The sequence below is a fragment of the Henckelia pumila genome, chromosome 4, assembly GCF_033568475.1.
Source record: "Henckelia pumila isolate YLH828 chromosome 4, ASM3356847v2, whole genome shotgun sequence".
Classification (NCBI taxonomy): Eukaryota; Viridiplantae; Streptophyta; class Magnoliopsida; order Lamiales; family Gesneriaceae; genus Henckelia; species Henckelia pumila.
Window position 1 is genome coordinate 9,625,569 of NC_133123.1, and position 53,154 is coordinate 9,678,722.

The following is a 53,154-nucleotide window of genomic DNA, read 5'->3' on the forward strand; positions in this document are numbered from 1 at the left end:
CCCCTTCAGATGAGTGATTGTGCGCACGCGCCCTCATGCGACTGAGAAAATATTTTGATATTTTTTTTGTACCAAATATTCTGTAAAATATTAAAAATACATATTTGACCCCTTTAAAATATAATTTTTAAATATATTCAACTCATAATACACAATTTTTATTAAGATCCAATTATAAATATTTAGCAAACATTTGTTGTTTGATTAATTTTTATTTTTTTATTTAAATGTATTATCATTAATTAATTATTTTCTAAAAAAATATTATTACTTTATTTTGCTATCATTATTTTATTAAAATCACTTGGTATTTTCAACTTTTCCAATAAACACGCATTAATAAACAATGATTTAAATAATTTCAAGTACCAAAATATTGAATTAAACCGATAAGTTCAAACATATTATTTTTTCGATTTAGGATTATATATTATAAAATCAAAATTTAATTTTATGCATTGCACAATTTGTAATAAATAATAAAAAATAACATGATTATATAATTCTAAATCGAAAAAGTAATATTCATGAACTTATCATTTTGGTTCAATATTTTGGTATTTTTAGATATTTAAATCCTTATTTATGAATGATGTTTAATGGAGAAGTTGAAAATACGAAGTGATTTGATAAAATAATGATAATGAGATAAAGTAATAATATTTTTTAGAAACAAATTAATTAAGAATTATAAATTTAAAATAAAAAATAAAAAATAAATAAAATTAAAAATGTTTGAAAAATATTTTATAATTGGATCTTAATAAATATTGTGTATTATTATTTAATGCAAATTCTGCAATGCATTCTAAAAATTTAGGTTTTGGTTCAAAATTATATAGTTCTAAATTGAAAAGTAATATGCATGAACTTATTATTTTAGTTTAATATTTCGATATTTTTAGGTATTTAAATCTCTTTTATGAATGCATATTTAATAGAGAAGTTGGAAACACGAAGTGAACATAAAATAATAATAGCAAGATAAATTAATAATATTTTTTAGAAAACAACTAATTAATCATAATAAATTTAAAATAAAAATAAAAATTAATAAAACAAATTTTTTTGCTAAATATATTATAATTTAATTTTAATAAAAATTATATATTATGAGTTGAATAAATTTAAAAATTATACTCTCAAGAGATCAAATATGCATTTTAAATATTTCACAAGGGTATTTGGTTCAAAAAAATATCAAAATGTTTGCCCAGTCGCATGAGGGCGCGCACGCAACAATCACTCATCTAAAGGGGCGAGTGTGCTAATTTTATAAAGGTTAGAGTTGAAGATGCCTATTAAAATTTCACTGGAGAAAAGTGTGCATTTTCAATATTTCACAGGGGTATTTGGTGCAAATAACTCTTACTTTTTATGCCAAAATAATATTTTCAAATTAAATATCTCACAACAAAAAAAACTTCTAAAAAATAAAATAAACCATAATTTTGCATTTACATTGAAAATTACAAGTTGATTTATAGATCACACTTTTTTTTTTTGAAAGATATAGATTACACTTTAAATAACAAAATTATCTGCATATTTTATCTGAAAAAACTATTTCAAAAAATATATTTCAGATAATTTTATAATTTTAAAGGAAGTATGTAAACCAACGACTAATCATCAGTGTACACGTGTCGTTTCCATTTGTATAGCTCGGCAACTACCACACTTTGTGAGGCGCCCACTACTTTACCATACATCCTAATCCCTCTGCTAAACCCCGAGTCCACGCGCCGCCCCTCGATCGCCATGCTAGCCTCCTTTTACCTCGCCCCATCGCCTACTCCGTCTCCCATCGGGGCTCGTTTTCCGCCATCACCACCTCACCTCAGAGCTCCTTGCTCCACCATCCGTTCCTCCATCACCACTTCTGAGACCGTCGCCTCTCCTCCATCACCAGCCGCTGACACAAAACTCAACAAGTACAGTTCGAGAATCACAGAACCCAAAACACAGGGTGCCTCACAAGCCGTCCTTTACGGCGTGGGGCTCTCCGATGATGATTTGCGCAAGCCTCAAGTGGGCATTTCGTCGGTTTGGTACGAGGGGAACACTTGCAACATGCATTTGTTGAAGCTCTCTGAAGCTGTCAAGGAAGGTGTTAAAGAGGCTGGGATGGTGGGTTTTAGGTTCAATACTATTGGTGTTAGTGATGCTATATCTATGGGGACTAGAGGGATGTGCTACAGTTTGCAATCGAGGGATTTGATTGCTGACAGTATTGAGACTGTAATGGCTGCTCAGTGGTATGATGGGAACATTTCCATACCTGGTTGTGATAAAAATGTATGTACAGCGCATTTCTTTTTAACTATGATTTTGTTGTTTATTTGCCTTTTTGTTGGATGATTACATGGAGTGAGACTTTACCTGTTATTGAATATTCTATTGCCTTTAGGTGAATGATTTATATGGTTTGAGGTGTGCAACAGTGGGTTTTAGAATTTTCTTGTTCTTGTCTTTTCATTAGCTGGTAATGGGATTTTATTCGTAATTGAGAAATTGGAGATCTTTCCATGAATAAAATTTTATTGGCTTGTGAAATGTACATTGTTTTGATCAATTGCTGACTCTCCACCCCTAATTGCAACTATTGATCATTTTGATAGAAAAGATTCGATCTTTTGTGTATTTGGCTAGGAAACTTTTTAATCAAGAAAATGTAAAGTTCTTATGGTTGATTGTGTTTTTTTTGTTGGATCACCTTTCACTGGAATTTGTGGATGACCAAATATTAGCATATGTACGAAAAGACCAGCTAATATCTGTCACAAGCATTCTGAATGTTGTGGATTTTTATATCTGAAAAGAAAAAGGTGTCTCTTCTCTTTTGCATGTAATTTGTCTTAAATTTTCTCCTGAAACGACGTGTTGGAAATAAATGCTGCTTCGTTTAAACTGTATTTGATTGTATGCATTTAAAAAGACGATCTTTGGCAAAATAGTATTCAAGGTTGAGTCTTGATGCTTGTTATGCAAAGGAGGTGAGACAGCCATTGTAAATGTACCCTGAAGCAATGCAATTGTGCATTGTGCAGAGGCACTTAAAATTGGTGGCGTGGAGAGAAGGTGAAGGAAGACTATCCTCAAAGTAGCAGGCCATTATTCTACTAATTTAATTTTAATTGGTCAATAGCAAATTGGAAGAGGAAGCTAGGCATATGCTTCAATAGTTGCTCATAATATTGCTATTTTATAAAGTACAACAATAGCTTTCTGTTTTTGTCCACCTTTCGATTAAAAGATCCATGACTGAAAATTGAAGTTCATCTGTTCACTTAACCTTTTTGTTGGGTTAAATCCTTAAATATATCAATTAATGGGGCCTTATGCTGCAGATGCCAGGTACCATTATGGCCATGGGACGGCTGAACCGCCCAAGCATCATGGTTTATGGTGGAACTATAAAGGTTGGTTGGATCTTGAGAACTATTATTGCTGATTTTGTTCTATTACTGTCATCTACTATGTGAAACAAGACACTGTGCATCAAGGGTGACTCATTTAGTCATTTTACTTCAAAAGTGCACAACGGTGAAGTGAATTTATAAATTTAATTCACAATATGTGTGCAGTCTCCTGTTTTGGTGAAATTTGTAGAAGAAGTGTATTTTGTAATTTTTTCTATATGCATATAGAAATTTCATTTTTTACTCGATTATGGAATTATGAATGATTTTCATAGTGCGTATGATATGGGGATATGTTATATTGAGTAGGCAGGTGATAGAACTTCTCTAATTATTTCAACTCTGGAGTGTTGGATTCTGTACAGGTTAGGCCAGGATGGGTACAATCGCTTCTCATCCTTTAGGTTTTTGTAAGACTACTATAATATTTTTTGTGAACTTAGTTTCATTAGATATCAGTGTGGTCAAAGCAATCATGAAATGGTGTAAATGATTTAAGATGCTGTTGTGAAGTTCGTCTTTAAAAAGATATAAAGAGCTCAATCTTGATTTCTTGTTGCCTTTGGGATTTGCATATGAAAATCATAGAGCTAATTCTTTATATTGCTCATGCAGCCCGGCCATTTTCAAGGACACATATATGACATAGTATCTGCCTTCCAGGTATGTGGTTGGTTTTAGCCCACTTCAGTCTTGTCTTCTACTTCTACTTGTACCACTTCCTGCCTGTACCTTTTTTTTTTTTAATTTTTAACATCCTTTAGATTTCTAACTGCATTAACCAACTTTGACATTCGCAGTGACTTATATAACTGCGCAACGAGTTGTAATTACGGCAATTGCGAACTCGCTTTGCAATCATGCATTAATTGAATTGAGTTGGTTCTTAAAGTGATCCCCGTAATTGTTTGGGAGGACGCCTTGTCCTTCTAGTCTGCGTTTCATATTTGCAACAAGTCTTACGGGAGGACGCCTTGTCCTTCTAGTTTGCGTTTCATATTTGCAACAAGTCTTACGGGAGGACGCCATGTCCTTCTAGTCTGCGTTTCATATTTGCAACAAGTCTTCCCCATCAGTAGTCAGTACATGGCCAATGTAATAATGAAAATGTTCGCCAAGTTACTGGTTTTATGTTCTCACTGTTCTTTTTATTCGTTTGGTAAGGGCTGATGAAATCTGATGCTTTTGTGTCTTTAGGTTTATGGAGAGTATGTGAGTGGTTTAATTAATGATGAGCAAAGGACGAATGTACTTCGTAATTCATGTCCTGGAGCAGGGGCATGTGGTGGAATGTATACTGCAAATACAATGGCTTCCGCTATTGAAGCAATGGGAATGTCCCTGCCTTACAGGTAAAAGAACATTATTTAGCGCTAGCTGGAAGCCTGAAATTGTTCTTTGACTCTAATGATTCTAATTGAACTGTTCAAACATTGTTTTTCCTTCTTATTTTGAAAAGTTCTTCGACCCCTGCTGAAGACCCTCTAAAATTGGACGAGTGCCGCCTTGCTGGGAAGTACTTACTAGATTTGATTAAAATGGACTTAAAGCCTCGAGACATTATCACTCCGAGGTCCCTGCATAATGCAATGGTCATAGTCATGGCACTTGGTGGATCTACCAATGCTGTTTTACATTTAATTGCTATTGCTAAGTGAGTACTGCAAATTTTATGACTACTGGATATTGCTTGTATTCTAAGTGGCTCATGTAAAGACTTTTTTCAGGTCCGTAGGTTTGCAGTTAACACTAGATGATTTCCAAAAGGTTAGTGATAGGATTCCATTCCTTGCAGATCTCAAGCCTAGTGGCAAATATGTGATGGAGGATGTACACAAGGTACTTCAAAGTTTCATGTAGAACCATCTCGACAATGCAAGATAATGGTGGTCCTTTGTTACCAATTATTGCTAACAATCTTTTGTCTTCCTGATGAAGATTGGAGGTACACCTGCAATCATCCGCCATTTACTGGAGCTTGGGCTTTTAGATGGGGATTGTATCACCGGTATGTTCCTGACATTTGGTTTATAATGCAAAGCTATGCTTTCTTGCCTTACGGATATTCTAACTCTACTGAGCTTTTCGTAGTCACGGGACAAACTTTGGCTGAGAATGCGAAGCTATATCCATCTATGCCTGCAGATCAGGTATAGCTTCTGTTTCAACCAATCCTTTAGTTTTTGGGCTGTGGAGTTTGTTAACTTGCTGATTCTTTCTTGCGATGCAAGTATGAAGCCTGCCTTTTGTTTTTTTATTCCAGCAAATAATCAGACCATTGACAAACCCGATCAAAGAAACTGGTCACATTCAGATATTATATGGCAATCTTGCACCAGAAGGTTCAGTTGCAAAGATAACGGGGAAAGAAGGGTTATTCTTCTCTGGTAATGCATTTCCCTTGGCCGCAACCATTTATAATTTCATTATGTTCTTGTTTCATTACAGATTTGAATTTATCTGCTAATTTATATTATAATATGAACAAATCCTTGAACATATGGTTCGTAGGGCCTGCACTTGTTTTTGAAGGAGAAGAATCTATGATTGCAGCTATCTCAGAAAACCCTGAGAGTTTCAAGGTAAGAGTTTACTACCTATTAAGTTTTGTGTATTCTGCGTTGCTTTCATCTATCGTCTTTCATATAGTGTTAAGCCTGGAGCATATTGTTATGAACCCAGACCAAGGCCCAGTTATTCCATATTCATTGGGCCCAGTAATTAATAACAATGAAAGGCCCAAATCCAAGATCATAAACGTGTATGTTAGGAAGGGAAAAACACGTGAGGTGAGCATATAAAACATGATGAGGGCGGGGTAGTGAAGGCAGACAGTTATTCTTATTGTTGAGTGAGTTACTAGCTCTGCTAGGGAGTTGAGGTGTACAGAGCGATAGACTCTGGCTTTCATATTTCAATACAATTTTACTTTTCTTCTTGCTATACTTTGTGATTGCATATTATTGGTGTGAGGCATAACATATATCGTAGGAATGCTCGAACATTGTACTACTTTTTATGGAAATCTTCCTTTTATGCACACTATTACAGTATAAAACACTGAAACAAAAATTAAATAAGCTTCTTTGGCTTAACCGGATGTAAAAAAATGATGATACAACATATTGGATGATTGATTTTCAGGGAAAAGTTGTAGTTATCAGAGGGGAGGGGCCCAAAGGGGGCCCAGGTATGCCAGAAATGCTGACCCCAACAAGTGCAATAATGGGTGCAGGTCTCGGCAAGGTGATTTTTCCCAGTCACAAAATTTTCCATCTTTGTTTCATTGGTTTTTTCTTTGAATTTTTTCCGCTTTTCCTCGTGCAGGAAGTTGCACTGCTAACTGATGGACGTTTTTCCGGAGGATCACATGGATACGTGGTGGGGCACATATGTCCCGAGGCGCAGGTACATTAGCCTCAACTCGATTGTTTTTAAAAACTTATCTTGTAAGGTTGTCACCATTCATATCTCTCCCACACGACGGGTAATTTCTCTAGTTCAAGAAGTAAATCTAACGAACCTTAAGCATTATTTCCTTAATACAAAAAGGGTTATTTGTCAAGCTTTGCGAAATATTTTTTCATGCTATTTGAAGAAAAGGTGTGTTAGTTTTTTTTTTTTTTTTTTTAAAAATTATGTTCAACTGTTTGTAGAATTTGTATCGCATGTTTTGGAAAGTTTGCTGTAATCAGTAATATCAGACAATCACACTCAGTAAATGTTAGTTTGGGTAGATGAGACATACTGAACTTCACTCGTTTCATCGACAATCAAAATTTCCCTTCAAAAAGTAATGCCGATATCCCAACATGGTATTGATTTTTACTTGCATTTCTGTATAATTATATTATACTTGAAATGAAATAGCCACTCTGAATTTTCAGGAAGGTGGTCCAATTGGTCTCGTCGAGAACGGAGATATTATAACCATAGATATTGAGAAGAGGAAAATGGACGTACAGCTAACGGACGAGGAGCTGAACGAGCGGAGACAGAGATGGACTCAACCAGCTTACAAAGCTGAACGGGGGGTCCTATACAAGGTACATGTAACATGTGTTTCAAATCACTCAGCTTCAACTGCTAATCAAAATCTACTTTTTTTCTTGTCGATTTCTCCATTCTAAACGCAACCTTGAGTTTTATTATTAATCCCTTTCGACTTTGTTTTCTTTGTTTCGAGTACAGTATATCAAGAGTGTGCAGTCGGCATCGAAGGGTTGTGTGACAGATGAGTAGAAGAGGTGAATCTTCCGTAGAGAGAAAATCTAGCGCGAATCCCATTTTTTGTATTAGCCCAACGATGTGGCTGATGAGAAAATAATCATTCGACCTTGTGTTTGAGACCCCATTTCGATGTATCTCTATTTTCAACGCATCTTCGCTCAATAATACCATTTGGCTTTCGGTTTTGTTGCACTTTTTCGGTCAGTGTATGGTGGAACCTTTGAGTAGCCACTGTAATTTTATTGCTGTTTTGTTTTGAACGTGAGAACCGTAGTCGATATCTTTTGATCTAAGTTGAGTACATTCTGGGATTATATGTGAATTATGCTAGTTACTTCGTTCGAGAATATGGTGGTGACTGGTGAGAGAATCGAATTCTTGACTAATATTATTAGTCAAAAGCTCATCTATCTTGTTGCTATTTTTTTTTTTTTTTTTGCTTTGTGTGAATGTGCTTACTAATTTGGTGAAGAATTTCATTCTCAACGTTGAATAATTTATTCAATTTCATCGTTCTAGCTAGGGGTGCAAACGAACCGAATCGAGCCGAATAATGGTAAAATTTTAAGATTCGAATTCGGCTCGATAAGAGTATATTCGAGTTCGAGCTCGATTCGAAGTTCGATAATTTCAAATATTTTGGTTCGAGTTCGCCTCGAAATGAAGTTCGAGTTCGGTTCGAAATATTCGAACCTATTCGTGAATTATTCGGATATTATGGTTCGAAAGCTCAAAAATGTATATATATTATTATATAATTATATTATATTAATTAAATATTAAGGCTCGCGAACTATTCGCAAACTATCGAACAGAATAATTTCAGCTCGAGCTCGGCTCGAAAAAAAGTTCGAACATGTTCGAATTCGGCTCGAGTTCGATAAGCTCGAATACGAATCAAATATTTATCGAGCGGACTCATAAAGCTCACGAACAGGTTCGATTCGTTTGCACCCCTAGTTCTAACTTCTCTCCTTTCTAGTCATAAAAAAATTAAATTAAATAAAGTAAAAATAACGGGTTCAAATTGAAAACGGAATATACACGTTTGATGTACATACACTTACGGTATTAGTAAGAGTGTACGACTGTCATTAGTGATTTTATAGATGGTAGGGGAATTTTTGAAACTAAATTAAAATTGGTGTAGTTTTTTGTAATTTATAAATTTAAGAAACTAGAGGTTCTTATTGTATTTTTTTTATTAATTATTAAATATATAGATAGAATTATTTTTTTAAAGTTGATGACGGTATTTTTATAAAATAAAATATAATATAATATAATATAATAATTTCAAATTTGTAATTTTGTATCACAAAATGGGATGACTGATGTCACTTTATAGATAGAGGCATAGAGAGGTGAACATATATATCTTCGAAATGCGTCAAAAATTAACAATTTGCAGATCCAACTTCCAAGTAATATCATGGGCTCGATGTCCATTTTGGGAACGTAATATTTATGGGCCTAGGCCCGTAAAAAGGTAGCCCAATAGCTCTCGTCTTCCATCTTTCATAACTTCGAGTCCCGGAAGGAGGAAGACGAGAAGGTAATCGAGGTTTGGCACTAATTTTTTTTTCCTGGCAGTTATTCTATGTTTTTAGTTAATCTAATAAATTGAATCGAATTGAATTCTTGAGAAACTGAATGGTTTTGGTACTCTTTGGAAGTATTTTTGGTAATAGTCGTCGTTGGTTTTTTTTTTTTTTTTTTTTTTTTCTTGTTTTTGAGGCAATGAAATTGCATTGCTGGGGTTAATACAATTCCAGGACTTGAAATTATTGTTCGATATATATTTCCATTTCTCCAGTAAGGTTGAGTTCAACCTACCATTGTGCGTTTAAGTCGATTCTCAACCTTTTTCTCTAATTTTTTTCATAATGTATGCATTTTTGGGTTTTGTATTCAAAATGTCGAATTTGGTATGCTTTTCTTTCTTTCTTTTTTTGAGGTAAATGTTTGTCGATCCTGGAAACTGTGCAGAAACTTTTAATTTCTTACCCACAAATGAAAAAGGAAAAAAATGTTTGTGTATATTTATCCATGAGAAATTTGTGATCTTGAATTGGGGGTGATTTGCAGTTTATCATTTGATACCGCTTGGAGTTTATCTTGCCTGAATCTTTAGACTTCGTTTTGTTTTGGGCTTCATTCATGTTTTTAGTTTTTGTATACTTGGTAGTGTATGCCTTTTCCTCACTGGAGCTATGAGTTTCTTCGCTAGAAAATGAAACATATAATCTTCTAATGATTTCTGTCAGTAAGGCTTGATTATTTTGAATGCTACATTCGTTGCAGTTGGTGTTTAACGTTCATTGTTTGAGAGATTAGCTTAAACTCCTATCTATTGTGTGGTATATCTTGACAACCTGTACCATTAGCATTCAAGAGTACCACCATTGCATGTAGCTGTTGTGCTAGCATTAGTATATTTCTCTTGATTGTTTCCAATTTGGTGTATGACATCATGTCTCTTTAATTTGAATTTTTTTTTATGAAACCTGTTCTACTGATCCTATTCTGCTGTTTCTAACTCTGGATGATATGAATTTTTGAGGTCACGGGTCGAAGTATTTTTTCAAATGTTCCTGATCGTTGTCAATTAAATTGAATTAATATGGCTTGATTTTTCCTGCAGAGTATGAATCCTGTGGACGGCGATGATGGGGTGGATGTCCCCGATACTCCTGATAGATTATTCAAACGAATGATTAATGAGAGGAGTGGTGACAAAGAGGAAAGGCATGGTTCACATATCCCTTTTCATCTAGTACAAAATTTTTCTGAAAAAGGGACTGAAATTCAACCATTAGTCGTGGAAAGTGGAAGCAGAAAACTTTCTATTCCTGCTAAAAAATATACGGGCAGTTTCACCAACACTTTACGGCCCTTGAATCCTGCAGCTCCTTCCATGGCAAGTTCACCCTCCTTTAAAAACAACCCCCGGTCAATGGCCATTGACAATGGAAGCAGAAGACAGCCTTCGCATCCTCCAAAATGTGCTAGCAGTTCCAGCAACTCCCTACACCCCATTAATTCTGCAGGTTTTTCTATGGCAAGTTCATTTTCCTCTAAAAGCCCTCTCTTATTTAGGAAGAAGGCACCTACTGATCAAAGAGATGATTCTAGTCACACGCAGCATCTACAGATCGAGAAGCCATCATTTAGTTATAAATCTCATTCTTCTTTTCAAGATCGCGCTTTTGTAGATCTGACAGAAATGAGTCTGCATAGTCCTGAACATGGAAATACATTACCAGGTGGAATGCCTGGCAGTGGTCGATCTGAGTGCAGTAGAAGATCAAATGGGGCTTCTTCTTTTAAGGACCTGTTGAGATCGACTTCGCGGAGTGGTGCCGGTGAAGGAACGGATAACATGACTGAAGTTATTTCAAGTAATGGTTATGGACAATGCAGCGAGTTTGTTGGCAATGCTCGAAACAAACCTGGTGATGATGGTTCTCTACATCATGAGTCCATTGTCTCACCTAGAGTAAACAAGCAAAAGAGATTGGTTCGCAATGGATGTATATCTCCCAATAACATAGCTAAGGTGGCTGGGAAAATAAATAATTTTTGTGCACCTGATAGTAATGATGCTATAACTTCCGGAGGTCCATCTGCTCCACTTGATATCAAGGAATTTGTTTCTGAAGGTCACAACTCCCGCATCAGAAAGGGAAAAGGAGTGATTATGTATCCATGCGCATCAAAAGATCCTGAAATAAAAAACAAGAATTTACCTAGCAGGTATTTATTTTGTAGACTTTCAGATATCTTAAACGTTTTGAATTTATTTTTTGCATTTAGGGACTAAGAAGGGTGCTGCTTACAGTCTGTACATCTTTGCGCAATTGTAAAAATGTCCATGAATCTCCATGGTTGTTGATTCCATCCTTCATGTTTTTACCAAGAGTTTTATCTCTCTCCTCAAAACTTTATTTTTTTTGTCAATGTAGTTTCCAAGGGCCTGCCATTTTTTTCTTGATTTCTTCATTTTCTCAACTTCGTGGTACATATATTTTAGATTATATGTTTACTTACCTTTTGATTATTAATGGTTATAATTTCACCATCTAATATAAATTTTATCATATGCTGATTCTTGGATTCTTGCTCATCTAGTTTCTCTGAGACTTTCATGATTGTGAAAGTTGTAATCTTCTTCAATTCTAGTCTAGCCTGCGGAGACAAGAAAGATCTGGAGATATAACTCCATGTTTCACGATCAAAACGTGTTGGGTGTATGGCTTAGCTTGTGAGGATTATAGGTTGACTGCAGTCAATATTCGTGTATTTGTTTTATTTTGAATGAGAACTCCGTGGTAAAGGGATCTTCATGTATAATTTCCCAGGTAAAAACAGGAGAGAACAGATGCACATTGAGGAGTAATCCTTAATTTTTTAAAATTCACCCTTAGAGTGGAAGAAAATCATAATAGATTTGTAGTGGATGTTTATCTAGTGGGGGAAGTAACTATATGAGATTCAGGTGATAACAGGCTTCATCTCTTTGAACTCCATCCAATTCAACTCAACTAAAAATTCATCTTGTACATTATAAAAACCCACACTTGGAAAATTCATTCTAAGTTTCAGTCTAACCATGGTATCACACCTTACGTAAGCTATTCAAAACTCATTAGTGCTTGCATACTCAGCTTATAAGGTTTTTAACATGTCTGATAACATTATTAGGAAATTGTAAGATGCTTATAGATGTTAGTAGAAACTTGTAAAAAAGATGTTATGATATTTAAAATAAAGCTACTGGGAATTTTAAAAAAGATAAGCTACTGAAACGTCTTGTAAGCTATAAAGTTCTAAATTTTTTAAGATATTTGGCTAATTGAGCTCTTATAATACAATCACATATTTATCTCCTTTTTCTGAACAGTTTCATTATTTAGCTCCCTTTTTCACCATCATTACACATTTCTTTATATCATATCACATCGAAATTTCAAAGCCTATATTCAAATAACATTTCAAAAATTCTGCATATTTCTATTTTCTGATTTGATGAGTTAACTCACTTTATGTTTGGTTGAAAGTATACAGTATCCCGAACTGATGTTATAGGTAGATAGCAAATTCGGAATACGATGATGGGGCAGTTAATGGGTTTGTGCATGGTAAAATATATGTGCAGAAATACTGCATTTGGATGAAGGATTGCGGGGAAGAGGGGAATTTTATCTTTTACATTGAAACTTTGTAAGAATGAGAACTTTATAAGTTGTAGCAATTGCTTTTAATACTAGTGGTTACTATTTTTGTGAGGTGAAAGTTTCTTTTTTTTAATTGGGAATTCCGTGCTAAATCTGAAATTTTAGCATTGCTGTAGTTGAAGGAATATTTTGTGCACGCAGGAGCTCTTCAAATTTCAGTGGAAAGGCTAAAGAAACTAGTGATTACGTAAGGGGCTCAGGTGAACACATTGAAGAATCAGGTGAATGGAGAAGTACGCATAACCGGGAACTGTGTTCCTCATCAACCGGTGAGGAACAGTTTGTAAAGAGGGAAATCGATGTCCCAAGATATGCCAGTCAACACAATGAGAAGAGGATGACAAAAAGGGAGAAAGGAAGTGGTGTTGCTACTGATGATGACGATTCTAAGGTCCCAAATTTATTTTCCTCTGATCATGTTTCCTCTCTTCCTCTAAGACAAGCAATGCCCCTTCCTCGGGCTAGATTAGGACAGTTGAATAGGTATCCCCCTTCCGCTAACACACTCATCAAAAGACAGAAACAGGGATCCACTTTGAGTTATTCAGGTGAAAGTTCAACACCGGTCTCTGATGATTCAGAAGTTGTGATTCTCAGTTCATCTATAGGACCATCAAATTCAGGATCGACTTCTAGAGATGTGGCCAATTTACATCAAACAATTGATGTTGATGATTTTAAACCTAATACTCAAGACGAAGTTGCAAGGGCTAAACAGGTTGAAGCAGATGAGCTCCTGGCTCGGGAACTTCAGGAGCAACTGTACAATGACTTGCCAGTTCTTGGAGTTAGACAGGTTCTTCCTTTGCTCACAAGACTACATCTCAGATTTTTTTCTAAATTTTTTGCCTCTGGTCATACATTCAATTTAGTTTTTGTTATGTATGTTAAATTCGATGACAGGTTGATACACACATAGCTACGGTCTTGCAGCACCAGGACAATTCAAATCATCCCCTTTCTAATGTAAGAAATTCTGTTGCTGAATAACTATAATATCTACAACTGAAAGAATGGCAGGAATCTGCTCATCCTGCACACTTGTTTATTTACTGTGTGATTGTTTCAGCTACTTATCTAGCATGCAGGATTTACATTCCCTTTGTTTACTTACCTTCCTTTTGTTTCCTTATTAAAATTTAGTATTTACTAGCATATGTATCATATGTTTTTGTGCTCATGCGTGTGAGTATATCTGCATGTTTATTGACATTGTCCCATTTGTGTCGGAAGATCTATTGCACAAATCGTAAGTACTTACACTCTAAGCATGGTATTTATATTAGATAATTCAATAGATTATTAAGAATAAATCAACTATGATAAAAAAAATATTTGATTGTTCTTATTTGGATTTGTTAGAATTTTGTGGTACACTGTAGTCTCTTAGAAAGTACTCAAGCAAACATATATATCAAATTTTTTTTCAGGTGTTATTTTGACCTTGTCTCTAGTCGTTCATTTCTAGTTCAGTCTATTCTTATGGAATAATTCATTCACCTTGACAGTTGCATATGATCTGCTCCTCTTCCAAATATACTATCTTTTTATATCCCAACATTCACTGTAATGTAGAATCGGTGATGGATCATGTAGTTGTAAGGCTTTCCTGTTCTATAGATGCATTTGCTCGCATAGAACTCCTATTGCCATCCTAACATTAATACTTTTTTGACTCGAATATAACATTTCAGATTACATGGGATGGTTTGTTTGGTATTTTGTAATTATCTTCATTTGAACCTTATATGCTTGTTTTCCTCTCTCCATTCATGTATTTAATCTAACAACCTTAATATTCTGGTCCTTTGGCTGTTTTCTAAATCGTGTATCATTGCTATAATTTTCTTTTGTGCTAAAAACTTTAGTTGTGAAGTTTGGCTTTTGTGCTGTGTGCAGAGCGGTTCATTGTTGTCCAATTTGCGAAGACAATCCCAGTCTCGGTCTTCTTCAAACATCTCGCGTAGAGGATCTCAAGGTCGTGCTTCTACACTGGGAAGGATCTCGAGGCAGAGGGGTCGTTTTCCTGGGCAACCACGTACTCTGTTGCCGTCAAGAGGAAGAACTTCTCTATTCCCTGCAAACATGGATGTTGAAATGGTAGGGTTGACTTATTATGTGGTTCGTCTTGCATTTGATATAGGACAATCAGTTAAATTCAGTTTAATATATTGTGCCTGAATGTTAAACTATACTGGTTTGGATATTACTTGCAGAGGTTTGATTAGCTAATTGATTCAATTAGCACTCGCCTTTTGTTGCATCTGATGAGTAATGGTTGTGTAAGTTTTCCGGCTAATTGAGATGCAATGATAGCTGTTGCATAGTCACTAAATCATTGAAGATTTTATGGCAGAATGCTTGTTTGCACTTGGATATCAAGGTTGAAATACCTATCTATATAGAAGGGTTGCTTGTCTGTTTGTGTGGACCTACAGTTGTTGGCAGTTTTGAGTATATTTAAATATTTGATTTGCCAGCTCATCTCTTGATTTAACATTGTCTTTGAAACACTGTATGTTTAGGCTGCTTGTCGCACAAATATAAGTTGCAAATTGTGAGTTATAGTTGGATGGCATATCTTATGCTATTATGTACAGTTGATGCATTAGGAAGTATGGACGTTGTGGATCCATATTGCTTCTTCACTTTCTCAGTCGTATGCCAGATGCCCAGAATCTTGTTGCTAAACTGAAAGCTTTTTTTGTTTTTTTTATATTTAATTTATATCTTTGCAAGTGTGGTGGTTGATACTGTAGTTACGGGTCTGAAGTTGTGGGGGGTTCCTAAATATTATTTTTCTTTTTTGCAGAGAATGCATATTCTGGGAACATTAGAGGCTTTCAGTGACATGGAAGTTGGCGCTGGAAACCTTATAGCTCATCGTGATTTTAATGAGTGAGTATTGTCTGAGACTTTGTGCACTATTATGATAAGTGAAGTGTCAGCGCAGGTCATATATCCAATCTGGTACTCACTGAAATAATACTTGATGGAGTGATCACAGAAGAACTATGTTGAATGCTCGTTGACAGCCTAAGATGATACGAAATAATGGATTGCCCTTTTCTCTTTACAAGCTTCATAGCAGCTGCCTGAAACCATTCTCACGATGCCATCATGATTTGCATAATTAGGCAGTTGCTCCTCATTTTGAAGCTACTTTGAATTCCAAGGGAAAAAGCTCTTCTATTTTGTGTGGCTAGATAACTGTATGGAGGCTATGTTCTTCTATTTTGGTCCTATGTAGCATGGACACGGCTAAAAAAAAAAATTTTGAAGTATCGGACACGGACACGATATGCAAATACGCGTGTCGGACACGGCAAAAACCGTGTCATTGACTTTTTTGAGGTTTGACCAGTCGGACACGGCTAGGATACGGCCAGGACACGGCTAGGACACAGATTGGACACGTTTTCGGATATGTTTTGGGCTAAATTGCAAAAAAATTATAGTTTCAGGGGTTAAATTGAAAAGCAATAAATTTCTGAGGACTATTTAATGAATATATTAAAATGAATTGGGCCTAGAAAGCCCTAATTAATCCTTTATTCAGTCTTTCTTCTCCCGATTATTTCCTCTCAGTGCTCTCGTTCTTTCATCATCGTCCATCGATCATCACAAATTCCCAACACCACTCGCCGCTGCTCGCCACCGCCCACTGCCTCTCCTCCTTTCTATGGTTTTCTATTCTATGATTTTTAATTTCTAACTAATACTAAATTTATATATATATATATATATATATATATATATAATATTTTTATATTATTTAATATTCGCCGTATCCTAACCGTATCGTGTCTTAAATTTTCAAAATTTCCCGTATCCATGCAACATAGATTTTGGATCACCTTTTGGTTTCTTCTCGGTTTTTCACTCAGTGGGTACTTTCCAAATCCTTGTTCGTTTAAAGGCTGCTTATACTTTTCTTACCATCATCTTGTTAGGAATGATTATGAAACATTATTAGCTCTTGATGAAAACAATGATCATGGTGGTGCATCTGTTCATCAGATTAATGGCCTCCCACAATCAACCGTTCAGGTAATCATCTTTAGAATTGACTCTGCCATTGAATCATAATCTTTCGTGAATGAAATAGCCTCTATCAAGTCATGCATCTACTGTTTCTAAGTTATTGTTTTTTCGTCCATGCAGAGTGACAATTTTGACGAGGTCTGTGCAATTTGTCTTGAAACTCCAACCATTGGCGACACCATCCGCCATCTCCCTTGCTTACACAAATTTCACAAAGATGTATGAGGCTTTTCTTTTTCACCTATCCATTGTCGCATGCCAGTTATCGTTTTCTTTCGAATCAATAATTCATAAATAGATGTCAATACTTGCCTAAACGTGACTTGTGTATTTGTCATCCAAATAGTTAGGCGCTGACTTTATTACACACACACGCACACACATAAACATGAGCACATCTAAATAGTTAGGCGCTGACTTGTGTATTTGTCATCTGTCTTTCTACATGTGTGAGTGTGCTTCCTATATTCTGTACATTGGAGTTTTTATTTAGTTCAATTTATCTCATCAAACTCGTACAGTCGTCTGATTTTAAGTAAGCATATGTATGTCTACCTTTGCCTTGAAATGTCTGTTAAAACTGTGATCTTTGTTTTTACTACAACTTTGTGAAGTAATTTAACCGTCGAACAACTGGGAAATGGTTGGAGATTTCCTGGTTTACCTTGTAAATGACGATTCCTAATCCCCGTCTCACTTATCACAGTGTATTGATCCATGGCTGAGGAGGAGAACATTGTGTCCTGTCTGCAAGTCAGCTATAACTTGATATATTCCTGTCGTTTTCGTTCAAAGAACGTGAAACCAAGCTACAAGGCAACAGCACGTTGGTTGATGAGGTATCTTTTGAAACTACTTTATCTCTCTCTTTAAGTAGCTTTTCTGAAGTGTAATTATATGCATTCATGAACTATGTCCTGTAAAATGTTTAATTGTTTATTTTTTGAATTGATTGTGATAACTACATAGCTTGTTTTTAGTTAACTTGAGAAAAATGTAGTTAACTTGAGAAAAATGTTGCTATTTTGGTCAAAGTTTCTTAACTCCTGGAATATCATGCTGCACACTACTAAATTTTAACGATTGAATGCATTTTCTTGAATTTCGTGTGGAAATTCAAATTTTTATTTTATGAAATCGCTGCTTGATAAGAAATATTTCGAATTTTATGCAAATTAAGAACCGGTTGGGATTTGTTTGCTTCAAATAAGAATTGAATAGTAATATATTGGATATTCTGTTCTGAAAACCACCGGTTATCTTTTAATTATCTGTGACTAGAGGTGTCAAAATGGGCTACCGAGGCGGGCCGGCTCATTTTTTTAGACGGATTGGAAAAACACCGACTCAACCCGTGGCGGGACGGGCCAACCCGGCGGACCTACGTGTAACTTGGCGGGCCAACCCGTAACCCGCCACAGTTTAGGCGGGTTGGAAAATTGTCATCCCAACCCACCTATTTTGTATGACGGGATGAGCTAAATCTGATGAACTTAGTCCATTTTGACATATTTATCTCTGCCCGTGGGCTAATAGATAAAATCTTATAAAAGTTGATTTTTAAACTCCCCAGTACACCTACAAAAATGATCACCAATCTCGATTACAAATGAAATGAAAAATGGCTTGTTAATTGCAATCATTACTATGCAAAATTTCTAATTAAAAATGACATTTTATTACAATATTTTTTTAAAAAAAAAAACTTCTTGGACATTTGTTCGATTGAAAAATGGTATTCGGTTAAATAGTACTAACTCGTAATAAAAATGCAGATTAATTTGACTGAAAACCAGCAAAATAACTATTTGAACTTTGTAAAAAATTAAAAAAAAAATAGTAAATGAAAATATTTTATTTGGCTTATCTTGAGCTGTTATATTCAAAATAAGATCAAGGGTGAATCATTTTACTTGACCAGACGTTGAAGCACGGATCCTTGCCAAAATTTGTTCAATGTCACATTGTGAACTTGCGATCCTTTGAATTTTCTCGAATTCCCAATGCTTCCATAGTTGCTGGAGTGTGGTTTTCGGGAATGCCTCCATGCTGCCATGCATAACAGAAATCAACGTGGAGCATCTAAGGAGGCAACCAAAACCTGAATGAAAGGGTCGGAGAAAATAGCTGTAGATAGTGGTTGAGATTGCTTCTAAAAAGTGTTTTTGAGCTTTTTTTTCAAAAGAAGCTCAAAAACAATTTTTAAAAATAATTCCAAGCATTGTATTAACGTTGCATTTCACTTGCCCTTTTGTAGGTTTACCTGCTGTGGGGATGGGGGGCAGGTTCTTGCTGGGTCTTTGTGAGCGTTTTTCCATTGTTCGTTGAGCTAATTCGCTTGCAATTATGTACAAGTCTTTACTTACGATTATGAGTCAAAGCCACTTTGTGGTGACCCGGGTTGCTAATCAAATCTTATAAGGTGTTAGAACCTAAAAGCGATTATACTAAACGCAAGCGGAAGACTAGTAAAGCAATCAAATATAAAGCGGTAAATAAATGCGTAAAGTAAATAAAACAGTAAAAGAGAGATATGAATTGTTTATGAAAGTTCGACGATAAATCGTCTACGTCTCCCCTTCTTGGTTAAGTACGATTAACCAAGGATCCACTAGCACTCGAACACTTGGCCTTGATGGCTCCAAGGATAGCCTTTACAACTCAACACGATCACCGTGCCGATACAACTCGAACACTTGGCCTTAATGGCTCCAAGGATAGCCTCAACAAAAACACTTGGCTTCACACTCAAGTGTTTACAACAATCTCACAATACACTTGGCTTCACACTAAGTGTTTACAACAATAGCACAACCAACTCACAAACTATTTTCACAAATAACTCTCAAATATTGATTGAGCACTTTGGTAGAGAGAATATTGTTTGCAAATGAGAGAAGAAATGAGTTGGGATGTCTCTAAATGGTCTTGGCAAGCCTCTATTTATAGTTGGCAAAGATTTGAATTTGAATTTGTGTGCTTGGAGCGTTTATTGGGAAGCCAAGGAGTAGAGACAAAGTGTAGGCGCCGCTGCCTTCTTTTTCCAGCACTGAGCAGATTTTGTGGAAAAATCATATCTCTCAATCTAACCGTTGAATTGAGCTCAAATTTTGACAGTCGCTTGAAAACATCTCAATCTTCAATCTGAACGGTGGAGATTGAATTTGAAAGAATCAAACACGTCCAGTAAATCTCGGAAGTTGCAAAATCACGTTCTCGCTTTTGTTCTGAGCATTACTTTTCAAAAATTCGAATCTCACAATCCAACCGTTGGATTGGCCTGAAATTAACACACAATCTTTGTAACATCCCGATATTGATAGTGATTGGTGGAGATTGGATTTGGATGCCTCCATCGATTCCATTAGTCTTCTGAATCCGATACTTCAGCAGTTAGCTCCTTGCAGAAATAGCTACTGTTCAACATATTTGCAAAAATCATAACACCATATCCAGCCGTTGGATTGATTTGAAATTTGGATACATACTTTAAAACATCATGGAAATTCATGTGATCGGTGGAGATCGGATTTTAATAACCGAAGCATTCCCAGGTATTTTCTGAAGTTGAGTCTTCATAGTTCATTCCTTGCAGAAGTAAGTACTGTGCAGCTTTGTTAAAAAAATCATATCTCCATATCCAGCCGTTGGATTGCTATGAAATTTGGAGAGAAGCTTGAGAACATCCTGATCTTGATTTTCACTGTTGGAGATCTGATTTGGATGACTGGAAAGTTCCCGGTGAATTTTGCAATTTTCTGCTTTATAATATTGGCTTGTCCTTGTCCATTTCTTTTACAACTTCAAAGTAACTTCCAAGAATTTGATTGTTAATATGATCTAATCTGCAAAGTTTCACTTTAAATGGTTAGTAACAATTAACCGAGTTTTGTAATCATCAAAACATAATAATATGAGATTTGTTAATGCATTAAAAACATTAATCTCATAACACGAGATTTGTATGCGTTTAAGGCGTAACAATCTCCCCCTTTTTGATGATCACAAAACTTGGTTAAATAGGGGAAATAAAAGTACAATATTAAATAAACAATTTAAATTTGCACAATATAATTGCAAGAATAAAACTATGCATAAATAAAACTCCCCCTTTTTTTATAGCATATTATTCTCCCCCTTAGTTAACCATTTATATTCTCCCCCTTTTTGTGATAATCAAAAAGGCTGGAAAATTAAATGAAAAAAATAGAAAATATGATTTCTAAATACAACACATAAATTCACATAATTAACAAAATATGAGCGTTTAATATTGAATAAATACAATTAATTTGTATTATCCAACATTAAATTTGCTCGAATTTTATATTAAGCTCCCCCTTAATATGACATTAAATTTATTTATGTCTTCAAATGATTACAATTCAATCATTCCAAGTTCACCACGCAAACGAATAAAAGTATTTTCATCTAGTGGTTTTGTAAAAATATCGGCAATTTGATTTGTCGTGTCAACATATTGAAGTTCAACTTCATTTCGTTCGATGTGGTCACGAATAAAATGATGACGAATGTCAATATGTTTAGTGCGCGAATGTTGAATCGGATTCTTTGTAAGACATATGGCGCTAGTGTTGTCACAGAAAATAGGGATTTTTGAAAAAGAGACGCCATAGTCGAGCAATTGATGCTTCATCCAAAGAATTTGCGCACAACAACTACCGGAAGCCATATATTCGGCTTCGGTCGTTGATAACGCAACACAGTTTTGCTTTTTGGAAAACCAAGAAACCAAACAGTTTCCTAAAAAGAAACAGGTTCCACTAGTGCTTTTCCGGTCCACCTTATATCCACCAAAGTCGGCATCACAGTAAGCTTTTAAATCAAAGAAAGAATTTTTCGAATACCACAAGCCGAGATTTGGAGTATTTGAAAGATATTTAAAAATGCGTTTTAAGGCGAACAAATGTGATTCCTTTGGACATGATTGAAATCGTGCACACAGGCATACACTAAACATAATGTCTGGCCTACTTGCAGTAGCATATAGTAAGGAGCCAATCATACTACGAAAGGAAGATTGATCTACAGGTTTACCATTTTCATCTTTGTCGAGTCTGATTGCTGTGCTCATCGGTGTGGATGATGATTTTGTGTTCTCCATCCCGAATTTCTTTAGAATCTCCTTTATGTATTTGCTTTGGTTCACAAAGAACCCATCCTTGCACTGCTTGATTTGCAATCCGAGGAAATAGTTAAGTTCCCCCATCATGCTCATCTCAAAGTGATCTTGCATAAGCTTAGAAAATTCTTGGCAAAGATCTTCGTTAGTAGAACCGAAAATGATATCGTCCACATAAATTTGCACAATAAGCAAATCATTATCTCTAGATAAAGTAAACAATGTAATATCAACAATTCCTCTAGTAAAGCCATTGGTAATAAGGAAAGAAGAGAGTTTTTCATACCAAGCTCGAGGAGCTTGTTTCAATCCATACAAAGCTTTGTTGAGTCTATATACGTGATCAGATAACAAATTATCAACAAAGCCATCAGGTTGTTCAATATAGACCTCTTCTTTCAAATCACCATTCAAAAAAGCACTTTTAACATCCATCTGAAATAATTTAAAATTTCTAGAGCATGCAAAAGCAAGTAACATACGAATGGATTCAAGACGGGCAACAGGAGCATAAGTCTCATCATAATCAATGCCTTCTTCTTGACTATATCCTTTAGCTACGAGCCTAGCCTTGTTTCTAGTGATGGTGTCATGCTCATCAAGTTTATTTCTAAACACCCATTTAGTACCTATCACAGGTCTATCATGCGGCCTAGAAACAAGATCCCAAACATTATTGCGTTTAAATTCATTTAACTCATCTTGCATAGCAATAATCCAGGAATCATCAAGTAAAGCATCATCAACACATTTTGGCTCAACATGAGAAACAAAAGCAAGATGATTACAAATATTATTGAGAGAAGAGCGAGTAGATACTCCCTTTGATGGACTTCCAATTATCAGATCTTTAGGATGATCTTTGTGATGTGTCCATTCCTTAGGAAGTGGTGTTTTCTCAAATGTAGCATCTATATCATTTAAGCTTGAGGAAACCATCTCTTCTTCAAGTATTTCTATATCATCATTGTTAGTGCGAGAAATATTTAACAAAGATTCATCAAATATAACATGCATTGATTCTTCAACAAGTAAGGTGCGCTTATTGAATACTCTATAAGCCTTACTTGTAGTAGAATACCCAAGAAAAATACCTTTATCGGATTTGGCATCAAATTTGCCAAGGTTGTCCTTACCATTGTTGTGAATGAAGCACTTAGATCCAAAAGCCCGAAAGAATGAAATGTTAGGCTTTCTCTCCCTCCATAACTCGTATGGAGTTTTCTTGAGAATTAACCTTATTGATACGCGATTGATGATGTAACAGGCAGTGTTCATTGCTTCAGCCCAAAAATATTTTGGTAGAGAATGCTCACATAACATGGTCCTTGCAATCTCTACTAGTGTCCTATTTTTCCTCTCAACGACCCCGTTTTGTTGAGGAGTCCTAGGACAAGAAAAATTGTGACCGATGCCTTTTTCTATACAAAAGTTTGAAAAATTCTCATTTTGAAATTCAGTTCCGTGGTCACTACGGATCTGTTTTATTGAAAGATTTTTTTCATTCTCAACTCGTTTAGCAAAAGTTTTAAAATACTCAAAGGCATCATTTTTGTGAGCTAAAAACAATGTCCACGTGTAACGTGAAAAATCATCTACAATGACAAACGCATAAAGCTTTCCTCCTAAACTAGCGTTCCTTGAGGGACCACATAGATCTAGGTGGAGAAGTTCAAGGGGCATAGAAGTGGATACAAAATTTTTGCTTTTAAAAGATTCCCTTGTATGTTTGCCAAATTGACACGCATCACAAACAGAATCAAGTTTCAAATCAAGTTTTGGCATACCAACGACTAAGTCAAGTTTTAAAAGTTTTTCGATGGTACTAGGACCAACATGACCCAATCGTCTATGCCAAAGAATGTTGTCATCAACATTCACGGATACAAGGCTTTTTATATTTGATAAAGATAAATTATTTAAAGAGACCTTGTAAACGTTCTCACTTCTATATCCTTTGAAATTTATGGATTTGTCACTAATAAATGATACAGTGCAGTGTTGGGGAGTGAATTTGACTTCATAACCTCTATCGCACAATTGACTTATGCTTAGTAGATTATGCTTAAGCCCTTTCACTAGGAGTACATCATCAATCAAGCAAGAATTAGATATACCTATTGAGCCGATGCCTTCAATGACTCCTTTGCTGTTGTCTCCAAAGGTGACTGTTCCCTTCTCCTTAGGTTTGACTGATTGGAGTAGATCCTTGTTCCCCGTCATATGTCTAGAACATCCACTGTCTAGATACCATATGCTAGGGAGAGCATTTTTCTTGTTTCCCTGAAAATAATTGATTTTGGTACCCTTTAGTTCTTTTGGGTCCACAATGTTAGAAAAGAGAGATACAAAATAGACTTCTAAGAGTTCAGTCTCTCATAGCAACATCATCGCCACTTTCCAAGAGTGCTCCCAGTAGTAGGTAGGGCATATGGCCACTTTAAAAACCTATTTCCTTGGACAGAGCAACGTTCAACAGGGAGACCAGCCGCAAGTCAAGGCATTTTTAAGCCGGTCTATATTGAACTCCCTTAGATTGTGATCTCATAATGCCGACTAATGAGTTGTTAAGTACTCTTAGGCCTCCATTTCATATAGCTCTTTTGAACATATTGATATTTCAATGATCTGCATTTATGTCTAACATGACCAGATTTGCAACAATAAGAACAAGTAGGGGGTGATCTCATTTTAGCTTTAGCTATTAGACTAGCAAAGTCTATAGACTTTTTACCATAGCCTATTCCTCCCTTATCAAAGCTACATTTCTGAATGCTAAGTAGGTTGTTCAATTTATTGCTACTCACATTGAATTTATCGAAAGATTTTTATAAGTGATCTAAGTCATCCTTAAGTCTAAGGTTATCATGCTCCTTAGTTTCTAATTCCTTTTTAAGATTTCTATTCTCTTTTCTAAGAACCTTAACCATATCAAACATATCTTTATAAGTATGTAAGAGTTCATCGTAAGTAGGTACCTCGTCATCGTCGTCAGAGACGATGTCATCACTTTTAGCCATTAAGCAGAGGTTTGCTTCCTCGTCGTCGTCGTCGCTATCACTCCAGGTAGCTAGTAGGGATTTCTTCTTTTCTTTGTCCACTTTCTTCTTGAGTGGGCATTCATTGGCGTAGTGACCTTGTTGTTGACAGTTTTTTTAGCAGGTCACTTCTTTCTCAGGTTTCTTGTCCTTTTTGAATTTGTTTCCTCGCATGAATTTCTTGAATTTTCTTGCGAAGAGAGCCATGTCATCATCGTCATCTTCTTCGACTTGTGTAGTCAAGGCTATCCCTTTGTGCTTGACATCTTCTTTCTTTGATTCTTTTCTTGTGGACACTTCTAACTCATGGGTTTTTAGGGTCCCATGTAGTTGATCAAGATCATAGGCGGCAGTGTCCCCTTTGTTGGATTCGATGATGGCGGTTCTCTTTGCATCCCATTCTTTTGGTAGGGCACGAAGAGCTCTCCTCCAAACTTGCTTGGTAGGATATTGTTCTCCCAATTGTGCTAACTCATTGATGATTTGAGTAAGCCTTCGGAACATGGTGTCAACATCTTCGTTGGATTCCATCTCAAATGTTTCGTATTTGAGTTGGAGTAAGTCGATCTTTGTTTCTTTCACTTGGTTGGTGCCTTCGTGACATATCTCTAGCTTGTCCCATATCTCTTTAGCAGATGAGCACATCGATATCCGGTTGTACTCGTTCATATCTAAGGAACAATGCAAGATATTCATAGCTTTAGCATTTTGCGAAATTAATTTCATGTCCTCTTTTGAAAAGTCATCCATTCCCTTAGGAATTTCAACCCCATCAACTATTTTCATAGGTGTATAGGGACCTTTTACCGTTACTTTCCATAGGTCATAGTCTACGGATTGGATATATAGGGACATACGATTTTTCCAATACCCGTAGTTTATGCCATTGAAAAGAGGAGGACGATTAGTAGATTTCCCTTGAGCATAATCACTTGCTAGGTTTGCCATAAAAAGGTTTTGAAAAGTATTTTCAAATGTCTCTGATACCACTTGTTAGAACCTAATGGGGGGGGGGGGGGGAGATTAGGTTCTTTGGCAACTTTAGCAATTTAAAGCGATTATACTAAACGCAAGCGGAAGACTAGTAAAGCAATCAAATATAAAGCGGTAAATAAATGCGTAAAGTAAATAAAGCAGTAAAAGAGAGATAGGAATTGTTTATGGAAGTTCGACGATAAATCGTCTACGTCTCCCCTTCTTGGTTAAGTACGATTAACCAAGAATCCACTAGCACTCGAACACTTGGCCTTGATGGCTCCAAGGATAGCCTTTACAACTCAACACGATCACCGCGCCGATACAACTCGAACACTTGGCCTTAATGGCTCCAAGGATAGTCTCAACAAAAACATTTGGCTTCACACTCAAGTGTTTACAACAATCTCACAATACACTTGGCTTCACACTAAGTGTTTACAACAATAGCACAACCAACTCACAAACTATTTTCACAAATAACTCTCAAATATTGATTGAGCACTTTGGTAGAGAGAATATTGCTTGCAAATGAGAGAAGAAATGAGTTGGGATGTATCTAAATGGTCTTGGCAAGCCTCTATTTATAGTTGGCAAATATTTGAATTTGAATTTGTGTGCTTGGAGCGTTTATTGGGAAGCCAAGGAGTAGAGACAAAGTGTAGGCGCCGCTGCCTTCTTTTTCCAGCACTGAGCAGATTTTGTGGAAAAATCATATCTCTCAATCTAACCGTTGAATTGAGCTCGAATTTTGAAAGTCGCTTGAAAACATCTCAATCTTCAATCTGAACGGTGGAGATTGAATTTGAAAGAATCAAACACGTCCAGTAAATCTCGGAAGTCGCAAAGTCACGTTCTCGCTTTTGTTCTGAGCATTACTTTTCAAAAATTCGAATCTAACAATCCATCCGTTGGATTGGCCTGAAATTAACACACAATATTTGTAACATCCCGATATTGATAGTGATTGGTGGAGATTGGATTTGGATGCCTCCATCGATTCCAGTAGTCTTCTGAATCCGATACTTCAGCAGTTAGCTCCTTGCAGAAATAGCTACTGTTCAACATATTTGCAAAAATCATAACACCATATCCAGCCGTTGGATTGATTTGAAATTTGGATACAGACTTTAAAACATCATGGAAATCCATGTGATCGGTGGAGATCGGATTTTAATAACCGAAGCATTCCCAGGTATTTTTTGAAGTTGAGTCTTCATAGTTCATTCCTTGCAGAAGTAAGTACTGTGCAGCTTTGTTAAAAAAATCATATCTCCATATCCAGCCGTTGGATTGCTATGAAATTTGGAGAGAAGCTTGAGAACATCCTGATCTTGATTTTCACTGTTGGAGATCTGATTTGGTTGACTGGAAAGTGCCCGGTGAATTTTGCAATTTTCTGCTTTATAATATTGGCTTGTCATTTCTTTTACAACTTCAAAGTAACTTCCAAGAATTTGATTGTTAATATGATCTAATCTGCAAAGTCTCACTTTAAATGGTTAGTAACAATTAACCGAGTTTTGATATCATCAAAACATAATAATATGAGATTTGTTAATGCATTAAAAACATTAATCTCATAACACGAGATTTGTATGCGTTTAAGGCGTAACATAAGGCGATTTGTAACTAAAAATAGTTAATCTGCAAAACCGGACAATTGACGACGCAAAACCTAACATTTGACGACGCAAAAGCACGTCGCAAAAAGATCAAAATTTTTTTTTTTTTTTTTAAGAACCAAGGTGGCTCGCTCGAGCGAGCCTCACCTCTCGCTCGAGCGAGCGCCACTCGGGTTTAGGACCCCTTGGCTCGCTCGAGCGAGCTGCGCTCTGTCCGGCTGCTCAAAATCTGACTTTTTGCTGTCAAATAGAAGTTTGGGATGCCTCAGCTCTTCTAACAACACCATACATGAATAAGAGAAGATGATAACATCAAAACACAACCCAACATGTATATCTAATCTTTGACAAGTTACACAATCAAAGACATGCTCTTTACAAACATAATATGAAGGCTAACAAGTACTTGACAACATCATACAAAATTCTTGTATCATTCTACCATGTTTTCAACAACTCAAAGTACAAGTTGTTCTGCTAAAACCCGAGTCCTCACATGCTAAGACTCTCTCTCGAGCTATCCCTGTCGCTTCTGACCAGCTCCTGTCCCACCTATTGCCATGAACACATACAAAACAAAGCAATAGCCGGATACCTCCGGTGAGAATAAAATCTCAGTATAAACAACATAATGCGCGAGATAATAAACGTGAATGCAATGCATATGACAAAAGAGGCTATCAAGCTGATATCAATAGGATATAAGTTCTTGGGATCCCGAGGAAATAAAATCGTCAACAAACACCAACTCACCCAATCGAGGTGAAGTTAAATACTTTATTTCCTCTGACTTTGGTGCAACTATAGTGAGTCTTCTGGCTCTGGAAGTAAGTCTACATTCCGTGTCACTCAACTACAATCCGCCAAACGTCATATGCACTCTAGGCTTTTCACCCTCTGTGCTTATCAGGCTGGAGTTCAAGATGAATGCAATATGGTCTGTATGCATTAAATGCTATAAAACACCTTGAACATGTACTTAAATACGCAAGCAAAACAATCAAATCATTTAATCACATAAAACACATAATCAACCAAGTATGTGATTAACAAAAGAATAATCGAAACAATAGCTATTTCGAGCGTTCTATCCCATCTGGATTAGCTGTCATTTATACCTTTCAATAGCACGTCTGAAAGTACTTCAAATCTGCAATTACATCAATGATAATTCATATCAAAAGGTTGTTCAACATTCAACTCAAACTTCAATTGCAAAAAACTTCAAACCTTCTCGACTTCTTTGCCAATTCAAAATCTGAATTCTTGAGCTTGATCACATCAATATAATCTGAAAATAACATGTATGTACAACTGAAATTCAGTATTCCAACCACCTCACTCTATGGTTTCATCCATACAACTCAAAACAGCTTGTGATAATAATCCGACGGCGTAACAGCTAAAAACCGACAATCCGAATCAATATCACAATCACTTTTTTAAGCTATACCAACTGAATCTCCAACAAAACATCAATATACATGCACGTTCAGCAACATCTCAGAAATGATATATTTCGAATATAGCTTCAGAAATTCATATAAAATCGGAACAAGAGTCTTTTTCGGAACCGTCTGCGAATACGTAACCGGTACTAGCTCAATCACATATATACTCAAAAAGAATATCAACCCCTCTTTAACCAAAAAATAAAGTATGAGAAAGCTCAATAAAAGTTGTACCAAAACGAAGCGCTCGGAGCGGTGATCGCAGATATATATTTATCTGGAATTTCTGACTACCGGATCGCGAGTTATCGAAGCTTTTAAGAGATAAAAATGGAGTCTTTCTTGCTGCTGTTCGATTCTCCCTTTTTTTTTTCTGCCGAGTACACGTTAAAATGGTAAGGAAAGCAAGTGGTTTGATGATATATATAGCTTATTTGCTCTTTAGTTCCTGAACTTTTGGCTATTTGCAATTCAGTCCCCAAAAAAGCGATTTAATTCAATTTCAATCCTTATTCATTTAAGAATATTAGAATTTAATTCTAAACTCTAAATATTCTTAAATTAAATATTCTCGGATTAAAATTAAATAATCCCGGACCTTACACACTCATTCGCTTGCATTTAGGAACTAACCATATTGTCTCGTTGAATCATAACTGGGCGTGAAGCATTGCTCAATGAAAGAACATATCCAAAAACGAAAAATTTCATGCTAAGTCAAGATATTACTTTAAAAATGCATCTAAAAGAAAGAAGATATGGACTATAAGCATGTTGATAAACGTTCATCTTTAGATATATTTTTAAGTCAATACCTAAGAGTAAGTGTAACATCTCATCTCCTGTCGAAACACACCATTTACAACAGAACTGGTAAATCTGCATCTTTTATCTAGGTTCCACTTGAATAATTTTAGCAAGTATATAAGAAAAGAGAGAGATACTATGTAAATCATACTCAATGGAGTTGCGCAAGGTGGAAAACTTTTCGCAACATTGTAAACAATAATCTATAAATCACATTCAGAAAAATCCGCATCCACAAGTCTCTACCTCGATTTCATTATTATTTTTTCCTTGAAATAGAGTTTTCTTCAAGTGCTAAATCCGAACCACAGTGGGAATTTACGTCGAGGACAATTGACATTCGCTCAAAAGAAACAAAATAAATAAAATAATCCATTTTTCCTTTAAAATAGAGCTATCCTTCATATTAGACAACTGTCCGTTGTGCCAAGAACAAAACTATGAGAATCGGATAAGTTCGAAGTTATTACAGGCCGTTATTCATTTTTGAGTTCGAACACCAATATTATTGGAACTTGTATGGTTAAATGGAATTTAACGAGCATCCTTGGAGAGGAAATTGTGTTTTTCAATTGCCCGTACGTTGGATAGCCCGTCGCATGTGTCGCCTCTTTCAAACACAGCAGCTGCCCCCATACCTGTGCCTGTATACAAATTTAAATACAACCCTAAATTTGGCATTCCCAGAAACTATGTTTTAGGCTTTTACAAACGCGTGAGCGCTCACAGAGACGAACCTATGCACATGGAAATCACACCGAAGCGACAATCTTTGCCTCGACGCTTCATCTCATGCAACAAGGTAGCTACACATCGAGCTCCTGAATCGAGTACATATTTTGATAAATACATTCAAGATTATCAACAGATAATCTTTATATCACTTTCCGAAGAACTTTATTACTATTACTAGTCGGAATTTATAATTAGGCAGCATGGCCTCAAGCCCTCAACCTATATATTTTTTTGGTGCAGCTTAGTATGAAAGAATCCATGTACATGAGTACGATTTAGCATTAATCAGACGAAATTGAAAATTGATACTTCTGGAAGGGAACAAAAATTATTGCTAGATCAACGATTTAGCCAAGAGGAAGAATACCTGTAGCTCCCAAAGGATGTCCAATAGCCATTGCACCTCCATTAACATTAATCTTCTGAGGATCGAGCTCCAGCTTCTTACGGCAGTAAACAAATTGGGAAGCAAATGCCTGCTCAAAGTATCATTCATGTTAGGAATTAAAACATCTGTGCCATTGTGCAGATGAAAAGTACATTGAAGTTTGGAATTAAGTTTTACCTCATTTATCTCAAAAAGATCAATGTCATCAAGCTCAAGACCAGCAGATTTGACTGCTGCAGGAATAGCAACAGCTGGGCCAATGCCCATGATCGCAGGATCCACACCAACGGCAGAAAAGCTCCTGCAACAGCAGCAACGTATAAGACTCGTCACATGGAGTAGCACAATCCAGCTTTTTTATTTGATGCAAAAAGCTTAACAACAAGGTTTAATAACCAAAAAATTTACAAACCTGAATACACCAAGGATGGGAAGACCTTTCTGCACTGCAACACTTCTCTTCATCAGAAGCACAGCTCCAGCACCATCACTCACTTGGCTAGAATTCCCTGAGACACAAACCACAAGGGTAGCATAACACAATCCATGCTAAATGAGAAACAGTTGCACAAGGATCTTATTTACCAGCAGTCGTTGAACCATCTTTCTTGAAAACAGGCCTCAATTTTGCCAGATCTGATGGTGATGCATTAGGTCGTATGCCATCATCAACAGATATTGTGACTGCCTTCTCATCCCCTGATTTTGGGTCCACAAGCTGTTTCAAACAAATAGATGCCATTACCACTGGAAAAAAATGGCCGTAATTGATCTTAACATATGAAACAAGTATCAAAATAAAACGAAAAAGTTTTGACAAAGGTAATACCTTAGTTTTCACAGTTATAATCTCATCTTTGAATTTTCCTGAAGCAGTTGCAGCTGCGGCTTTTCTATGTGATTCAACCTGAAATATAGTTATGATCCATTAAAGACATGGTCAGCTTGGATGTAACCATCAACTGACAGATATATTGAACTTACTGCAGCCTGATCTTGCTCCTGCCTCGTGACACCAAAACGATGGGCAACATTTTCCGAAGTAATACCCATTGGAAGAAGACAATCTTGCGCTTGAGCCATAGTTTTTACCTGGAATTTATACAACATTTCAAGTTCTATGGCTCAATCATGTACCAAAAAACTCAATCTAATACAGGGAATGGCAGAAGAAGGATTACCCTTGGATTGACTGATCCATCCCAGGCCATAGGATTGACAGACATTGATTCTAACCCAGCACCAATCCCTTGTTAAAAGTACGATAAAAAAGAGTTAGCTAACCCATAGAACGACAAAAAAGTTCGCACTAATGTCGGCTTACAAGAAAGTTTTTAAGCAAAAAAAAAGGTACCGATGTCATAGAACCCAGCTTTGATGGCTGCAGCAACATCAGCAACAGCTTGAAGGCCAGATGAACACTGCCTGTTCACGGTCCTGACAGGTACAGTTTCTGCATGAAAACAACCCTGTATAATCAGAGATATCCTGGAAAACAAATGGTTATAGGCAACAGCATGAATAAATACCTGGAAAACCAGCATAAAATGCAGCCATTCTGCATTCACTTGCTCTTTGGGAGCCCGGCGCCAACACAGTGCCAACAACAATATCCCCAACTTCACTGGCTTTGACATTTGTTTTATCTATCAGTGCCTGATTCAGAAAGAAAGAAAGAAAGACATCATAGTCCCCAACTCCAACCTCAAGGAGAAAAACAATAACAAGCATATTGTGACAACCACGCCTACCTTCAGAACCGGAGCAAGTAAATCATCAGGATAGGTATCTTTGAAGCCACCCCTCTTTGACTTGCATAATGCAGTACGATAGGCGCTACACACCAAGTAAGAAAGTGAAATGTCTCAGTATTGGCATCTCAAATAGAACTAGTATGATTATCACAAAAATGTCATGGTAGCACAAATATTCAAAATATGATCTCTTACGCGACAATAACCACATCATCACCAAATACCGAAGACCGTTGGTAGGCAGCGCTATCTCCAGCGGAACATACAGATGCCTGAAAAAAAAAGTGAGTATATGCGAGTTAAAGCAACAACATACACGTTACAGCGCTATCTCCAGCTGAACTCACATACACCTGAACAAAAAAGGTGTGTACATGCGAATTAAAGCACCAACATACATGTAATGCCCGCATTCCAAACATATTATGCCTTTCAGCCAAACTTACGCAACTAATATGGCAATATGCATAGTTTCATCTCAATTCTCAATATATTTCTTCAGCACTATGCTGCAGTTAGACTTCTTTTATAAAAAAATATCCACAAAATAAAACCTTATCTGTAAATTTCACAGGTAGAGGAATGAACACAGTGTACAGATTGATTCTACTGATTTGATTTAATCTCAAACAATAATTAACAACTCTTTACAAGTTTTTTAACACAAAAGAAGAAAAAAATGTATCAAGATTGTCTCAAAGGAAACAACTGGCCCATGTCTGGATTTCGTAGAAGAAAGAGAGATAGCACTAATAAAAACATCAACCTTTATTTGGTTTTGAAGGAAGAACACGAAGGAGGTACTCGTACAAGTACGTACATGATTATATTGCTGATCAGAACTTTGTTAGTTTTCTTATTTCATTGTGTTCAATCGCATCTGAAATTACCAGATTGATATTGCTTTTTACCAGGACAAAATTTTACCGATTAGATTGTCCCTAATGCTTTCTCAATAAAATAAATCCCAGGTCCAAATAATGGTAAGGCCTAATAAAAACTTCTTCATTTTCTTATCTGATGATATCATTATGTTCTTGATGTAATTATATGCACAAAATAGAATCGATTTTCCTCGGAAGAAAAATGATACGATCGCAAATACTGAGACACCACTATTTCCTTTAGACTTTCCTCTCAGAAAATATAACCCAAGCATGGCATAGCTAATTGCTCATGGTACCTCTTCGGCGTTACCTCAATTCACGCATAGACTAAATCTGTAGTTGGACTTAAATCTGCGCAAGTATATAACCTGTGTGCTTATAATAACACGATCGATCAGGGAATGGGAAAATCATTTAATCGTAATCGGATCAAGACGAACAAAAAAACAAAACTTTCTGGATCCCCACGTCAATCATCAAACAGAAAAAGCAACTTAAATCAAAAGTTTCGATTCCCTCAACTCAAAACAGAATTCAATCACAAATCAAATGATCCCGAGAATATATATTAATTAAAAGGAAAAAAATCTGACCGAAATAGAAGATTGAATATCTTCGAGCGAAGAAGAAGTGAATGATGGACGAAGGTGCTGCAGCAAAACTCTCTGCCTCTCAACTGCTTTCTCCATTTCCGCCTCTATCTCTCCGAATTCTGCTTCGTTTCTAAATTTCCAAGAACAGTTCGTGTACGCAATTATGTATATATATATATGTAAACACCGAGTGTGCGTGTGTTGGGAAGCGTGAGAGGATAATGAGATAGCAAAAAATGGATACACTGTCTTTGTAATAATTGTTATTGTTATATATAATTTCTAAAAAATTAAATAATAATATGCTATTTTTCTTTAATCTTTGAATAAAACTCCAAAAATTATTTATTTATTTACTTAATTATATAATATAATAAAATAGACTACGCACGTGATTCAAAGAGGCGGTGCCCCATTCCCATTCGCATCTCATTGTGGATAAATTTTAATCAAACTCCATCTTCCACGTCATCAATATAATTCATTATATCACAACAAAAATAAGGAAAATGTCGTATGCCCTGATATGTTTGTGTTTTTACAATTTTAACTTTTTACGTGATCAGATTTCAAGTTAACATCAATAAAATGTTTTTGTAGTCATGTGGCGTGGACGTGCATAAAGACAATATCAATATGACTAAAATTACCAAAAAAAAATCTATTAGACTAAAACTGAAATGTGTTAACATAAAATCAAATTCATAGAGACAAATTATATTTCACAAGAAATACATTTTCAGAAATTAGGCAATGTTTCTTTTTAAATTATCGTTGTCGTTATTATTTAAAGGAAATGAGGCAAATGATATTTTTGGTTTTTGGGTAAATTGGGTAAATGTTTTGTTTTTAAAATTGAAATAAAAACAATCTTGTAACTGTAATTACAAAATTTACATAAGATTTTGGAATAAAAAATAAATAACGAATTCAAGAATACTCGAACGAATTTATAAAAAATGTGTGCCAGAAATTATAAGTGACCCCCACAAAACCACAAGTAAAAACAATACAAAACATTAAATTCACAAGGGTTCCAGATGAATCACAGTCATACAAGAAGATGAGCTGTGTATGCGGTCTAACGGTATGAATCCGGGCGCTTGGGTTTGCTCTGAACGACTGCTTCGATCTTTTCCATCACTGCAGGTGTAAGCAAAGGAATGACATTTATAGCTTTCATGTTCTCTTCAATCTGTATTACAGAAAATCATGAATCATAGTTGCTGTCAAAGTTCAATAGCACGTACAAAAGAACGATGTAAAGGATTCAATCATAATAATAGTTATAGTTAATTGTAACATTTCAACTCAGATATTTTGAATCGTGTGGTAGCCCAAGTGCTGTATTTGAATTGTTTTGCCAAAACAAGAACAAGAGTTGCCTCACAGATATCATATTTCGAACACTATGGTATAGCAGGGACAAATCATTTCTACATTTGGAACAAAGATCATTCAGCTGACCTGAGCTTCTTTGGTGGCACCAGTGATGACAGATGAGACATTAGGATTGGAAGCACACCAAGCAATAGCAAGTTGAGACAAAGGTACACCCAACTCATCTGCAATTGGCTTCAACCCTTTCACTTTCTTCAGAACATCATCTACCAATGATCTGCTAGCGAGATTCTGCACGAAATAAGCCCTCAAATAAGGTTGACACAAACAACAGGAGTAGGAAATGAAAGATGAAGATAATGCAGCTGAGCATAAGTTCAATTACGTGCATGTTTGGATGTTGAAGCTTCTATTGAAAAACATAACAATAAATGCTTCTCCAAAAAGAGTCGTGCTTGGTTTTTTTCCCCTTGAAAAAAGGCGATTAGAAAAGCCACAAACCTCAAAATTTATTTAGATTTCTGCATCAACTTTCTTTTAAAAAATATTTTTTTTTCACCATTTGATAGTCTATTCAAATGTAGAACTGCCTTTTTTAAGAAAAAGAAAAGAACTTTAAAAAACCCAAGTGGCCAGCTTAATAAAGCATTGTTTTAGCCAAATACTTCTGCATCCAAGCCAGCTTAATAACAACACAACTCAGCATGCATATATGATATAACACATGCACAGTGGCAATGAACTTATAGACCAGACCAGTTCTACCAATAGAGAGAGAATCATGGTGATAATGTTCAACGGTGATATTTAATTTGAGGGACAAACAGAACAATAAACGCCCTAACACTACAAAATTCAGAACTGAACTTAAAGAAAATCAAAATCTTTTTTACTCAAATGAGACATTACTTGGAGCAAACATTTCTGTCAAACTGAATCGATCTATATTCTAGATGCTAAGTTTTCACAATATAGCTGAGCTTGGTCAATTCAAACTCATCGTTTCTATACATCAATCACTAATAACTCGAACTTGAATTTTTTACAGGACCAAAACAGCTTGATCAAGGTACATTATTACGGAAGATTCAAGACAGAATTTTGCAGACCACGCGCAATAGTCTAGTAGGTAATAAATTAATCAGAACTTGAACTAATGTTCTTATCACTACCTTGTAATTATCCAAGGCAAACCTACTATCAGGTGGAATATTTCCAGAAGTATACTTTCCAGTCAGAACTCCAGATGCAAGTGGGCTCCACGTGGCAAGACCGAGACCGTAGTTGGTGTACAGAGGTAAATACTCAGATTCAACCTGCAGCAATCCAACGCAATCGGAAACCACAGATTATAGGATGCAATGAGGGAATGTACAGGCAACTGGAATATAAAACTTTAGCAGTAACACCTTCCATAAATCTTTTACTCTCATGACTAGGACCCCGTTGGCAGGAGGTGATCCATCTCACAAGATATTTTTTTGAAGATTCGTCTAATTTTTGGTTCATTTTTCTGAATTCCAAATTTTCCGACCCTTCAATTTTAGGGGTCCATCCTTCTAGCAGCTTGGAAAAGAAGCCCATTTAATTAATATTTAAAGTCTCAACAAGATATCCTATTTATGAAAAATGTGAGGTCTTGTTAATCGTACTAAACCAATAGCAGAAACTACCATCAATATAGATTTGGTGCTAGCACGAGATGTTAATTATGTTACCAAGGACAGAGCTGTCATTTGATAATCAACATGCCAATACTGGTATACAATCAACAACTGTCATGTCTAACTATATTGTAATGCAATGTTTTTTAGCTATTTGTTTCATGAGGCAGCGGACAATGGAACAGCAAATAACCCAATCCCATATAAAATATAAATTGCAGTCTCTAAAATACAGCCAGTTGTGATCACCAATAGAAATGGAGCATCGATCGCCTCTGATTCATGATATATTTACTCAAAAGTTCCGAGCTTTTTTTGATATATCAAGTTTTGAGCTTTTAGGTGCCAGCATTGTATTACTAAGCGGTATTTATAAACTTATTGGTGAAAGAATATAGAAAAAGTGACATTGCCAGAAGATGAAGATGTTGAGTTGCTTATAGTTTAAGAGGAAATAACTACCACACTACTCTTATGACTCCATATCTTAACCAACAGGACAAGCAGAGAAAATTTTGCTTTCAGACCTCCCAATTGTACGTACAAAAACTTCTCGACAGGCAAACATAACATGGTCCACACCAAAATGTTCAGAACAATTTTTTGAAAGAAAAAGATGACTTTAATACATGATTAAGAACTCAGAGTGCATAAATTCACCCAATCCAACAAACAAAAGCAAGCAAACAACAACAAAGATTACACAAACACCAGCCCAGATCCATTACTTTCTCTAGTGTTACCTTATGTCTGGAAAAAAGATTATATTCAGGCTGTTCGACAACGGGCCCCACAAGATCCAGCCTCTCAGCCACGCTCCAAGCCTCAGTGATCTGCTGAGCAGACCACTCGCTAGTTCCCCAATAAAAAGCCCATCCCTTGTCAATCACAAAGTTCATAGCCCTCACAGTCTCTTCAATAGGCGTGAAGCTATCAGGCCGATGGCAATAAAGCACATCAACGTATTCCATATCCAGCCTCTTCAGACAGTTCTTCGTTCCCTCTACTATATGCTTTCTTGACAAGCCCTTGTCATTAGGCCCCGGCCCACCCCAGAAGATCTTGGTTGATATAACGAGATCAGATCGCTTCCATCCAAGCTCCTTTACAGCCTGGCCCATGATCTCCTCCGCCCGTCCATTGGCGTATACCTCTGCATTGTCGAAGAAGTTCACCCCATGATCTCGGCAGCATTGGAGGATTGATTTGGCTTCCTTCACGTCAAGCTGATTCCCGAATGTGACCCAAGCCCCATAGGAGAGCTGGGACACCTTTAGGCCCGATCGGCCGAGATTCTTGTACTGCATAGTCTGGTCCGGGAATTTCATCGAACAGTTTGTGGGTTCCCCGCCGTTTCTCTCTTGTTTGTCGAAACTTTTTACGGGGTTCGAGAGGAAGAGACTGTAAACGTGACGGCGAAGAAACTTGGGTGGAAATCAATGATGAGCTAGTGATGCTGATGCGATGACGAGGAAACAACTTTTTTAAGGTTTCCTTGGCTAATGTTGGCCCAAAGATTGATCTAATGCATACAAGAAAATATCAAATTGTGCCTCTTAGGTATCTAATTCCCATTGCCAACATATTTTTGGATTAGGTTGTCGCACACGCTTACTTAGTATGGTTTACTTTTTTGGACTAACTTGTCAAAAAGGGTTTGCCTAGTATGGTTTACCTGACTAGCGTAGTTTGCAGACTATTGCGTTAGTTATCTAATTCCCATTGCCAACATATTTTTGGATTAGGTTGTCGCACACGCTTACTTAGTATGGTTTACCTTTTTGGACTAACTTGTCACACAGGGTTTGCCTAGTATGGTTTACCTGACTAGCGTAGTTTACAGACTATTGCGTTAGTCCAGGGTTTACCCAGAGCGCACCGAAAGTTAATGGCGACGGGTTCCTACGTCACCAAAAAAAAGAAAATATCAAATTGTGCAATAATGTAAAAGTCAAATAAATCACAAGTAAATATGTCAACTAAGTGGGTGTTTGGCTAACTTATTAAAAATAACTTTTAAGCTCTTAGAACTTATAAATTATTTTAATAGCTTATAAGTTGATAAGAAATAAGCTGTTAAAGTATTTGGATAAACTTATTTTAAACAACTTGACAAACACTTGTATGAGACTGTTGTATGGGTCATGTTCGTGCGACGGATCGGGTAAGATTAACCCATTTTTTTAACCCGTGAGATTCAATGGATCTTCGCGTCCTCAACCGCTTGTTCCCAGCTTCTCGATCGCTTTCGATCGCTTCCAACCATCTCGAAAAACAAGCTCGAGAAATCTCTGGCTACATTGAAGAATGAAGATCGTTGTCATCCACTGAGAAGATCTCTGCTACATTGAAGAAGGAAGAGTAAATATCTAGGTTCCTTTTTTTGAAAATCTGAAATCGAAAAATCGTAAATCAATTTGTCAATGCCACAATCAATTGTGTCTCGGTTTAGCAACAGGTAATATTTCACAAATTCTGGCGCTAAAGTTTACTTGGTTGGATATGAATTTTGAACTAGTGTGTGTTCTTGTTCGTTGGTGTTTTCTTTCAGTTAATTTTTTGTCTTGTGGTCATACTCTAGCTATTGTCTTGAATTTCGGAAGATCAAGATATCGTCAAATATATTTTCTTTGTACTTTATCATGTCTAAAGGATTAATATTTAAACACTTGGAGAAAAATGTGTGTTTTCTTCTTGGTTTATTCTTCAGCACTTGTTTTTCTAGTGTTTGAATGTTTAATATCTCTTAATATAGTAGTTATGGAATTTAGTTCCTGTACATTGATGAGATTGAGTTTTGATGATTTGCATCAATCATAAAGGAGTTTCATATTTCTATTTACTTTTGGTCCTGTAGATTGACGTCATTGAGTTCTGAACGTTTAATTTCGGACATGAATATGGGGGAAAGGATGACCAGAATATTGATTTCGTTTGAAATTTGCTGCCATATATCTTGACATATGTTGCACCAGCAAAAGCGCATGATTGTTTTGGTTAATGTTTATATCACCTTGTTTCATCCCGACTGAGAAACAATGTGTTTCTCGAGAAGATCTGGAGCTGATTAAAAGGATAGGCTTAGCTGTTGTAGATTGCTCATGGGCATGTTTAGAGGATGTAACTTTTGCCTAGCTTCGGTGTTCTGCTCCTCGGTTCTGTAAGAATTCAAAACACTGTGATTTACTAATAGCTTGCATTGTCCAGAAATAAGTTGTGTTCCTTGCATTTGCTTTTTCATGTCAATTTAATTTAGATAAGATTTTCATGGATTTGACTTGACCTCTTTCGAAGTATGTAACTAGAAAAAGTTGTGTTCCGGGCAGTGCTACCTTCTTCTTGATTTTTGTGGCCTTGAAGTAAGATTTGATCCCTTGTTCTTCCTTTTTATTCTCAGAGTTCCATATTAATTGTGTGTGCCTTTTCGTCCAGGGTTTTTGTTGTATATGGGCTCGAGTTATCATGAATTCTTACCTTGATAATCTTCCACCTAAAGCGAAAGTATCTCTGTAAAACCGAGGCAGAGTGAGAGAAGCTTGGGTTCCCGAAGATCTTGGATATGCCACTAGAATTCCCAGGAATCTATTGATTGACTTCTGTACAGCCCCCAGAAAAGATGAACAAGGACTTGGTTATCTTGAAGCAGCTGCAGTAGGTTTACTCCCAGCAGAAACCGCACAAGGTGGCATACGTGGTGCCCAACAGAGGTGGCAGGCTAGAGAATTTCCAGGGATTGGGTGCGGAGGAGGATGAAGCGGCGGCCAGATACATTTCTAATGTGCAAGAAAGGTTTCGACTGGAAGAGAGACATTTTTTTTCTTTCATGCCACATTCTAACTCTCTCTCAAAGAACCAGGCTGCTGAAAGGAGACAATACTTGCTCCATGATACACTGATGTGAAGTCTACCGATTTGGACTGGTATGCTTCTACCGATTAGAATGGGATCCAGAAATTTGATGTGTCACAAGTCACCATAGTGTTTTTGCTAGCCTTTGTTATTAATGTTACTTCTACTTGAGGAAAAATTCATTGTTTTGGTTTTATATCATCATTTTACAGTCGTACAATTTAGTTCTCAAATTCAGTTTCTTTACATGTTTTGTCTATGCCGTTGAATTGATGGAAGTTTATCATACAGAGGAAATGAGAAACAATGTCCTCATTTTCAGTAAAATGAATGTATCAAAACATGATGAAAATTGATTTAAATTGCGGCTTTCTTGTGGCTTGACTCTTAAAGTTGTTTTAGAAAGAATTCATTTGCATATCGTAAATTAATATTTTTATCATAAACATTGATATTTTTAACATAAAAAGTAATACTTTTTATAAAAAAATAATATTTTATATGTCATTATCATATGTTACTATATTAGAAGTTTGTATTTTTTTTAAATAATAATAATATTTTAACCAAAAAAATAATATTTTTCCATAAAAAGTAATATTTTTATATCAAATTAATATATATTAGAAGTAATACTTTTATAAAAAAAAGTATTAGTTTTCATAAAAAAAGTAATATTTTTTAATAAAAATAATAACTTTTATGAAAAATTTAACATATGTTAAAAGTAATGTTTTTAACTGAATAACTAATACATTTGATTAAAAAAGTAATATGTTTCACAGAAATATAATATATAATACTTACACTTGATTAAAAAAATAATACGTTTCACATAAATATAATATATAATACTTAGCATACTGTGAAGTATTAATTTTCTATTTTAAAAAAAATATTAATTTTCTATCAAAAATATTTTTTCTAACGTTTTATGATAAATGATATTGAATATTACTTTTTAAAGTTAAATGTATTAGTTTTTAAGTAAAAAATGTTAGTATTTTTGTTAGAAAAAAAAATAATTTTATCATAAAAATTAATACTTTTATTATAAAAATTAATACTTTTCACAGCAAAACCAATACTTCTAAAAAAAAAATATTTTTTATGTACATTAGAGGTTATACCTTTAATAGTACTTTTTACAAAAAAAATATATAATACTTTTTATATCAAATTAACATACTATAGAAATAAAAATTTTATTATAAAAAATAATACTTTTTATTAAAAAAATAATATTTTTTACAAAAAAATTAATACATTTTATTTCAAATTAACATATTTTAGAAGTAATACTTTTAACAGAAAAACTAATATTTTAAATCGAAAAAGTAATACTTTCAACAGAAAAAATAATACTTTATTTTAAATGCAATCATTCTGATTATAAATATTAATAGAACGTAACGGAGTTAGTATTTCCATAGTAAGTCACAAATTAAGAATTAATTCAATTTTTAACTTTGCAAACCCCCAGAATCAACTTCCAAGTTCTCTTGCTAGTGATCCAAACCAAATGTTACCGCAGTTGCTTCCAAGTTCTCTTGCTTCTAATGCACGAGTTGCTGCCAGTTTCAATGGCAAAAAAAACAAACCATTTGGTCAAACCAATGTTGAGTTATTACAACACATATCCAGCCCTCCATCAATGTTGAATGGGAATATACGGCCAAGAAACCATGAACTACTAATTTATTTACTTTATACGATCGATCATATAATATTCATCAAGAAACTGATACAGAGGGTATATTAATCTTCTAAAGAGTTTAACAGGACCTGCTTAGCACAAAAAAGAAAAGGAAAAATCAAACAACAATACATAAGAAAGATATGATCCAATAAGCTAACAGGTATAGAGGTGAACTAAGGAAAGTAGACAAAGGAAAAAAACAACATAATGTTAAAGAGAGGAAAAAGAAAATTAGTCCACTCCCTTATCTATTCTGTATCTGAGGGCAAGTAAGAAGAATCAGATACATTTCCAAGCATAAGGCTTTGTAATCCCGGCTTCAATTCACGCATACAGAAATCTTCATGATATTCCGTGCCATCCCCTCCTTTTCTCCTTACCTCTACCAATCTCAACATTGAATGGTATGAGATGGTCGACTTTGAGTGGTCGCCGAAAATACTTTTTTTATGTCTTGAATTACGTCTATGTCTTCTTCAATCTGTAATAACTAGAACTCTTGAAATTTCTTTCCTTCACAAATTCTCTTTCAAAGCGAAGACAAATGAAAATGATTGTTGCGAGTCTTGCGACGATTACCGATTTGATGGATCTGAGTTCCACAACCCTTTCTAGAATAGGAATTCACACACAAGTCTGAACAACACATGATTAATTTAGCCATCAATATCATGTATACACATCAAACAAAAATCATGTGTATGGACAATGGGAAACAAACAGACTACAAATCCTTGAATCATTGAGAAACTATTTTCTAATTAAAATTCCTACCTGATATTTTCACTTATCATTCGAAGAACAATTACATTAAAGTAGAAATGCCACAGCTCAAACATATTTACGGATTGACACACAAGAAACTTTGCTACTTCTGAATCCACTTGCAACTAGCTGGCTTCAACCTTTAACAAGTTTTCTAGTACCAAACTCAAAAGATTCTTATGCATAACAACAACATTAAGAATATCCCGGCATTGGAAACTAAAACTTTGATCATCAACGCAACATAGCATAACCACGAGAATTAAAATCCCACCATCCAAAGTACACAAAATACTGAGAAAGAAGAAGAAAAGAACCTGTAACAATGGCTGTGAGACCCGACCCATCGAGCACTTCAGTGAATTACACGGCTGTGGAGGTAGCTGAGAATCAAAAGTAGGCGATGGATTTAAGACATGAGTTAGACGCAAAAATAATCAATTTTTCATTAAACCCATCGATTTCAGATTTTAAAAAGAGTAAGAAATTGTGACTTTCACCTTATTAATCTTCGTTCCTTGCCGTCAAGCTTCTCAGTTCGAACCATCGATTCGAGATGGAACAAGAATCTGCCATGGTTTCTGTCGATCTTCATATGCGAGGGATTAGGGCAATTTAGGCGACAAATGGGATAAGAAAAGCCGATTAGATATGGATCCAATCTACCGGGGAATTACCCGTTTTGTTTTGGGTTAACCCGTCACACGTGAGACAGTCTCACAGGAGAGTTGCTCAAACAACTTAAAGATTTTGATTTGTTTGGTATTATAATATCTTTTTATTAGCAAAATTACCATAAAGATATAATACTAATGTAATGTGAATAGTTATATATATAAACAAACGAAGTAGTTTTGCACTTTTATAAATACTAGTAATAGTGACCTAGTGACGTGCGTTGCACGTAGGGATGTAAATGAGACGAACTGTTCGCGAACTGTTCGGGTCTCGGCTCGTTAAAAGCTCGTTCGGGCTCGTTTAATGAGGCTCGTTAAAGCAAACGAACCAAGCTCGAGCTTTACAATATTCGGCTCGTTAGCTCGTGAACATGCTCGTTAACAGGCTCGTTGCAAGCTCGTAAGTAATTTCTTAGACGAAAAAATAATAGTATTGATTTTTAATTTATAAATTTACACTTTACTTATGAAAAATATTGAAAAATCTATAAAAATTAATTTATTAGAATAAATTTACAAATTTTAATAATAATATTATATTTTTCAAATATATAATTTAGTTTTTAATTAATTTAATGAATATTTAAATTTATAGTTTAAATATATTAAGCTCGTTTAGGCTCGATAAAAACTCGAATAAGCTCGTGAACCATGAATATATTCGTTAAATAAGCTCGGGCTCGGCTCGTTTATAAATGAATCGAGCTTGAACATTCAAAAGCTCGGCTCGGCTCGTCTCGTTTACATCCCTAGTTGCACGTGAGAATACTTTCTATTATCGATAAACGTTGTTAAATAAATGAGTTGAGATTAGAAGAGATAAATATGCAGTTAGTTAATAATTTCATGATATTTAGTAAATATTAAATTCAATGTAATATGATATTTACAACATGTATTATAAAATGAGTGCAAAGAATCTTTGTTGAAAAATTTTATATGTTACAAGTCTAATTGAATTTACAAACGTTGTTGCAAATAATAGCTGTAACAAATACTATAATTTTGTATAAATTAGACATTAAGAAAAATATATAATTTTTTTTTTAAAAAAATATATATAATTTGATGTCGTGACATATTTAATAAATAAAATTTAAGAAAAAATATATCAAATAATATATAGTTTTGAAAAATTATTTTATAACTACTGGTTTTGAGAAAATAATAATAATACAAATAATGTCTTCTAAATTTTAAATTAAATTACAACGTCTTTTCTTGTTTACATAACAATTTTTTTACATTCACGATGTTTCGTTTGCAGTCCATTTATAAAAAAAATTAATTTTCTCATCATCTTCGATAATAACTTTTGTGATATTTTCTCTATCAATTATTTTTATTTTTATATCTCTATTCTTTGATTCTTTTGTTGGATTATGATGAAAAAATTCTTTGCAAAGTATAAATAATTTCATTGTTTCCAACCTCCATTCTTGTGTTATTATCTTCTATTATTTATAAGTCAATATCGTTAATAATCAATGTGTTATTGGACGTTTTTTCTATTTTAAATTTAATGCTAAATTGTTCGAAATCTACTATTGCAATAAATTTTTTTGCTAAATTTTTACTCGAATTTTGAATGTTTTTGATTAAAAATGTTAACATTTCATCTTGTATTTCAACCGTCTTATCCATTTCGAGAATAAATGTATATTTTTTTTAATTTAGTGCCTTTAAAATTTTGTATTATTTTGAAGTGATGTTGTTATAAATAAAGAATATTTTATTAATAATTTGTAATAATATAGAGGACCGAGAGTTTGCTGCTTTACCAAAAGTTATAACTGGCGATAATAATGCAACTCAAATCTTTTAAACCGCACAGCAATCAAGCGTCATTGTTTGATTGTTTTACAGAGTAAGAACAATTATTGCACTCAACAATCTTCATTGCACTTCTTGTAATTAATAAGAATCGAACACATGACCTTAGCTTTGATATAATTGTATGACCGATCACTTGTCACTTTACCAAAAGTTTACAGTTTCAATTTACAGTCATCATTATAACATTTTAAAATAATACATTAATAACTCATGTTAGCATATAGATATAATTTTTAAATTTTAATATAGTTTATTTTGACACAATATTGATATTGATTCTTATGCAATTATTAACTCAAATTTTAATTATTTGGTTGATTAATATTGAGCAAGTATGACATTTTTTGTACCATGCATTTGTTTTATTTTCTTTCTTATGTATGTTGCTCTGAATCGATATGATTTATTATGTATTTACTAATAAGTGAGATATGTTAATCAAATTAAATAAAATATTCATTTTATAATGTTCTAATTTATGTGTTAATTATTTGTTTTACAAATATTAATTTATGTAATAAAAATAATAACATATATAATGCATTCTAAACTTTAATTTAAATTATTAATAAATATTTTCCTCTATATAATGAATTTTTATCTATTTCACGATTTTTTTTCATTTATCATGCATTATTTTTTCTCTATGAAAAAATCAATATTCTTATCATTTTATTAACAATAATTTATATGGTGGTTCTGGCCAAACGCGAAGACCCACTTGGACTTGTTTGTGAACACGTTTGAGCGAGTCTAAAATCGTTTCTCCGGGACGATTTTAATACATGACTAAGTTTAGATCTGGTCCATTATCATCACTTTATTGAAGTGTTGTCGTTATTTAAATAAATTATATTTTATAGTAATTGGTAATATATATACTATTTGAAAGAAAAATATTACATGTTTAGTTATGGAATTAATATAATCCTTAACATTGCAACTAATATGTATTTCAAATACATAAAAAAATATTTTGATATTTCACGGGACTTTCTAAATAATACTTTATAAAATATTAGAAATCTGATATTTTTAATTGCAAGACCATCTCATAATTTTTTTTAAATGGTTTTAGCTTTTATGTGAAGGAAAATTAGTTAAAATTTTAATTTCAACTTTTATATATGTGATATGTGTTTGTTGATGTATTTTATTATTTATTATTTTATATTAAAACATGACTATATTTGAATTGATTTATTTCAACATCTGTATATTATTATTAACATATATATATATTAATAACTTTTTCAAATCTAATATTTGTATTTATTTAAATATGAACTCATGATATAATTCTTTATCAAGAAAATAAGTTTTTTAGTTTAGTAACTTTACCTCCTTTTGATTTTGGTCCATTAACTCTTTCGATGTGGGTTTTGGTACACTAACTTTGTATTTTCAATGTTTTTTGGTCCAACTACATATGTGTCAGCTTCTGATTGGTCCACGTCATTATTTTGGACCAATCAGAAGTTGACACGCATGCAGTCGGACCAAAAAACACTGAAAATGCAAAGTTAGTGTACCAAAACTCGCATCGAAAAAGTTAATAGACAAAAACCAAAACATGGACAAGTTAATGGACCAAAAAACTTATTTTTCCTTCTTTATCTCAATAGGTCCTTACACGAATTAAAATATATAAGAATTTTTTTTAAAAAAAAATATGTTTATTCAGCATACAAACAAATACAAATAAAAAATTGTCGTTTCAATATTTTAATAAACTGAATAGTATTTAATTAATATTTTGTGAATTTTTTTAAAAATATTTATGGAAAAAATATATTCGCTTTATCTACAAGAAAATAAAAAATAAAATATTTTGATATTTCAATTTTTTTGAAAACTGAATTTTATATAATATGCACATATTTTTTTAAATTTTGAACTTATCATAATAATCGATTTTACATATAATATAAATATTGATCACTTTATCTACAAGAAAATAAAAAAACAAAGTATTTAAGTATTTTAATCTTTTTGAAAACTGAATCATTATCTAATTTGCACACACTTTGTCAATTTTGACTTTATTATAATAATAATAAGTATAATATTTAACATTGCAACTAATAAGTATTTCAAACTTGGTATTTCACGTGACTTTATAAATAATACTTTATAAAAGATTAGAAATATGATATTTTTAATTGCAAGACCATCTCATAATTTTTTTAAATGGTTTTAGCTTTTCTGTAAAGGAAAATTAATTAAATTTTTAATTTCAACTTTTATATATATGATATGTGTGTGTTTATGTATTTTTTATTTATTATTTTATATTTAAACTTGACTATATTTGAATTGATTTATTTCAATATCTGTATATTATTTAATTAACATATATATATATATATATATATATTAATAACTTTTTCAAATCTAATATTTGTATATATTTAAATATGAACTCATGATATAATTCTTTACTTCAATAGGTTCTTACACGAATTAAAATATATAAGATTTTTTTAAAAAATATGTTTATTCAGTATACAAACAAATAAAAATCAAGAATTTGGTATTTCAATATTTTAAGAAACTGAATAGTAATTACTTAAGATTTTTGTGAATTATTTTTAAAAATATTTGTGGAAAAAATATATTCACTTTATCTACAAAAAAATAAAAAATAAAGTATTTTGATATTTCAATTGTTTTGAAAACTGAATTTTTATATAATATGCACATATTTTTTCAATTTTGATCTTATCATGATAATCGATTATACATATAAATATTGATCATTTTATCTACAAGAAAATAAATAAACAAAGTATTTAAGTATTTCAATCTTTTTGAAAACTGAATCCTTATCTAATTTGCAGATATTTTATCAATTTTGACCTTATCATAATAATCTATTTTACATATAATATAATATTGATTTACGTTTATGTCCTATAACTAAAGTGTTGTTTTTACTTTTATAACCCTATATATTTTTATATGATTTCACTTATAGTGTAAATAAATGACAACACTATTTTACATATAATATAATATTGATTTACGCTTATGTCCTATAACTAAAGTGTTGTTTTTACTTTTATAACCCTATACATTTTTATATGATTTTACTTATAGTGTAAATTAAAGACAAAGTTGTTATTTCACAATCGTAAAACTTTGACCTTTTATTCACTCTTTTATAATATTTTTATTTTTATTTTTATTTTTATATGATTTTACTTATAGTGTAAATAAAGAAAAAAATTGTTATTTCACAATGGTAAAACTTTGACCTTTTATTCACTCTTATATATATATATAAATGTTATATATATATATATATATATATATATATTTATTTATTTATTTAAATCTATTTTATATTATAAATTTAGAAAAACTGGAAAAATAAATTAAATGCCAAGATATGAATCAGTCAATATCAAATAAATTATATTATCGCTACCCTTTATAGTTTATTGTGTATATATTTGTTGTTACGGGGAAAAACAATAAAATTTTTTGATAAATATTTTGAATAAGAATAATATGATAGGGAAAAGTGACAACCATCGTTTTTTTAAAAAAATTTTATTATGCTTTGAGACTATTGATGTGGGGAAGAGATGATGGAAGCCGGAATGGGATGGATAAGCGACGTAGAGAGATTAGGGTGTAAAAATATGTGGAGCGTAAGATGGGAATTAATAAAAATAAAGATGAATATTTTGGAAAAGATAATTATTAAAATAAATCTTTTGGAAAAAAATTACTCTTCCCCATAATTTTTAAAAAATAGCTTCTAAGCTGTCAAACAGCTTATTTTGACAGTTTATAAGTTGTTTTTAAAATTTTTGACCAAACATATTTTTGGAGCTTATAAGCTCCAAAAAATCTTATAAGTTGTTTTGAAAAGTTTATAAGCTCAGCCAAACACCAACTAAGAGTCCGTTTGGTATTGGTAGTGATTTTTTTATTAAAAAAATGTTTTTTTAAGTTTTAATTTTGGGTTTTTGAAAAAGATCTAAATTTGATTTTAAAAAGTGTTTTTTAAGCACTTAAATGACCATCCAAGCACTTTATAAACTAAAAAATATTTTTTTAAAAAAAAATATTTTTCTGGTTTGGCTTTTGATATCAAACGGGGCCTAACTGTCATCTCACATTATTTTCAAAAAAAAAAAAAGAATAAATCACTAGTAAATATGTCAACTAACATTATTTTCAGAAAAAAAAAAAGCATCTCATCCCACATGGTTGCTTCCAAAAAAACAAAAAAAACTCTCACATGGTTACAATTATCATTATCATTAATTTTATTTTTATTTGACAAAAAAACAGTTACGATCCAATTTAATTGTAAGAAACATTTATTACAAGTCGTTTATAGTTTATAACAGTATTTTTTTAAAAAAATTAATGCTTTAAAAAAAACTTATTTGTGTTTTGATAAGATTGTTGTAAAATATTTTGAAAGATACTTTTTAAAAAATGCTTTTTAAGTATAGTTTTTAAAAATAAATGAGATGTTTTTTTAATGTATTTTTTATAATTGAAAGCAATGATGAAAAACAAAACATAATATTTTTCAATTGTAAAATCGTTTTCATGGAATAGTTGTCCCAATATATATGTATTCATAAAACAACATTTAAATATTTTATAAAAAAATTAAATAAAAATTATATTTTTTTAAAAAATAAATACTTGTTCAAAAGAAGCGTATTACTACAGCTTAATTGAAACTAATATAACATGAATAAAAATAATTAAAAGTGTAATATCTCATTACTATTTGTGGAAACTAGAATTCCTATTTAATATAAAAATGATGAAAATTTCTCAAGAAAATAATATAATAATTAAAACACGAAAAAAAATTGAAAACAAAACACTAATTTTTTTATTAGTATATTAGAAAAAAGATCAATTTGAAATATTGTAGAGATTTTTGAATTATAAATCTTTTATTAATTTTTTTAATGGAGGGAGTAATATGCATGTCATTTAATTAAACATGTTAAGGGAGTAGTAGTTATTCTTACATTGATTTGGGGATATTTGTAGTTGTCATAAACTTCATAATAGGACAATGTAATTAATCCTAGAATTTTTTAATGTAAATAATTAATAATTAATATACTTCATATGTAATATTTAAAATAAATATATATATGTCTGCGTGTAAGCTGTTTTATAGAGTTTATAATATAATTTATGTGCTCAAACAAATGCTCTATAATAAAACTTGCAAAAAAAAAAAAAAAAAAACTCTATAATAAAATGTAGCTCATCTCTTGATTAGCCTTTTCTCGATCTAGTTTAATTGCATATTTATTACTACCTTGAATATCCTTTTTATTTTTGATTGTTTTTTTAATTTTATTTGTAAGTGAATCTTCTGATCTCATCAACAAATCTTGTCATTGTTCAATAAGAATTTCGAAAATGAATATTAACCGTTGTATTAAAAGGCCGGCCCTAGACGTTAGACGGTTGTTCACCACCTCGATTTTTAAACAGTTTAAGTTTGGGTGTTATTATATTAATTGGTCGTCGTCTACGTCGCCTAATCGTCGCCTAGGTTGCTCGAAATCCACCCAGCGACGCCTAGATTAATATAAAACATTTTTTTATTTTTTTTTTAAAAAAAAACATTATTTGACAGATTTGTCCATCAATTTATATCGGATGAAGACGAGAACACTGATATTAACTTGTCTCCCACTAAGTTTCAATTGTAACTTTTTTTTTAATAACGTGAGAACTCGCAGCCGCTACCTTACAGTGTGCACCGGATAAATGCCCAAGTTGACACAATAGTCTGCAAACCACGCTAGTCAGGTAAACCTTACTAGACAAGCCCTATGCGACAAGCTAGCTAGTCCAAGATAATGTTGATATGAGAATCAAACTCCTGACCTCTGACCAAACATTCATCTACTCCACCAACTCGAACATTCTATTTAGGCGTGCTTGGAACTATTTTACATATACAAAAGAATATTTTTTAAAATATATATGTTTTGGTTTGAAAAGGCGTTTCAAAAATATTTTTCAACACTTGCAACTACCAAAATTGCTTCTGTTTGTTTTTTTTTTTTTTTTTTTTTTTTTTTTTTTTTACCAAAAGCACTTTTAAAAAACTTGACTTATTTAAAGTGTATTTTTTGAACCTACATTTTTGTATCCAAACAAGTCCTTAAAAAAAATTAAACTTATCTAAATACCATTTTTAAAGTACTTCTTCTTCTGTATTTAAATTTTCCGTTGTTAACATAATCAAATCATCAAGTATATAATATGTATCTATCATTATCATATCGAAAATATGAGATAAAATTATTTATAAGTATAATTATTATGAAAATATATTTTGATTTGCGTTTATATTGTCGTTGTTAAATTCATTACTTAATAAGTAATCGAATAATAATAATAGTGTATGATTCTATGAATCCATACACACACATATATATAATATACACATACACATAGACACACTCACACACACACACACACACACACTTTGACGTGATGAAGATTCTCATAGTGAAATCTACCAAATAATATTCTTTTGACCATCTAGTATTAATTATAATAGATTTCAAATACACTAAATTCCATATATGTTTCAAATCAGCACCGAGTCAAATTCTTCTTATCCAAACTCAATATCCCACTTCTAAAAATTTTCCCATTATAAAAAGGCAAAACACAAACCTAAAAATATCGTGTAAATAAAAAATGGTTCGTTTGGGAACCAAGTATGATCTCCTACCTCTAGTGCTCCTCATTCTAATTTCTTTGACCCCTTCAAGTTTCTCTCTTAGCTTGATCGATTGGACGGTCATGATAGACAACAGATCGTCGAATGTTACTTTAAACAGCCATTGCTACACAAATGGTGATGATATTGGTTTATATGCAATTGCCCCAACTCAAGTACGCATATTCAAATGCCCCGTAATCGTCAGGCATCGGAGCTTCGCGACGTGCCATTTGACGTTGGGGAATCTGCAAGGGACCT

At 33.7% G+C, this 53,154-nt stretch overlaps 4 protein-coding genes and 1 long non-coding RNA gene across 11 annotated transcripts; 2 read left to right on the top strand and 3 right to left on the bottom strand.

The window, feature by feature from the left end:
* Window positions 1-1,686: 1,686 nt before the first annotated feature.
* On the top strand, window positions 1,687-7,830 carry LOC140863287 (dihydroxy-acid dehydratase, chloroplastic). Its single transcript, XM_073266606.1, has 14 exons — window positions 1,687-2,298; window positions 3,351-3,422; window positions 4,038-4,085; window positions 4,620-4,774; window positions 4,882-5,076; window positions 5,150-5,261; window positions 5,361-5,430; window positions 5,514-5,572; window positions 5,686-5,809; window positions 5,934-6,004; window positions 6,567-6,668; window positions 6,750-6,830; window positions 7,310-7,468; window positions 7,614-7,830. Exons 1-14 carry the CDS (start codon window positions 1,762-1,764, stop codon window positions 7,662-7,664), a joined length of 1,836 nt encoding a protein of 611 aa, XP_073122707.1. The 5' UTR covers window positions 1,687-1,761; the 3' UTR covers window positions 7,665-7,830.
* A 1,239-nt stretch (window positions 7,831-9,069) lies between these two features.
* On the top strand, window positions 9,070-19,745 carry LOC140860353 (uncharacterized). 6 transcript variants are annotated; one of them, XM_073263332.1, is made up of 9 exons: window positions 9,070-9,207; window positions 10,297-11,408; window positions 13,031-13,685; window positions 13,793-13,855; window positions 14,789-14,989; window positions 15,702-15,787; window positions 16,843-16,939; window positions 17,054-17,152; window positions 17,640-18,011. In XM_073263332.1, the coding sequence occupies exons 2-9, from the start codon at window positions 10,300-10,302 to the stop codon at window positions 17,700-17,702; spliced, it is 2,373 nt and encodes a 790-aa protein (XP_073119433.1). In that variant the 5' UTR covers window positions 9,070-9,207; window positions 10,297-10,299; the 3' UTR covers window positions 17,703-18,011. The 6 variants fall into 6 exon arrangements, 4 of the variants coding, with proteins under 4 accessions (XP_073119433.1, XP_073119430.1, XP_073119432.1 ...); XM_073263329.1 differs by having other exon boundaries at window positions 9,122-9,216; XM_073263331.1 differs by lacking the exon at window positions 9,070-9,207 and adding an exon at window positions 9,225-9,336.
* A 10,586-nt stretch (window positions 19,746-30,331) lies between these two features.
* On the bottom strand, window positions 30,332-34,551 carry LOC140859964 (3-ketoacyl-CoA thiolase 2, peroxisomal). Of its 2 annotated transcripts, XM_073262642.1 has the most exons (15): window positions 34,330-34,551; window positions 33,045-33,121; window positions 32,847-32,931; window positions 32,625-32,751; window positions 32,450-32,548; window positions 32,277-32,344; window positions 32,080-32,187; window positions 31,925-32,002; window positions 31,681-31,813; window positions 31,508-31,604; window positions 31,273-31,396; window positions 31,075-31,183; window positions 30,710-30,793; window positions 30,555-30,616; window positions 30,332-30,518 (listed from the first exon to the last, which is right to left on the bottom strand). In XM_073262642.1, exons 1-15 carry the CDS (start codon window positions 34,423-34,425, stop codon window positions 30,507-30,509), a joined length of 1,359 nt encoding a protein of 452 aa, XP_073118743.1. In that variant the 5' UTR covers window positions 34,426-34,551; the 3' UTR covers window positions 30,332-30,506. The 2 variants fall into 2 exon arrangements, with proteins under 2 accessions (XP_073118743.1, XP_073118742.1); XM_073262641.1 differs by having other exon boundaries at window positions 30,332-30,616; window positions 34,330-34,550.
* A 707-nt stretch (window positions 34,552-35,258) lies between these two features.
* On the bottom strand, window positions 35,259-38,844 carry LOC140864191 (probable voltage-gated potassium channel subunit beta). Its single transcript, XM_073268186.1, has 4 exons — window positions 38,078-38,844; window positions 36,843-36,986; window positions 35,797-35,961; window positions 35,259-35,524 (listed from the first exon to the last, which is right to left on the bottom strand). The coding sequence occupies exons 1-4, from the start codon at window positions 38,660-38,662 to the stop codon at window positions 35,411-35,413; spliced, it is 1,008 nt and encodes a 335-aa protein (XP_073124287.1). The 5' UTR covers window positions 38,663-38,844; the 3' UTR covers window positions 35,259-35,410.
* Window positions 38,845-42,869: 4,025 nt separating this feature from the next.
* Window positions 42,870-44,283, bottom strand: LOC140867029 (uncharacterized). Its single transcript, XR_012145023.1, has 3 exons — window positions 44,148-44,283; window positions 43,965-44,030; window positions 42,870-43,518 (listed from the first exon to the last, which is right to left on the bottom strand). It is a non-coding gene; the product is annotated as an uncharacterized lncRNA (long non-coding RNA).
* Between the last annotated feature and the right edge of the window lie 8,871 nt (window positions 44,284-53,154).

Bases quoted from the DNA above. Each gene is read 5' to 3' on its own strand.
- LOC140864191 (XM_073268186.1), bottom strand. From the start codon at position 38,662: ATGAAATTCCCGGACCAGACTATGCAGTACAAGAATCTCGGCCGATCG. The intron at 36,987-38,077 runs GTAACACTAGAG...GGATTGCTGCAG, and splicing joins ATCTTTTTTCCAGACATAAG to GTTGAATCTGAGTATTTACC. The intron at 35,962-36,842 runs GTAGTGATAAGA...TATTTCGTGCAG, and splicing joins TTGCCTTGGATAATTACAAG to AATCTCGCTAGCAGATCATT.
- LOC140859964 (XM_073262641.1), bottom strand. From the start codon at position 34,425: ATGGAGAAAGCAGTTGAGAGGCAGAGAGTTTTGCTGCAGCACCTTCGT. The intron at 32,932-33,044 runs GTAAGAGATCAT...CTTGGTGTGTAG, and splicing joins GATGATGTGGTTATTGTCGC to CGCCTATCGTACTGCATTAT. The intron at 30,794-31,074 runs GTATTCTTCCTC...TACTCGATTCAG, and splicing joins ACATCCTTTGGGAGCTACAG to GAGCTCGATGTGTAGCTACC.
- LOC140863287 (XM_073266606.1), top strand. From the start codon at position 1,762: ATGCTAGCCTCCTTTTACCTCGCCCCATCGCCTACTCCGTCTCCCATC. The intron at 5,810-5,933 runs GTAATGCATTTC...TATGGTTCGTAG, and splicing joins AGAAGGGTTATTCTTCTCTG to GGCCTGCACTTGTTTTTGAA. The intron at 6,831-7,309 runs GTACATTAGCCT...CTGAATTTTCAG, and splicing joins ACATATGTCCCGAGGCGCAG to GAAGGTGGTCCAATTGGTCT.
- LOC140860353 (XM_073263332.1), top strand. From the start codon at position 10,300: ATGAATCCTGTGGACGGCGATGATGGGGTGGATGTCCCCGATACTCCT. The intron at 16,940-17,053 runs GTAATCATCTTT...TCGTCCATGCAG, and splicing joins TCCCACAATCAACCGTTCAG to AGTGACAATTTTGACGAGGT. The intron at 17,153-17,639 runs GTATGAGGCTTT...CACTTATCACAG, and splicing joins TACACAAATTTCACAAAGAT to TGTATTGATCCATGGCTGAG.